General features: G+C 43.2%; 2 protein-coding genes across 7 annotated transcripts in view; both read right to left on the bottom strand.

Moving 5' to 3' along the window:
- The window catches only part of POLR1F (RNA polymerase I subunit F), a 4,807-nt gene extending 932 nt beyond the window's left edge, over positions 1–3,875 (bottom strand). The window contains exons 1-4 of one of the 2 annotated variants that reach the window (XM_083578879.1): positions 3,467–3,875; positions 2,276–2,417; positions 1,068–1,276; positions 1–528 (exon numbers count right to left, since the gene is read on the bottom strand). The exon at positions 1–528 is cut by the window's left edge and continues 841 nt beyond it. In XM_083578879.1, the coding sequence (XP_083435005.1) occupies positions 204–528; positions 1,068–1,276; positions 2,276–2,417; positions 3,467–3,705 (915 nt within the window). In that variant the 5' untranslated portion in view covers positions 3,706–3,875 and the 3' untranslated portion in view covers positions 1–203. Of the gene's footprint in view, positions 532–1,067; positions 1,277–2,275; positions 2,418–3,466 lie in introns of both variants that reach the window. The other variant, XM_083578878.1, reaches the window with a different exon arrangement.
- A 17,825-nt stretch (positions 3,876–21,700) lies between these two features.
- TMEM196 (transmembrane protein 196) lies at positions 21,701–46,377 on the bottom strand. 5 transcript variants are annotated; one of them, XM_083578916.1, is made up of 6 exons: positions 44,984–46,374; positions 29,696–29,752; positions 27,622–27,876; positions 26,500–26,573; positions 24,371–24,452; positions 21,701–22,433 (listed from the first exon to the last, which is right to left on the bottom strand). In XM_083578916.1, the coding sequence occupies exons 1-6, from the start codon at positions 45,140–45,142 to the stop codon at positions 22,371–22,373; spliced, it is 690 nt and encodes a 229-aa protein (XP_083435042.1). In that variant the 5' UTR covers positions 45,143–46,374; the 3' UTR covers positions 21,701–22,370. The 5 variants fall into 5 exon arrangements, with proteins under 5 accessions (XP_083435042.1, XP_083435043.1, XP_083435040.1 ...); XM_083578917.1 differs by having other exon boundaries at positions 44,996–46,373; XM_083578914.1 differs by having other exon boundaries at positions 44,978–46,372.
- Positions 46,378–72,089: the final 25,712 nt, after the last annotated feature.

The following is a 72,089-nucleotide window of genomic DNA, read 5'->3' as shown; positions in this document are numbered from 1 at the left end:
TAGTTTGTTTGTTGGTAATGGATTTCATAAAATACAGTCTTTGGCAGCTAAAAATCTAAGTTCTTTTCTTATATTGTTTCATATTATTTTATTCATCTTTCCTGTGTGTGTAGATAATCTACAACAGCATTCCTTCTCCAACTACACCTGATGGAAGAGTTCTAGGTTCAGGTTAAGGCACTTGGTATTATCCATACTATTTCTCATTGCTTTTTCTTCTTTTTAGCTTTGGGATTTAATAATCCAGGAAGTACACCTTCTTCCTCGCCAAGTTTTCTCTTCTTTTTCTTAGATTTGCTGTGATCACTATGGTAGCCACTTGAGTCACTTGCATGCAGTCCCAGGTCTGCTCTGTGTTGCCCATTCCCTCGATCTGACATATCAAATATTCCATTATCCCCGTCGTTGTTTCTCATCTCTTCAACACCAGCTGTCGCTATGTCCATCTCCATCTCCTCTGTGCCGTTCTGCACATCATGGGGCTTTTCATGTTTTCCCTTGTGCTTTTCCTTGAACTCTTCTCCAATGCTGCTTTGGAAAAAAAGTGAAAGGGGGGCAGTAGATGAGCTTTCAAAGGATATCATATGAGAATAAGAGAAGCTACCATTATTAGCCCTCAGAATTAAAGCTGTTTATTCTATTTCTTATTCTATTCCATTTTCAATTTGACTGGGTTTCCTTCCCATACTGTCTGTCATTTTCTTACTTTTCATGCAAAGGTCAATCCCCGCCACCACCAGCTCACTAAATTTAAAGTGCAGTCAAATACAGCGGAGCTCATCAAAACCTGAGTATACTTTACAACCTTCACTTTCAGTATTATCCTTGCTAACAAGACAGGCATTACTCTTCAGTCTAAATATAGGTGAAGCTCCAACAACACACAGAATTGTGGAAGAGAAACTATTTCCCACCGTCATCTTCACATCTTTCAACTTCTGATATTTCATCCAAATCTGTTCTCCAACTAAATTCAACATGTGATCACTCTGAGAAGACTTTGCTCCCTTATATGCTGGAAGTAAACATTCTTCTGAAGTACTTTGCAAAAAGACACATTACTGTACCTCTTTCTACAGAGTTTTCCTTTGATGCAGAACACTCCAGCAGCATCTGAATCAAAACACAATACTTTAAATATCAGTCTGTTGCCTATTTGGAAGCCAAGGTCTTTCCATTCATCGGTTGACATGTGATCAGGTTTGGGGATGGAAGCATTGAAACAGCCATGTACCAGACAGCCTATGTGACTAGGTGCCATTTTATTGATTGTACCCTGGAAATAGACAGACAAATTAAAAAAGGTATGCTATGTAGCCTCTAATTTCTCACAAATGCAAGCAGTTGTTTCTCTTACTAGCCTCTTCTATGTTCAATATGGACAATACAATAAGACATTAAGAGACATCATCACTATCTTAAAGCAGAGATCAGTGTCACAGGTGTGCACAGAAGATTTACTCTGCCAATGAACATGATAATGATTGACTTGAACACTTAAGGTGGGGTATATGTGTTAGGTTTAATGCTCACCACAGGATATGGCCCAATCTTTAGTAGTACTGCATAAATTTGAAGAAAAGCTCCTTGTATTACAGCTACAAAAAGCAGGTATGGAACTTTGGTGTATGCTATAACACTAAGAAAATTAAATACAAACAGAAACATATATTCTTTCTATTTTTAGGAACTTTGTTATCCTTTCGGATTTTCAAAACCTTATCCTATATCTGCTCAGTTGACATACATTGCAGATACCTTAAATACTGTTGCTGTAACGGCTGAACTGGCAAGGTCTTAGGAACCTAACTTTTAATTAAAGCATCCAAGAGCTTGATGTGTGACATTTCTGAAGCCCTATGTCCATCTGATGCTTGTGAAAGGCTTCAAGAGCAATTGTTTTATCTTGTTTACAAATAATTGACACACACACCATGCACCTGTAGTTGTTGGCACTGCTGCAATACTAGTTATTACTAGAAAGCAATTAAAGAGCACCACACTCTCACACACATATACAACAACAAAAAAAGAAGACCACAGGTTTTGCATTTAGGCACATCTAAAACCATTAATTTCAGGGGACCAACATGCAGAATACTGCATACAATCAGGCTGTAAAAGGTAATTACACCCTGGAGCACTGTAACAAGTCAACTCAAGTACTTTGTGTTTAGATTTCCCACAGAATACTTGTACCATGCACCGGAAAGATACAAAGGTCCTGTTTTAAACATTAAAAGCAATTGTAAATAAGAAGCATTTATTTACATACCACAAGTTTTTTCCCTTCTTTAGGCTGGAACACGACAAAATCTGCCTCAATGTCCAGATGGACAGCTCCAATGTCATCAATTATATCTCCCACTTCCTTTGTTATTTTAATATCATCATAAGCCACAGGAACACCTTGAAAGCTGCAAGATAAAAGAAGCCACTGGGTAATGACACATATCAAGGAGAGCAACTAAGAACTATGAATGGTTTTAAGGCTAGAATATACCCAATGTCAGCTGCAACCAAGATTGTTCAAGTACATCTTCCTAGTATTACCCTGAACAAGCAAGTGGAAGTAGTAAAATCTTCTAGAGATACAGCTTATGTGGAAGCTGCCACATATACTTCCATTTCAAAAGTGGAAAGGTAGGATACCGAAGCCTATACAGTGGTACCTCGGGTTAAGAACTTAATTCGTTCTGGACGTCTGTTCTTAACCTGAAACTGTTCTTAATATGAGGTACCACTTTAGCTAAAGGGGCCTCCCACTGCCACTGCGCGATTTCTGTTCTGGACCTGAAGCAAAGTACTATTTCTGGGTTAGCGGAGTCTGTAACCTGAAGCATCTGTAACCCGAGGTACCACTGTACCAATTATAAGGAAGAATGCAATCGAAGGGGCCCTCATAATAGTTCAAGTTTGGGGGAGCCCAAAATGCAGGTCCTACATTTTGCCCACCCCAAAAAACCTGAACTGTTTTGAGGGCCCCTTCGATTGTATTCTTCCTTATAACTGGTATACAACAAAAATTTAATCAGTTTGAGCCGCCAAACTCAAGTTGCGTCTACTAGACCCTTAAAAAAAAACACCAACCCAATGTGGACTGAATCACTTTTGGAGCCCCCCTGGGATCAATGGCCCTGAAGCTTAAGCTTTATTAGTTTCGTAGTAGATCTGCCCCTGGGGAAAAATATGCCCTTGTGCAGGTTTCCCACGTGCAACTGGTAGAATGCCGGACTAGAGGGGCCACTGGCCTGATGCAGCGCAGGCTTCGCTTAATGTTCTTGGCTGCCACGGGGCTCTCCCCCCTTTCGATCCGCAGAACACAGCCTTTATCCTCCGGGAGTTTGCGTCACCCATCCTCTTTCAAGCCCCGACCACGCGCCGTGTGAAGAAGCGGCGGAGGCTGGGCAGGGCGTCCCTCCGGCCTCCCCCCCCCCCCCCACGGAGCTCCGCAGCCTCTCGCTACCTCTCCGAGAAGCGGCGCAGCTCGGCGTCCAGCTGCGCGCGGATGCCCGTCCTCTTGCGGTGCAGGAAGCGCGGCGGCAGGGCGACGTGCCTCCGCTGCGGAGTCACCACCAGGCACGAGTAGCGGTTCTCCGTCAGCGCCCGGGCCGCCTCGAAGGAAGGCAGCTCCACGCAGGGCGGCAGGGCGGGCGCCGGGGGAGCCGCTACGGCGGCCGGAGGCTTCTCCTCAGCCTCCTCCATGGCGCTACACGAGGCAACGTCTTCTCCTCGCTGTCGCCCAGCGATTACGTCTTCGCGACTCGCCTCGAATGGCGCGCCGAGAGGAAGAGACGGCGGGGAGGAAATGACTCCTCTTCTGTTTCCGGTGCTAGTTTGGCAGCCATCTCAGGTGTGGCCTCTCTCATCCGGGTCTTTTGGAATGCGCTTTCTTTTTTTTAAGGCAAGAGCTTGGAGAACGGTTGGCTCGCCGGCTAAGTCCGTCAGCCTATAACGTCATCAGCCCAGCTGGAAGCTCCTCCCACGTGCTAATGATTAGCCAATACTTGCTCCCCAGTTGTTTATGTTTCACCGTGAGCCGCTAAAGTCGTTTTGCTTTGCTTTTTGGCATCACGTGCGCCTGTTATTTGAGTTTACGTAATTCACTTTCTGGATTTTCTGAATGCGCGATCGTGATTTCTCTGATACTATTTTTTTCTTATGATATTTGTTAGTAGCTGCATTGGCTGCCCTGAAATTGTGCTTTGTTTTTATGTCTATATATAATTTTGCGTAGCAAATTGTAGTTACAACCACACAGTTCTTTAACTTGAGCAAAAAGAAGAAGAAGAAGAAAAGAGGGGGCGGAATCTAAGTGTCTCCTACGACTGGGAGCACCGATTAGTTTTCTTACTGCTTTTTCTGTCGTATTAACACGTAGGGAATTTCTTCCTCAAATAATACACTGCCAACGAAAAGCACCCTATTTTCACAGTGGCATGGACTGCATGTGTGTAGTACGAATATAGGTCGAAGTGTGGGGCTTGGTGGCAGAACGGAATCCTGGTTAGGATTCCTAGAGATCTGGTTTGCCCTCACAAAATGTAATACAGCAGTGTTTTCAGAAATGTGAAAACCCTGGAACAGCCAAACACAGTACCTACCTACTAGCCACACTGCCTACTTGTAAGAAAAATGGTGGGATTAAATCAAAGTTAAATTAGAGACTAGAAGAATTAGGCGGCCTTGCAAGTGAAATTAAAGTCCTTTGTCTTCAGCAGTGTCATATGGAAAGTCATACCAATATCTTTGTTTTCCATTCAGATGAAAGCATTATACACTCAATGAATCCTTGCAGGGAAGAATCAAAAACATCTCTTGTTACTGATGTAAAAGAAGATTAGATAAGAACCAAAATTTTAGAGTTGGAAGGGATCCCAAGGGTCATCTAGTCCAATCCCCTGCAATGCAGGAATCTCAGCTAAAGCATCCATGACAGATGGCCATCCAACCTCTGCTTAAAAACTTCCCAAGGAAGGAGAGTCCGCAACCTCTCAAGGGAGACCATTCCATGTTGAACGGCTCTCACTATCTGAAAATGTTTCTGTATGTTTAGTCGGAATCCTCTTTCTTGTAACTTGAAGTCATTGTTGTGAGTCCTACCCTCCAGAGCAGGAGAAAACAAGCTTGAGATACTTAAAGAGGGTTATCATATCTCCTCTCACTCTCCTCTTTTCCAGGCTAAACATACACTATTTCAGTGGGTCCATTATGAGTAAAACTTAGTAGAATACCACCTATTGCTTGCATGAAAGAATAATAAAAGATGCTCCTCTTCAGTTCTGAAGTTTCCATCTCTTTTGGCTAAATCTGAACTTGCACATTATTTGAAGTATGTACTGCAAGACGTTTAAGTGGGTGCACACATGTATTGCTTTTTGTGTAAGTCACTTGAGCCTCATTTCTTGGGGGGGGCAGCTAATAGTAATAATTAGATCTAGCCCTTTTTGTAAACGTTAGCACGATTTGTACATCTGAATTTTTAATCTCCCCCCCCCAAAAAACACACACCATATTGTCAACTTCTCTATGTCTTTGTGGAGAGGGTGAGTACATACAAAAGAAAAATCAACAATGATAAAAGGAATGTAGTTTAGGAAGGAGTCGCCAGATGGCACAATTGAGCCTCGAATTGCTTTTTGCAAATTCTGTTTTTAACCCCTCTGAAATCAATAGAAGCTTTCCCCATCATTTAGTATCAAAAGGTTGAAGAATAATATTCTGCAAAATATTACTGAAATCTGAACCTGAACTTGTTCCTATAGCTTTTGCAGTGCTCAGTGCTGCAGTCTTAACTGTGATGGAAACTCTTTCATAGGAAATGGTAAAGGTAACAAAACAGTGGTTATCTCACATTTCCTTCTTGTTCTTCACGGTAGCATTTGAACGGTGATGGCAGTTATATGGCAGATATTCAAGGATGGCAGATATTCAAGGAATATCTCTGCTTCTGACCATCATTTTTTAATCTTTTTTGGTAGAGGGTCTTTAAATACTATGAAATCGGAGATACAATCCACCCCTACATTTAAGTCACTTTCTGAAATCAAAGGTAGAAAAAATATTGCGTACATAAACATCCCCAAAGATGTACAGTGGTACCTCGGGTTAAGAATTTAATTCGTTCTGGAGGTCCGTTCTTAACCTGAAACTGTTCTTAACCTGAGGTACCACTTTAGCTAATGGGGCCTCCCGCTGTCACCGTGCCGTCATCGTGCGATTTCTGTTCTCATCCTGAAGCAAAGTTCTTAACCCAAGGTATTACTTCCGGGTTAGCGGAGTCTGTAACCTGAAGCGTCTGTAACCCAAGGTACCACTGTATTTTGTAACCTGAAGATTGGTTTTCTCAATATGTTTGTAATTGATTCAGGACTTTCAACAACTGTCCTAGGGTAATTGTACTAATCAGACTTGAGTCAGATTGTAACACATACATAAAAATAAATCCAATTGATTACTGCTGGTCTCCCAGGTTTCCACCTTGCTTGGGCAGCATGCCCAAGTAAAGAAGGTTCTTCTACTGCTGAAGGCGATGCCTTAGGGGGATGCCTTAACACACACACCCCGCACATATTTCAGGTACACAATTATGCACGTGTCACGTTACTCAGGCAGGAGCATAGCTATGGAAGATGTGTGTCCCAATTTTCCCCCTTGATATGTTGGATGGTAGGAAAATGCCACATTAAAACTTGAGTTACAGCAATTATTGTGATATGATCATTATTCAGGAATCCTCGAGATGGTTGCATGCTGTGTAAGAGAACGTATAGAGGCAGGGAGTTGGCCAATATCAATATAAATATTGTGCACATTTGTTTAAAAGTAATTATTGATTTAGGATTTGTCTGCACTATACTGAGCTGAGCTGAACTTGATTTAGCCAGCATCTGGCTCAAATATATTTGGGAATGGATACAGATGCTGTCAGCAGCTACCTATGCGAAGTTTGCATTGTACTGCTAAGAAGATGAATATATTTGCCTCTAGGAACAGGGATGAGGAACCTGTGGCCTCCAAATTTTGATTGACTCCAACTCCCATCAGCCCCAGTTCAGCCAGCATGACCAATGAGAGCTGCAGTCTAACAACATCTGGAAGGCCAGCAGTTTCCTACTGCTCTCCTAAACTGTCAAACAACTGTACCCTGAGGGGACGGACACACACACACACGTATAGTCACTGTTCAGATGTCACAGGGCCAAGGACTGAAACTAATCCCTGGAGTGAACTTGTAGATCATTTAACATTCTCACTTATGATTTTAGAATATTTGAATTAGCTGTTTAAATTTCCTTTGGCAGTGTCAATTATCCATGACTTTGCTTTGAGCCCAAAACATAGTTACTGGGATACAGAGCAAGTGAGATTATTCCATTGCTCCATTAAACCAGCTAGAGACCTCTTGAGATTTCTCACACTTCCTGATCCGCCTTACAAATGCAAAGACAAAGAGAAGTTTATTCCAAATCAGATATGGAAACATATTTCTGTTAATTGCAGTTTTCCTAATACCTTCAAGGGAGGAGATTATAAGAGAGCAAGGAATACATTTTGCTCAAGCAGTGGAGAAGAGGCAAAGGCAGCACCAGAAAACTAGGATAGACCCATTCAGTATATCTTTTCAACCACTTAATTTCACAGAGAAAAGGCCTCTGGTTTTCACACTACTTACTCTGGGTAGTTCAGGGTATTAGACTCAACATCAGTTGCATAACTCTTACATAAGTGAAACTGAAGTGTAACATAAAGATATATACAGTGATGAAATATCCATTCAGTTGAGCAACTCACGGGCATCAATGTTGGGGGACAACTTTAAGGATGAAAATCAGGCAGACAAATGAATAACGTCTTAAGGGTTGCAATCTTATACCTGGCGGATATGTTGATGGACTCCATCTCCCATCAGCTCCAGCCAGTAGGGTCCATGGCCAGGGATGATGGGAGCTGATGTGCAGCAACATCCGGTAGGCCATAACTCCCCCATCCCTGCTGCACGTGATTACTTGGGAGTAAGTGCCATTAAATTCAATGGTGCTTAGTTCTGCACAGACATGCGCAGCAGCATGCACAGTTATCTCTTTGAAGGTGACCCAGAAACTACAATTAATCCAGAATGCGGCAGCTAGACTGGTGACTGGGAGCAGCCGCCGAGACCATATAACACTGGTCCTGAAAGACCTACATTGGCTTTCAGTACATTTCCGAGCACAATTCCAAGTGTTGGTGCTGACCTTTAAAGCCCTAAATGGCCTCAGCCCAGTATACCTGAAGGAGCGTCTCCACCCCAATTGTTCAGCTTGGACATTGAGGTCCAGCACCGAGGGCCTTCTGGCAGTTCTCTCACTGGAAAAAGTAAGGTTACAGGGAACCAGGCAGATGGCCTTCTCAGTAGTGGCGCTTGCCCTGTGGAACGCCCTCCCATCAGATGTCAAGGAAATAAACAACTACCTGACTTTTAGAAGACATCTGAAGGCAATCCTGTTTAGGGACATTTGATGTTTTATTATGTCTTTAATATTCTGTTGGGAGCCGTCCAGAGTGGCTGGGGAAACCCAGTCAATTGGGTGGGGTATAAATAATAAATTGTTGTTGTTGTTGTTGTTGTTGTTGTTGTTGTTACTGTGAATGTGCCCAGTAACATTTAACTTGGCTTTCTTCAGTCAGAGGCAACTAAATCAGCTTAAGTGCAAGTAAGCTTCTTTCAGCGCCTTGTAAATCACACCAGTCAACTCCTTATAATCATATCAGTGGAAACCCTTTTGGAATCAGCTTGTGATGACTACGAATAATGCACCGCAATGAAAGTGGCATGATCTGGGCCAAGCAGGATTTATTGCATCTCTTTTTTCTCCCCTTGCACCGAGTAAAACCGCTGACTGCTGGTAACTCTCCTTTTCTTCTTGGTGCTGCTTAAAGATTTAGCTCTGAAGAAGGCTCTGTATATGCTTATGCTGCAAAGTTTCTCTGGGTTGAACTTCTGAGTCAAACATTTGCAATGCCAGAGCCAATATTTTGTGAACTCAGCCAGGCTCCATTTATCCTCCACTAGTTCTTCTCCATTTTTTTTTATTTCAGACTTGTAGGGAAAACTGAAGCCTCTTTAGCCCTGAAGGAATGGAAAAGCCCCGCTGAGAATCCGCTGGTGTGTGCTTCAGTGTTGCGTTAACCTCAGTGTTGTTTTGAAGGCTTCTTCTCTTCCACTCCTTCCCACTCAGCTTAAGATTTAACTTGGCAGCTCTTTAGGTTCTCAGTGTAACGGGTTTGACTATTTACCATCCTATTCATCCACCCACATGTGAAAAATACAGTGAAATCCCAAGATGTCAAAAGTCAATGATGTATTTTTTATGGGTTTAAAAAAAGGAAAGAAAAGCAAAGCACAAGAAACATGGAATATCTGAGAACTGTAGCAGGAATCTAGCTTTAGTTGTTAGCCCACGTATTTGTAAGAATGTTGAAGCAAATGCTCTGAAGACTAGATATTTCTCTTTCTTCTTTCTTTTTTACCAAGCTATAACATTCAAGCCATTTGAGAGGATGGTTGCTTCACCGTTGCTGTGACTACAATCTGTTTTCAATGTGGAATCAATCACACACGTCTTTCATGTGTATCCAAATGAAAAATGAATTAAATTAGTTAGCATGTGCAAAATAACGGGCTGCTCCGGGCAAAATTAAGCACTTTAAAGTTCTGTTGATTTCAGCTGGTTGGAGGTTTGAAGCTCTCCCAATGGCTTCTTCCATGTTTCTCAGTGGCCTTTCAGGGTTCCATCTTGTCTGCTGTGTTCTTGAACATGAAAACCACTGGGAGAGGTCATCCGGGGATTTGGGCTCAGGCGTGCTCAGTGTGTGAATCATGGTCCGTGAAGGGCCCTAGCTCAGTGGTAGAACATCTCTGCTTACTGAAGGTCCCTGTTTCAAGCCCTGGCATCTTCAGACAGAACTGGGAAAGACCCGTGTCTCAAATCACTGCCCATCCATGTAAATAATCCTGGGCTAGATGAATCAAATAACAGACTCCATATATACCCTGCGTCCTTTCTCTGGTTTCCACAAACTTGTTCTGATGCAGATGAGAGCTGAGGTGTGTCTTGGGGGAAACCTGGAAAATTGAGGGAGGCATTCCCTCCCATTCCCACCCATAGGCATAGCCAGGGAGTCAGAGGGGGCAGTTGCCTCCCTAAATCAAGTCAATAAATAGAAATACTTTACTAACTGACCAATCGTGTTGCAGATGGCTCGGTTCTGCTCCCCAAACATAAATCCTGGCTATGCCCATGTTCCTACCCCCATCTTTCTGGAAACAAATTGGGGGGAAATCAGAAAGATTGAGGGGAAATTGGCCATCCTCCATTCCCCCCCCCCATTCCACCCCAGGCCTTCACATCTTGAGGTGAGTGTGAACAAACCAGAACTTGGTCTAGATAAAATGGAGGTGCTGGTCCATGAACAGATTTCATAGGTGCCAGTTCCTAGGGGCTGAAGCACTTTCACACACTCTCCCACCAATGTTTTTTGAGGGGGGCAGGACCCCCCAGTGTTCAGAGGGCATTTGCCCCTGCCCCAGGCTTCTGGCAACGTGTGTGTGATGTCAGGACGTCACGTCAGACCCCCTCAATCATCTTGAGAAACTGGCACCTCTGATGGAGTTTAAGTCAACATGTGAGGAGGGGAGAGGGCACATGAGCGCACCAGCTCCACCCAGCCTCCTCCCTGCCCAAATATATTCCCAGGTAATACTTTCCAGACGGGAAGCTTCCTCCAAAGTTAGCTGCCTGTTTAGGGTCACTGTTGAATGGAACCTTTGCTAATCTGGTCAGGGGTATGCATCCTGTTTTCATGGCGTTACAATCTGCTTGTAAAATCCAGTTTGCTGCTTAGGGGTCCCTGTAGCCTCAATATTTATGCGCATTCACATGTAGCAACACGCGCAAGGCTGTACAAGGGGGTCCTACCTGCTTTTCCTGCATTTATTCACATGTAGGTGTCCCAGGCTAGCTGCCTAGTGAAATCAGAGACATAGAGAGCTTCCGCTAGTTATTTTATTTAAATCAACAGAATACACAGAGAGACCATGGATTATGTTCCCCTTGGTCTTGAGACGTTGCTCGGAGTGTCCTCTCCACCCTCCTTGCATACTTCCTAGCTTCCAAACCTCTGTTTACTGCCTACGGGGCCCAGCAACAAATCTTTCTGTCTCTGTTTGGCCATCTGCTGTAAGATAGGAAGGGATCGCCTGGTTCTTGGAGAAGGAGGAGGTTCTACCAGGCTTTCAAGTGATATAGTGTCCACTGGCATGCTGTGCTGTATCTCCCACTTCTGAGTCCTGTCTCTGTTCAAGACTAAAACATCTGTTAGCTTGCCCATGTTTCTCATCCTCCATTATTTCCCAGCTCTTTGCTTCTTCTTCTTCTGGAGTGTGCCCTATTTGCCGCCACCACAAATCTGGGTCCATACTATCAGCGGCGGAGGAAGCTGCTTGGGTGCCCAGGGGCAGGGTGGGCCATCCATAGGGGTGGGGCACACCGCAGGGCCTCCAGAGTCTGCCTACCTCCCACTCAGCTGCCCTACAGCTGCGGGGGGAGGCAGCAGGTGAACTATTTGGGCAGCACGGAGCCTGCACGTGCCCAAGCCATTGCGTCTCTCCCAGGAGAGATGTGTGGCTCTGGCGCACTGCAGGCCCCGCGGTGAGTGTCACCCGGCATTTTGTCACCCCCCTCAGTGTTGACACCCAGGGTAGCCTGCACCCACCACACACCCCTTCCTCCACTCCTGCATACTATCACCATCTTTCTCCTGCCTGGACAGCTTTTGAGGTGGAGGTCTCTCCCAGTCCTCCCCATCTGCCTAGTCCCTGACATCAGGGTACCGACATTGCATCCCTATTGCTGGGGTTTGCTGCTCAGACCTCCAGGCTCAACTTGCAAAGATCAGGGGTGTGCTGCAAAGTCGTTACATTACACATGAGTAAAGGCATGAATAGGGCTCACAGGAAAGCATACGGCAATTTCAAGAGTTTCAATGTCCTTCATGTCCATTTTTTAGTTTCAATCAGCCTTTCTCAGCCTGTGGGTCCCCAGATGTTGTTGGACTACAATGCCCATCACCCCTAGCTAGCAAGGCCAGAGCTCAGGAATGATGGGAGTTGTAGTCCAACAACATCTGGGGACCCACAGGTTGAGAACCGCTGGTTTAAATCCTTACAATGACCCTAGAAGTTAATGCACACACAATAAAAATGATTGCAGATGCAGGGTCTGAACTGACATCCACACCATACCTTTAAAGCACATGCCTCCCTGCAAAGAATCCTGGGAGCTATAGTTTACCCCTCACTTGGCTACAGTTCTAAGCACCTTTAGCAGACTACAGTTCCCAGGATTCCTTGAGGGAAGCCATGTGCTTTAAAGGTACAGTGTGGATGTGAGCTGAGTCTCAGAGAGAGCGACTGGCCTACGGCTACCTAGTGAGATCATGGCAAAGGGGAAATTCAAACTGGGGGCTTCTAGATTCAAAACCACTATGTTACACTAGCTTCTGACAATCATTTTGTTAGATTAAGTCTCAACATTTCGTCATAATCACAGATGGATACATAAAATGTGCACGTTTTGTTTTTGGTGTGCACGTTTTTGTGTGGGTGGAAAGATTAAAATGTATTGAAATAATATATTATTTCCTGCAATACGTTGCCAAAATACGCAGTTGAACCATTTGCACATTTTGCATGAGAAACAGACAAAAAACGGCTTTCCCTGAGGGCTGCAGTTACTCAGAGTATGCTGTTACTAATAATGGAATAATGGCGTGTGGGTTTCTGAGGTCATTATTAACCAATAAATATGGGATTAATGGTTGGTTAGAGGATTTAACAACTTCTTTAAACAAATAGAAGCAAAGCCTTGCTAAGGGCACTCTCTTCTTCTCAGTTCTTCTCTGTCTTCAGGGAAATTTACAGTAGAATTCTTTACATGTCAACTCAGAAGTAAGTCCCATTAAGTTCAATGATGCTTAATCCTTAAGTATGTGAATATAGGATTTCTTCTTTAGCTTCCAAAGTACCGAGTAATATAATAATGATTTCTATTTTAAAAAAAGAAACTCAGACAAATATAATATTTCAATATTATTTTGCCAAGATAACTTGGATTTCGTTCAAACTCTCTGTCTCTCTTTGTAGTTGTTCACAATCTATGCAAAATTATAACTTCCAGGTTCCTTTGACTTCAGAGTGAGAGCTAAACATGTGCCAAAGGTTGTATGTATCCTGTGCTCACTTACCCGGGAGTTAGTGACATATGAATGCAACGGATCTCCTGAGTGTTGCACAGTAAATGCGGCCCTCCATGCCTTTCTTTCTGGCCCTCTGCATTCTCCTCAACCCACACCTCTGCTCTGTGTTCTCTCTGGATGCTTTTGCCTGGCTGTAATGTGTCCCTGAACTGTGATAATGCCACCCATTTGACTGGGTTGCCCTAGCCACTCTGGGCGGCTCCCAACAAAATATTAAAAATGCAATAAACCATCAAACATTAAAAACTTCCCTAAGCAGGGCTGCCTCCAGGTGTCTTCTAAAAGTCAGATAGTTGTTTATTTCCTTGACATCTGATGGGAGGGTGTTCCACAGGACGGGTGCCACTACCGAGAAGGCCCTCTGTAACCTCACTTCTCGCAGGAAGGGAACCACCAGAAGGCCCTCAGTGCTGGACCTCAGTGTCCTGGCAGAATGATAGGGGTGGAGACACTCCTTCAGGTATACTGGGCCGAGGCTGTTTAGGGCTTTAAAGGTCAGTACCAACACTTTGAATTGTGCTTGGAAACGTACTGGGAGCCAGTGAAGATCCTTTAGGACTGGTGTTAACATGTTTAACATGTTAGTTCATCTGCAAGCCAATCTCTCCATGGCTACTAGCCACAATGGCTATGTTTTACCTCTACTTTTGGACACAGGATATCTCTGAATACCAGTTGATGGGAATTGTGGGTTGGGAGAGCGCTGTTGTGGTCAGGCTTCGTTTGCAGGCTTCCCACAGGCATCTGGTTCGCCGCTCTGAAAAGAGGAATCTGGTCTATATGGGTCTTTGGCCTGATCCAACAGGGAACTATTTATTTTCTGTTTATTTTATTGTGTTTTCCCTCTCCACACTCCAACTCCCTGCCTTACGTAAAGCGAGGTAGGATTCCCGTTGCTAATTCATGCTAAGAAACAAAGTATTTCTAAAACTAGGAAAATGTACACAGAGTAATATAGTAGTGGAGTGTTTTCTGTATTTTTTTTCTGTGGAAAAATATCCACCTCCACATTCCTAGTTACCTGTGTCCTGTATTTCCATAGGCAACTCTGCACATACAAAAATGTCTAGCCAGCATGCCAGGTTTTAATGTCAATTATTTAATGTAATTGTTTTCGTTTTGTGTATTAGCGCTAGGATCTGACAATGTTAAATTTATAGATATAGAATGACTGAGATTCTTGGCTGTTATAAGCTCTTAGTAAGAAATATTAGATACGTTTCCATGGGAAAGGCTCAAGAGTTCATATATTTACAAAATCAGTGTGCATCTGCCAAGTTATGAAACAGCATTTGGATGTAAAGTTTATATTAATCTCTACTTACAATTTTTTTAAATAAACATTAGAAATCAAATGTCTAAGCTCAGTATGGAAAAAGATTTGAAAACTCTTACTTTTAGATAAATGTAGCATTTTGGCATATTTTGCCATGAAGCAAGATATCACTTCAATGTATCGCTTACAATATATGAAGAATAAAACCAGCCACAGATTATATTAAAGCGTACACTAACTTCAGTTAAAAGTGCTATGAAGTACGGATGGCCAAGAAATTCAATTCAGGTCTCATTTGAAGCTGAATGGATCACATTTGCACTTTCTGAAGCAATATGCAAACCGAAACACAACTTTCATTCAAAATTCACACGGATCCAAAATTTGCAGTTTGCCAACCAAACAATGCTTACAAAGAAGCCTATATTAGGGTGCAGAAAAATGCCTATATTGATGAAAATAAGAGACACAAATCTACTATATATGTTTGGGACATGGTTGTCTTTCTGTTTTTCTGTTCTCTGTACGTTTGGATGGTTCACAATACCTTGGCAGCAGACTTGGCATGAGAGTTCCTTTGGTAGGGGCAGTGCTCGTCATCATTTGGATGTCAGCCGCCATTTTGAATCCAGATGGCAGACTGAAACATGACTTCAGTGAGACTTTGCCCATTTTGGGGCATAGGTTCGACTGCCTCTCAAAATACTGTCACCAAACTTGGCACCAGATTTCCTGAGGTGGGGCTGGTGGACTTTGTCACCATTGGGATTCTGGGTACCATTTTGAAACAAGATGGCAGACCAGCACGTGACTTGGGCATGACTTTACCCATTGTTTGGCATAGGTTAAACCACTACTCAAAGTATTGTTGCCCAATGTGGTACAAGGGTTCTGGAGGTGTGTGTGTGTGTGTGTGTGTGTGTATCTTCATTGCTCCTTGGAGTGCCATTTTGAACCAAAGCAGCAGACCAAAATATGAGTTTGGCAGTATTTTACTCTATTTTTGGTGTGGTGAGTCCAAACTCACAGAATACACTATAATTTTATTTATATATTTTTTTAAAAAGACAAACACAATTTTTTTTGCTTATTAAAAACCCAGGCCAACATCAGGCATTCCTCACTAGTGCATTATATTAGGGGAAATTGCTTGCACAAATATGTACCTTAGCCAACATTTAAGTCAAAAATGTGTTTATTCAGAGAAATTCAAACTAGAATGTTGATGAATTTTCATGAGGATTTTTTAAAAATTGCAAATTGCTGTAAAATGTGGAGAACTGAATTGAAGAGTGGTAAAATAAGAACTAAACTAAAGAGAGAACTAAAGCTGGAAGATCCATCTTCCTAGTCCAACTATCTGACTTTTAGAAGACATCTGAAGGCAATTCTGTATTGGGAAATTTTTAGTGTTTGATGTGCTACAATTTTTCATATATGCTATAAGCCACCTAGAGAGGCTGGGGGAACCCAGCCAGATGGGTGGGGTATAAATAATAAAATTATTATTATTATTAAATTATCCCCACTGTGAAGTAAAATTGTCTTACCCTGCTTTCTAAGAACTGGGAGGATGGCAAGTTAAGAGTAAATCATATCAACGTGACATAAACATATCCTCTCTTCCAATCTGATTATGCTTTTGATGGTGGGTTGTTCTACAAGCTCACTATGTACTGCACACAGTTCTTCCCAACAACATAGGACTCCATGACATTCATAGATCACATTACAGTGGTACCTTGATTTACGAACTTTATCCGTTCTTGAAGCCCGTTCTTAAACCAAAGCATTCTTAAACCAAGGCGTGCTTTCCCATAGCAGCGGGGGACTCAATTTACAAATGGAACACACTCAACAGGAAGCAAAACATTTTCTACTTCCAAGGCAAAGTTCACAAACCAAAACACCTACTTCCAGGTTTGCAGTGTTCTTAATCCAAGTTGTTCACAAACTAAGCTGTTCTTAAACCAAGGTACCACTGTATTTCAATTCATATTCATCAATCTTGTACATTTAATCTATTAAACCTGCTGAATTTGACCCTAACCTCTAGGGACAGAGAGGGACAACAAAAAGGGCAATTGTTAAGAAAGCTGTTCTGCTTCATTTTGCATCTCTTTTGTTCAACCCTGTGGGTGCTGATCTTTAAAGCCCTAAACAGCCTCAGTCCTGTATACCTGAAGGAGAGTCTCCACCCCCATCGTTCAGCCCAGACACTGAGGTCCAGCTCCGAGGGCCTTCTGGCAGTTCCCTCATTGCGAGAAGTGAGGTTACAAGGAACCAGACACAGGGCCTTCTCGGTAGTGCCGCCCGCCCAGTGGAACACCCTCCCATCAGATGTCAAGGAAATAAGCAGCTATCTTATTTTTAAAAGACATCTGAAGGCAGCCCAGTTTAAGGAAGTTTTTAATAATTAATGCTGTATTGTTTTTGGCACTCGATTGGGAGCCTCCCAGAGTGGCTGGAGAAACTCAGCCAGATGGGTGGGGTATAAAAAATAAATTATTATTATTATTATTATTATTATTATTATTATTATTATTCAACACTACCTTTCCTTTCCTTTCTCTTTCCTCTAGGAAGAGCATGTAAGCCCAACCCAAGCAAATTTCTTCCCATACCTATAACCTAACACGATATCTTTAATGAGCCGTGTTCACACTCTAACAATCGTGGCTACCCTCAAAGCATCACAGGAACTGTATTTGCTGAGGGTTTTTAGGAGACCCCTCACAGAGCTGCAATTCCCAGCACTTTTAACAAACTACATAACTCAGGATCTTACTGCCATGGGTTCTCCAGAGTTTCAGACAACAGCCTTTCCCCAGCCCTAATCTAGAGATGCTGGAGATTGAATCTGGAAGGTTCTGCATATAAAGCCACTGAGCCACAGCCCCTCTTGTCCTTCCAGTCTGAAACATTCATTCTTGGTGTATTTTTAAAATTTTGTGATACAGGTGTAACGTCCCCATGGCCCGCGTGTGTCATGCGTTAATCTATTAGGGCTATTGTTAACCTCCTGTCTCATACTCTAAAAATGGAACACTTGCCCGTCTGAGATTTAAGAAGCTATATTACTCAGAATCCAATTATATATCAAGTCTTGATGGCCTGACAGCTCAGCGATAACTTTACAAGGGAAAATCTTGGCCTCCAGGAGAGCTCTTGATATGAATATTGGTCTGCCTGAGATAATGAATGGCTTTATGTAAGCCTAGCACTGAACTTGACTTTGCCACTGTTCAAGCAGTTGTTAATTCATTTTATATGTGATAAATATGTATTCAAGAGAGAGCAGTGCAAAGTCTTCAGCCATATATCACATGCAACAATTTCTCCCTCATAATCTGCACTGAGGTCCCCCCCCCCCTTTTGATTGTCAAAATTCAAACTATCTTTGTTCATGGGAGCACATAGTTCATTTCCCATAAATCACAGGCATAAATATTCTACAGCCTGTCTAAATGTTAATGTACACCAGAAGGAGATTCCTCCTCACACCTCCAAGTCATTCTGACACAGTTTAGCTTTCAGAGAATAGCTTAAGATTGGGCAATAATATACTCAGAGCCATCCAATCAGCTGTACTGGGTGCTGAGCCTAGGTGATGTCATAGGGAGTCACAATGATGATGTAGTAAATTGAGCAGAACGGAAAGCAAGAGGCAGGGGGCACCAAATTTTGGTCTTGCTCAGGGCGCCGCTGAAATTTACAAGACCAAAGTCCACCCACTGCAATTTTTTATAAATTAACTAGCAGGCATGGGGATGACCAGTGTTCTCAGGTGTGCCATGCTTGGGAAGGCAAAGGTGAAACCTTCCCTCCGCATCTATAATACTGGTGGGGGTGGGAAATCACCTCTCCCTTCCTGAGACAGCAGTTAGCATTAGGAAAAAATCTGCCATTGATGGCAAGGGAACTTGCACATCAAAGCAAAGTGGAAATAGTTAATTATTGGCCTGGATTCACAGTATACTTAAAAGTGACTGATCAAATATGTTTCGGTCACAGAGCATGAGCGGCTTTCTACATCAGCTCATGCAGCTTTACTGAGTGATATTATAGGCCTTCTCTTTATGCTTGGCTACCTGATTAGCTCTATGATGGTTCCCTGATTACTTTATTTGTCTGTGTGATATGTGTAGGAGACGTTATGTTGTTTATTCGTTCTGCTTTGCTATTCTGTTCACTGCGACCAAATATATAGGTGTACATCCTCTGGGTTTTGTTGCCTCTTTCATATGGAAAGTCTTAATAAAGTGTTCTTAAAAACAAAGCAAGAAAGCGCAACTGAGCGAAAATCTTCGTTGCAGAGAAAATGGGTGGCTTGCCCGTGATCTTCAGTACTGCTCCCAATGTGAAATGTGGGCAATCTGAGTATCAGTATTAGTCACAAGAAATTGTGAAAGGGGATCAAGACGGGATTGGGTCCTCTTCTTGTCAATTGCCTGCGCTTCCCACACAATCACCCTCTTTCCCCCGCCCCTTTGTGAGGGACAAAGGGCATTTCTAGGAGCGGTGAAAGTGTTACTATTATTAAACAAGCCATCAAAATCTAGAGCATGGGTAGGCAAACTAAAGCCCGGGGGCCGGATCTGGCCCAATCACCTTCTAAATCCAGCCTGCGGACGGTCCGGGAATCAGCATGTTTTTACATGAGTAGAATGTGTCCTTTTATTTAAAATGCATTTCTGGGTTATTTGTAGGGCATAGGAATTTGTTCATTCCCCCCCCCCTCCAGAATATAGTCTGACCCCTCACAAGGTCTGAGGGACAGTGGACTGGCCCCCTGCTGAAAAAGTTTGCTGACCCCTGATCTAGAGCGTATTTATTTTAAACATTGATAACCTGCCCTTAAGCCAAATAGCAGTAGTAAGACAGTCCCTGCCCTCAAGCTGACAGTCTGAAAAGATTTGACACACAAGGAAAAGCAGATAGGGAGAGAGGAGAAGTTATATATATAAAAAGCAATCTCAGGCTCCAGTTCTTAACATTATAGCTTTTCTAGCATAATGACATTGCTCTGTCTATGCCAGTTCTAGTTGGCCGCCCTAAATCCAGAAACAGACGAAGGTATAATTAAATAAGGAAAATGTATCCTGCTTGTTAGCCCTGCAGTCAGTGGCATAGTGGGGGTGCAGTTGCCCCGAGTGAAAAATTGTTAAGGGCACAAAAATTCAACACCTGGTGCTGCCTCAATACAGCTGTGTGCTTCCGTCAGCCATTGAAATTGGCTTCTCCATGCAAGCCAGGAAGTGACTTCTCTAGACAACGGAATGACTCTTCTTATCTCTGTGGCAGCTGTGATCTCATGGGTGACGTGGATGCCATCAGGCAGTTGAATGCACTTGTGCACTCCATCTGTTCCCCTCCCTCATACATACACCCCCGTGCGGCCCCGGGGGCTGGCAACCCACACTATGCCACTGCCTGTAGTGGTCTCAAGTCGCTTAGATACCTGCAGCATTGCAGCAGGCAGTAAGTTTGTTGGAGAGCTGCAGTGGAAAGAGGAAGTAGCAAAGGGTGAAAGGAGTCTAAGGCTGGACCCTAAGGTCTTATTCACAGGACCAGAAAAATGAAAATTGTATCTCTGAAGGCAAGATACACGAGCCGTCCCTGTAACAGAGGGATGAATGCATGAGGTCTCTCTTTGACCACAAATGATGAATGCTAGCAATGTGACTCAGTTGTGCTTCCTGTGACTGTGCATATAACTAATGGCCAAAGTTACTGCGTTACAGTGGTAATGCAAGCTGCTGGTTGGGGTGAATGGCGGCAAGAATGGTCCCCTTCAAGGATGCATCAAACGTTTACAGCAAGACCCACTTATATAATCTCTCTCTAGTTCTAGCAAAGGGGAAGATAAGCTATTCTATGTGAATAAATACATTGTAATAATCAAACCGAACAGATCTAGCTTATACTGATGCCTCTCTGTTTGATTTAATGAAAGGGGTGACCTGAACATAAATTTCTTGGCAGCTTCATGTTTTGCATTTGTGAGAGCTTTCATGCTGTGTACAGATGTATGACAAAGTCCTTTGCCTACTTGTCTATACTCTATGAACTTGGCAGCAACGTCTGACAAAGCAATTCAATTACACTTTGGGTTTATTGTCCTTGGCCCAGATCCTGCTTCCGCAGATATACACATTGCAGATCTGTGTGCCCTGAAAAGTAGTATTGTCTATGTTATTGCAATCTATGACCTGGGTGTAAGCCAGATCATCGTTCCCCAGAAGCAAGGCTTACACATGATCCCGATTGTCAATTATGCAGAGGACAAGCGCTCTGCATTGTAGCGGCACCTTTGGCAGAGGAAGCCTCTTTACTGTGAATTTCGACTGAACTACTTGAGTTTGTTATACACTTGCTTGTGATAAGGATGAGTCTGTGAACTTGGCAGCAATGTTTGACCAAGCAATTTAATTATACTTTGGTTGTAATCCCTGTGATTGTAGGTAGGGGTCGGTATGGAGGTAGTCAAAGGAGGGTTATTGCATCAAAGCCTTGCTCCTTCTGCTTCCCCTGCTACATTTTAGAACTTGTGTGTGCTAGTCAGTTGACCCCCTGGTCTGGTGGTGGTGTTAAACATCAGGGCAGGATCTGCATTGACCTTCTAAGCGTTATAAAGTATAACAATCTATAATGCTTAATGGCAGTTTCCCTTTGCCAGTGGGTCGCTGCTCTGCAGTGCCCGCTAGTGTCACATTTTAATAACACATTTTTAACGTTATAAACGACAAGTGTAGATCCGTCCCAGGTCTGCCCAGAATAAAGCATCTATCATCCACAATTTGTTTGTGGATACAGAAGACAACCTGGTGGGTTTAACTAAGCCCTGGGCAAATAATCTGGATAGCCCTGTGCTAAACTAGCTGTGTCTGCTTGGGTACTCAGTGCAACACTATTCCAGGTCAGGCGACAGAGATAGGAAGTGAAGTCGCCATCTTCCATTTAAAATAATCCAACATCCATGCCAGGAGACTGTTCCACTCTGTCAGGATGTGAGAGATTGTTTGTAATGGTTAGGAGGTACAGGTCAGTCAAAATCAGGGTTTTTTGTTCCCATGTATCCTTTTCAGGATGATTGTGGAATATTTTCACAAATACTCTGAACTGTCACACTTTTAGGTTTCTTTTTATTTGACATCTTGTATGAACAAATTATGAAATATACCTCACAAATTGGAAATATTTACAGTTTCTTTACAGCAAGGCATTGTTCAGGTTTTGACTTATGGCATCCTTAAAGCATTCTGTCTTTCAAAACAAAGACATCCGTGTTGTTGCAGCATGCTCATAATTCATTCATTAGGCTCTGCATAGGAAAGGCGAGCCTTTCAAGTCTCATTTCCATTCCTGCCATTGTGCAATCCATTGTTTAAATGCTCTCCATTTTTACGTCTGTGGGTTGTTGTGTTTTAGTTTTAATTTCAGAAAATCGTCATAAGGCGAGCCCGAGTAAGAGTCTGAAAAATTCATTTTAAAATATGATCACAGCCATCCAAAAATCATTCAGACAAAGGAAGAAGAAAACATTAAGGACGTTATCACTACTGTATATCGTCAAAATATGCAGTAAAATATCTTCAAATAACGGGAGAGAAAATCAAGACGAATCTCTGCAAGGAGATGCCACTGTGCTGTTGTTGTTTTCAGCTGTGAACTTATTGCAAATAAAAAGCCGCCATGTTTCCAGTGCCCTCTCTCAAAAGTCGCTGCCATCTACATCTTTGCCTCTTAAAGAAAATCCTGAAAGTAGTTGTTCTTCTTGAAAACTGTAAACTGTTCAGTAGGCTCTTCCATTATAAATTAGGTGTGGGCCTCCATTACACATGTTGTCTGTCATTTCCTGTAAGCATAAAATGGGGAGTTATGATTAAAGGCATTTTTTTTGTCAGCTTTGCATGTTGCTAATTAGCCAGTACAGATTTAAGCAACGTAAGGACTGAAGTTCACATCTGGCCTGTGCCAGATTTTCTTTCCTAGAATTTTTCCACCCAGAATGATCGGCCCCTGGGTGCATTGCCACACAATGACAGTATGGAGCTGCCAGACAATCTGTTCAGTGAGAGATTGGATGACACTGACTATTAGGAGTCAGCATGGTGTAGCGGTTAGAGTGTTGGACCATGACCTGGGAGACCAGGGTTCAAATCCCCTCTTGGCCATGAAGCTCTAAAGATGTCCTTAGGCTAGTTGCTCGCTCTCAGCCTAACCTACTCCCCACAGGGTTGTTGTGAAAATAAAATGAGGAGAAGGAGAACTAAGTACACCACCTCAAGCTCCTTGGAGGGAAAAGTGGCATAGAAAAGTATAAATAAATGAACATTTAATGAGCTGTCATTCTGATCTGTTTGTGAGATTAGAAGACATTGTGCTGAGCAAGTGTCATCCCAAGCAAGTGTCATTCCTCATCCCTTTGCTTATTAGGGAAAAGTTCTGATCTTTTGGAAATCAGGCTTGTTGTGTGAGGGCTCCAAATCAGCTTCAATTGCACAGCCTGAATTTCCTGGGGTAAGATTGAATCCCACCCAAAAGAGTGACAGTCTGGAAGCGCCCTTAGTCATGGATGTGGAAAAGCCTTGGTAGTTTGCGGCCCACAGTCCTGAGGCTGCTTCCCCGGCTCATCAGTTAGGGGAGCTTAATGCTGTATAACATGATGTAATGAAAAGTGATTGTATGAGAGAGCTAGAAAAAAAAACCCCAGACATTCTTCAGCCACCCAAATGGAAGGATGCTACGCACAGAAGCATAGCAAAAGCTTCTTCACCAACCTTACCCATTCCAGCACAAAGGCAACAAGTTAAAATGAAGACATCCCCTGTACACCTGCAACTGATCTTGAAGCTTAGCTACTACCCCAAATGGCTATGAATTCAGAAGACAGTACACTTCTGAATACCAGTTGCAAGAAACCATGGGGAGAAGAGTGCTGTTGCCCTCAGGTTCTGCTTGCGGTCTTCCTATAAACATCTAGTTGGCCACTGGATTCTGGACTAGACGGACCACTGGCTGGATCCAGCAGGCTCTTATGTTCTTAAGCTTGATGGCCTGGTTGTCACCCATCCCTCTAAGTTTTATGACTTGTCTGGTATTTTCCTGTGTTAAGCATCTGCCTCACTGCCGCTTTAACTTAGCTTTCACTTTCTTTTCATGGTGGCCCTCGAGCTCCAGTTCTCCTTAGGTCCTGATAGGTTTCTGTTTCTCAGCAACTTATATTTCACACTGAGATGTGGACCTACTTAAGGGATGTGGCTCATCTAGTTGTTTTACTCCAACTCCCATCATCCCTCACTATTGGCCATGGTGACTGGGGCTGATGGGAATTGGAGTCCAATGTCATCTGGAAGGCCCTAGACTCTTTATCTCCTCACCCCTGGTCTACTGACTTCTTTCTTCTTCATTCCCAGTGCTGTTGGGATCTGCCTCCTCGTTATTTCAACTCTCTTTACAGCAACAGGACATCTGCCCTTCCTTCACCCTAGACAGCAGATAGCATGTGACTGAAAAAGTGTCTTTGACAAGCGGTAGCAGCAGAAACAACAACAACAACAACAACTTATTATTTATACCCCACCCATCTGGCTGGGTTTCCCCAGTCACTCTGGGCAGCTTCCAGCCAAATATGAAAAACACAATACCGCATCAAACATTAAAAAACTTCCCTAATGGTCGCCCTAAGCAGTTTCTTACAATAAATCTGTCTTGTTCTGTAATGCCCCATGGAAGAAATGGAACCTATGTTTGTATTATGGAAGAGATGAGAATTGGGTCACAATTTGATACCTTGGTCTCTGCTGGGATTTCCAGGAAGGGCGCCAGATAATGTCGGTTGAGGTGAGGATGTGGTGATGTAGATACCTGTCTGCTGGGAAACAGAGTGAGATGAGTAAACTTAACATCCCTTCAGCCATTAAGCAGCCAATGGATGTCACCAGTGAAAGCCAGTATCATCCAGTAAAACAAATATTGGAGGAGGGCTCAGGAGCTCTTCAGTCAACCAAGTCACTGTGTTTGCTTAGGTTTCCCCATTTGTAAAAAGGAAATTACGGAGCTTGCTTACATGATCAGAGATAACGGAGGGTGTATCAGTACTATGAGTACTATCACATTAAAATACAGGAGGAGGAGGAAAGTCCCTGATTATACCCATTATAACTGGATTCTGCCTCAGATATAACTTTACATAGTATAAACAAATCCAGACTTGTTGAAATAGTTGAAAGAGGAGAACAACTCAGGAGAGTTGTGAGGATGGATGGATAAAGGGCCATTTTAGGAAGTGCAACATCATGGTTTTATATCCTTTGTGAGCTACTGGGGGGGAGTCTAAATTCTCAGTTCATTTGGGCTTCCGGTTCCGGTCTGCCTTAATGGAGGCAACACCAACTACAGCAGGAGATCGTTGCCAAAGAAAAAACAAGGATGATTGAGGGTAATTATCCTTGCAAGTTCGCCCCAGGGACAGGGGGGAATGGGCTTCACTCGCAGTTCATCTCAGTACTTGGCTCTTGCCAGGATATTAGCTCCACCCAAGGCATGATGAAGAAGAGCAACAACCAGGAAAAGATAGACATAATATTTTACAAGGACAGGAAGAAACATCACAGACAGAATAATTGCCACACACAGGAAGAGCAAAGAAATAGTTTGAATGTTTAACTGTAAATTTATAAATCATTTAATATGTCAATACAAATGGAAGTTGTTAATATAAGTTGTTGCATAAGGGATTGTTATTTTGACTGGAGTGTAACTGAAATTAATAAGACTTTGGAATGCAGAAATAAAGTAAATCATCAAGCCATCAATTCTAGCACGTGGGGGGGTCACCTAAATTATATAATTTGGCATCTGAATAATTGGTATTAGTAATTGTATTATAATTTGGCATTGTTATAATGAGGCTATTATTGGATTATTGTAAATGAAAACTAATAAAAATTATTATAAGAAATAAATTCTCAGTACATTCATTCAAAAATGCTTACATAAAGTTAGCTATTTGAATTTTGCTTCTGAAAGTCATTATGATTATTGATGGTCAGATTTTTTAACGAAATTGTTTAACTCATGACACTAAGCTTACAACTGTGCAGTGCTTTGTGGGGTTTGTTTTCAAGGGGTACTCAATCGTACACAGTACCAGCGCCTCTTTTTGTTGTTAAAAAGTGTGGCACCTACTGTAACAATTTCATGGTGAGTACCGACACCTATTTTTCTAGAAAAAAAGCACTGCAACCGTGTCAGTCTAAATCAGGAAAGTGCAATGCAAAAAAGTGTAAGTTTTTTTTGTTTTTAAAGATGATTTGGCTGTATGTGACAAGGGTCTGTATTTTAAGTGCATACTGATTTGAAAAGGTGTAAGTCAGTCCACTGGTACATTCAACAAAATGCTTATTTGGATGCCTATAGGCAGGAAGACAGGAGTGCCTGGCGTGCTCTCGTCCATGGGGTCACGAAAAGTCGGACATGACTAAACAACTAAACAACAACAACAATAAGGATCAATAAGTTAAATGAAGAACATACTTCCAACTCTAACATCTTACTGTGCAGTTTTCTGTGTCATGTTTCCTAGAAGTATTGTAAGTGAATAAAGACTTCTGGGGGTGATTTCAAAGCACCAACCAAGGACTCAGCTACATTAGTCAAAAAATAGTGCTTTGAATGTGTTATAAACATACAACACAAGATAGCGCTGGAGACCAAAAAAACCAAAAAAAAGCTTTGCGATTTTCATAATGTTTTGTTTCTTTTGTTTTAAAGATTTAATTTCTGACTTATTCATAGCATTTCCCCCCTGTGTGTAGATCCACCCCAAGTCTGATTATGCATTCCTGTAAGAAACTAAACTTGCTACAGAGTTATTAAAAACCAAACCAAGCATTGTAGCATTCTAGAATTTAGCATACCTTGAAGGTAACTCTGGTGTCGGGGGTACCACTGGGCAGCTGGGCAGGTCGGTTATTTCAATACCCCTCAATCTCTAATATAGATATAACAGTCACAAATGAGGCAGAGAAACAGGCAGCATGTCAGTATCAATATATAGAAAGTTGTACTTCATGTACAGATGTACACAATCAGCAACTTCTGGCAATAGACTCTAGCCCTGGACTGTACCTCTTTAGAGTATAGGAGCAGATGTCCAAGGGCATTCTCTTGCTAAGAATACCTTGTACATCCCCAGAAAGCCTGGCTCAAACCTCCCTAGTATGCAGGTTTTGTATGCTCTGGGAATATGTGGGAGAAATTCAGCTGTCTGATTGTTCCACCTGCAGTTTGAAGCAGTACAAACCAACAGCACATCCATTGCATGGGGTTGCTGATTGCTCAGCTTGACCTCCAACATTGAGGTGGAGTTCACTTGTGGCCTCCAGTGTTGTTGGGATCCGAGCTACCATCATTCCCAGCTCCCAATGGTCAGAGACAATGTGAGTTGTCATTCAAAAGGACATCTGGAGGGCCATGGGTTTTCCATCCCTGTCCCACATAGATTTAATCTTTGGACTCTCTCCATTTTACAAAGTACTAAGCAGGGGGAAACACTCAGGGCTTTCCCCCCCAGGCAAAAGTCGCCAAAACTCAGTTCCTGCACCTCTCAGGTGGGCACCATTGCCATTATAAGAGAATGACTGAGGTGTTCATGGTGATTTCCAGCACCTCTTTTTCTAGGAAAATATCACTGGAAACAATATTTCCATGCAGTGAGGTGTGTCTGTATATTCACATTAATTAAGCAGGTTATTTAGGGAGTGCTAGACTTAGCGGCTAAGCATTTGTCTATCTTTTACAATGGAACAATGTAGATAATTGACGCATTTTGTTGAAATGGGTGTACTGCGGAGATACGGTATCCAAAAATAGCTTTCTATAACAGAACGAAGCGAGCACCAAACGACAGTGTTTCATTTCCCAGTCCTTTGTAAAGCCGAAAATTGAATTCTTCCCCTTACTGCTGAATGAATATATTAGAACACAAGAAGAGCCTTTCAGGAAGAAACACAACAGTTTGGGAAGACTGCCCAACTTACCTTCTCGCCCATTTCGTGGGAGTGATGCAGTGAGTGCTCTCTTTCTGAAAACATTCTTCTTTGCTCGTAGCTGGCTAGCCGACAAGTCAGCCACGAGGACAGAGTGCAGCCACCGATGCCGATGCAAGCCAGGGACATGGAGGTGACATGCAGAGGATAGAGAGCTGAAGATTTCTTTGTCAGAGCCCGAAGGAACTGAAAATTTAATATTCCTCCAATTAGTCCACAGATACAGCAGGCTGAGAAAAGTATCATCTAGGAGGAGACAAGAAAGATCACGTTACCATGGACTTCTCGGCCAGAGAAGGCAATTGCGGTACAGGGGGGCTAAAAAGCAGAGTGACGGACTGACGAATATATAGCCGCACAGCCCAAAACATTTAAATAAATAAATAAAACTCCCCTGGGCAGGTGATGACAAAGTATTTTGCAAACAATACTGTATTGGCCCGAACATAAGCCGCACACGAATATAAGCTGCAGCTTTAAAACTGGAGGGAGGAGAAAGAAAAGAAGAAAAAAATACCTGAATATAACTCGCTCCCTTCCTTGCTGCTCCTGGCTGCATACTGGGGGACTGCATACTGGGGGGGGGAGCTGTGCTGCATTCCCGGTGGACTTTCCCCTTCCTCAGTCTTGGGGGGTGGGAGCTCCTGGTGCTGTTTGACCCACACTCCTAGCTGCATACCGTAAGGTTGCAAATATAAGCTGCACGGTCAGAATTTGGGAGGAAAGTGTGGCTTATATTCGGGCCAATACGTTACAGTGGTACCTCGGGTTACAGACACTTCAGGTTACAGATGCTTCAGGTTACAGACTCTGCTAACCCAGAAATACAGTTTTCGACTCCAATTACACCCAGCATGTCGATGAACACATATATGAAAGGTGTAAGAAGTAGCTATGAGTTCTACAGAACTTCTGACACCTGTGTGTACATTTTCTCAGTATGTGTAACAGGGGTTGCCATTCTTTTGGGGCCTGTGGGCACATCTGCAAACCATAGAAACCATTGTGGGCACCACGTACGCCACAACCAGGCAGATTGGACAGCTTCTCATATTGGCCACCACAGAATGCTTCTTTCAAGCTTATTTTCAACAGGGGTCCTAAAACTGTACACCTCAGATATCAAAAGCCAAGCTAATGAGGTGCCTAGGTAAGATTGTCCTTTGTTTTGCATCAATGGGCTCTTTGCCATTATAAATCATAATATTAGATGACATTTTTTTCAGCTGGAACTTGCTGGAACTCAATTCCAGCACCTCTCAGGTGGGTGCCATTGCCATTATAAGAGATTACATTGCCATTGTAACTCACTCTACGAGGGGCTGCCCTTGAGACTGACCCAGAAACTCCAGCGGGTGCAGAATGCCGTGGCGAGACTCCTTACGGGGTCCTTGCCGTGGGATCACATTCACCCGGTGCTACACCAGCTGCACTGGCTCTCGGTGGAGTACAGGATCAGGTTTAAGGTGCTGGTTTTAACCTTTAAAGCCCTATATGGCCTAGGACCCTCGTACCTATGAGACCGCCTCTCCTGGTATGTCCCACAGAGGACCTTAAGGTCTTCAAATAAAAACATCTTCGAGATCCCAGACCACAGGGAGGTTAGGCTGGCCTCAACCAGAGCTAGGGCTTTTTCGGCTGTAGCTCCGATCTGGTGGAACGCTCTGTCACAAGAGACTAGGGCCCTCCAGGACTTGACATCTTTCCGAGATGGAGCTGTTCCACTAGGCCTTTGGCCAAGGCACAGTCTGATCTCCTCTCTCCTTCTGTAATCCTCATAGAACTCTAGCCCAATGGTTGCCATTATTTTGATTCTGAATTGATTTTAGAATGTATACAACCCACTTTCCTATGGGATTAGGCCAAGGGCAGCACAAAATTAAACTGAATCTTGCCGGTCGCTCGCCTCTGGCCCAGAGTAGGAAAGTACCTACCTTTCCCAAGGGCACTTTCCACTGTCCTTTTCGAGATGGAGCATGGCATCTTGCAGCAGTAAATAATTCAAGGCACACGACAGTTTGCATTTCATCTATTGATACATAATACAAGTCATGCAAAAACTTACGACAAGTCCTGATTTTTTTTTGGCACACAGTATTCCACACGCTCCACAAAGCAGAAACTGTAACAACAAGAAGAACATATGTCATAACTGAAAGTGTAGAACAGCAGCGTCAACTCTGCCGCGCTGTAAAACAATGAAAACTGTAGCAGAATATTCATTTCTTTAAAGCTGTGGCTATATCTAGATGACAGGATTACTCTTTCAAAAAACAGTTTTCAGCCAAACCTCTTTGTATTTAGGAACAGCACAAACCAAATCCAAAATCCACTGGGTTGAGAGTTTGGATTCGGCAATCTTGGAGCCAGATCAACATCTCATTGCAGCCATCTTAAAAGGGGAACTTCTGAGGAGTTGTGGGAAAGGGAAAGGGGAGTCTTACACTTATTCAAAACCCTGTTTGGCTCCATCCTGTCATCTAGGGCCCAATCCTCAACACTTAGGCCCACACTCACCTGCAGACTCAGCCAGCAACAGCCCCTTCCAGAGGCTCCCAGATGGAGCTTGGAATGAGTCAAACTATGCCAACCTGTTACACTGATATTCTATAGTTAGGATTGCTCTGAAAGTCTTGTTTCTAGGCCTGTTTGCAAGGTCAGCTACAGCCTGCCCTTTTGGCAGGTCATATCTATCCTTGAGTGCATGCAAAGTTATTCATATTTCCTATTAACCAGCTATTGAATCTTTCTCCTTTTGCAAAAATGTTTTACAGCCATCCTCTTACTTCTGGTCAAAATGGTAGGGTTATGGATTCTACTTTTCCTTCTCAGCTCAGCCTTAAGAAATGACAACCAATGGCAATAATGGTCATGAACACAATTATACTTAATGTGGAAAAGTCAGCCAAATGCTACAAGCCAAGCATCTTCATGCATAGAAAATTTCAAATAGTGAATTTCAATAAATGAATCTGATGTATTTAGTGCAGAAACTGAAGCACAAAGTCTAAAACTGGGAATTTAGATTTCAGCACATTTTCCTGGGAATAAGCATCATTGAACATACTTCAATAGACTTCCAAGAATAGCTACATGAATCGCACTGCATGTCCAACTTTTTTCTTATTCTCAACAGAGAAATCGTAGAAACCCAAATTTAACCCCTCCTCCAATTTACCACCATAAAGTGCTTACACATGAAAACACTGTTTCACATTAACATTCAATTATTATTATTTTAAAATCTAGGAAAATTCAACACATTCCACCTCATCCTCCTGAAAAAGTTCAATTCTGTTTCAAATATCACCAGACCTAAATGCTGTCAGAGTGGTCTGTAGACTGTAAATGTTAATGGTTGGAAAACCAAGATGGACCCAGTGTGTTTGGTTATACCTAAGCCCAACACTGTGTAAGATGTCACACGTGCATGGATACCAGTTGGTGTCACCATGTCTTAGTAGTTCTCTGGGCCCAGCAACCCACAATGCAGCAGTGGTACATGCAACATGGCAAATTACTCTGTAGTGAAGTGAGGTTCACCACACTGGCTCTCTTGGAAGCACTTCTGCTCTCTGGTGGTAGATCACTTGATGGAATGCAATCATTGATACATAGACACATCACAATTAGCTTTTCCGGCAGACATAGTCTAACCTCGGTGTAAGCTTTGTGTAGCTTAATTGAACTGAATTCTCAATAAATAGGATGCCTGGAGGATTCCTTAGGTGATCAGTATTTTGGAACCATCTGTACCCCAGACTAACTACCTTGTGACATAGGAAGAATCTCCACCTATAGCAGTGAGGTTACAGGCGCGATAATACAGGAGAGCAACAGCAAGACTCAGCCTGCCAATATCCTATAAAAAGGTCAGGGGTGTGCAGTGACTTAAAGTGCAGCATAGGCAGGAAAGACAAAAGTAGGTGAACCAAGGATGAAGAATCTGGGGCCCTCCAGATATTGTTGGATTACACCATCCCTGATTATTGACCATACAGGCTGCAACTGATGCATGGAAAGTGGAGTCCAACATCTGGAGGACCACAGACTCCCCTAGTCACCCTTTTCTTCTCCAAACTTGGTTCTCACCTGTCAGCTTTCTTCCATGTTACTTTCAATTACAGAGCCCTACAAGGTGCAAAGGGTTCAGCTTTCTCCTGGTGCATTTTAAAGCTCTTTCTCCATCCATCCATCCATTCATTCATTCTCTCTCTCTCCCTCTCCCTCTACTCTCTCTCTCTCTCTCTCACACACACACACACACTCTTAAGGCTAATCCGTGCTTCCTCTTGTCCTGCCACTTTCCCCCTGGGGAAAACCACTCTTTAGTGCTCAATTGGAACAAACAGCAATTCAGCTTTATCCAGATTGACATTTGCTCCTATTTAGAGCGAAAATGGGTTTTCCCTAGGGGGAAAGGAGCAGGGCAAGGGAGAAACCACTTGGACCCATGTGTAGAAAGTGTGGGTCAAGTGGAAAATTGCTCACTCGTTTTTTTTCTAGGCACATTTTCTGACACACATCATGTTTGGCCTGAAGCAACTACTTTTATCAAGTATGATTCTCATCCTCTGCCCAGATTGTTTTAACTTGTGTATTACTCCAGTCCACATCCTCAATCTGCATAGAAAGCAGGTAAGCAAGACATGTCACAATCTGCATAAACTCTAATTACGAATAAACTGTCATTGGATATTACTGGAGGCAAAAAAATAAATAAACGGTTGCATAAAGTTACTTGGGGAGGCCATTCAGGCCGAAATGTGCATTAATCCAATAAGTTCCTGATGTAGTTTGGAAATGAATTGCCTTTGTTCTGATCCACTTGAGCTTCTTAAACCAAAATGAAAAGACTGCCATAAATCCCCTTACAGGCAATTTCTTTCCTAGCGACTAAAATAAATTCAGCCTGCAACCCGGGAAGTGCTTGGAAGATCTATTGAATGCTATGATTTGGCTGTCTGCAGATTCTTTGCTGGCAGAAAAAATGGGTCTGGAGCAGAGAGGGGAGGAACTGAGGCAAGGAGCTGAGACCCGGGTCTCTCCTTTCATAAACTGTGGAGGACACTCTCCGTAACTTAGGAAGCAGACCCTGAGACAGTAATAGGCTGGTTGAAAGCTTTAAAAAAATTGAAGATCATTGTACATAAGGCAGAGGCACTGTCAGCCAATGATTTGGGGAATGCTGTTGAGTCAATTTTAGTTACGGGGCTGCACTGCCCCTTAAGAAAGAGGTGTAAAGCTTGGGGGAAGCATTTATATCAGGTTTGTGGAAGCCCAGATGTTGTTCAACTGTGTATCATCCCTGGCTATGAACCATGCTTGCTGGGGCTGATGGGAGTTGCAGTTCAGCAACATCTGGAGGGCCAAAGCTTTCCTACACCTGGTTTAGATCCTGTGCTACTGCTGCTTGTAGTGCCTTCCATAAGCTTTGCCCAGCATGTCAGCCATATCCCTTCTTGGGGAGATGATCTCTGGCCACAGTTAAAACATACTCTGGTTACATCCAGGTTAGGTTGCTGCAAAGCACTGGTGTGGACCTTCTAGGCCACAGGCCTGATTATGCCTATCAGGTCTTGGAGACTGGCCACCAGGCTATTTGGGGGGAATCCTAGAATCCTAGAATTGTAGAGTTGGAAGGGACCTGAGGATCATCTAGTCCAACCCCCTGCAAAGCAGGAATATGCAGCCTTCCCACATGGAGATCGAACCTGCAACCTTGATGTTATCAGCACCACGCTCCAACCAACTGAGTTAAGCTATTTTGTGAACCAGCATGTAAAAACCAAATACAGTGGTACCTCGGGTTACATACGCTTCAGGTTACATACGCTTCAGGTTACACACTCCCATAACCCAGAAATAGTGCTTCAGGTTAAGAACTTTGCTTTAGGATAAGAACAGAAATTGGGCTCCGGTGGCGCGGCAGCAGCAGGAGGCCCCAATAGCTAAAAGTGGTGCTTCAGGTTAAGAACAGTTTCAGGTTAAGTATGGACCTCCGGAACAAATTAAGTACTTAACCCAAGGTACCACTGTATATAAATGAATCAGGGAGGTGAATCAGGGCACCCATGAATGAAGATCATGGAAGTCGGGGGGGGATGTTCAGCCCTGCATCCCCACACCACCCATGATTCGCAAGATTCTGGCTGTGGGATTCAGGTATGTGAGGACAGGCAGAGGAAAAAGAAAATGTGTTATGAGGGTCAAAGGAAGATGGTCTCCTTCAAGCTTTCTGTAGTACTAGGAAGTTTGCTTGCCCAATGCCAAAGCTGTTGCAGCAGCTCTTTTCTGAGATGTCCCATTGCCTCTGCTCTTGGCTTCTGGCCACTCTGGAGCAGCAGCATTGGAAAGACAGAAAGCTTTAGAAACTCATCCCTCTTCCCGTGCTCCCAAAAGTGACTGAAGTCCCTGGGTAGAAAAATGCACAGCATCAGCCTGTGAGTAACTGGCATAAAAGGCACGTCTAGTGTAGATATTGATTTCCCCATGTAAAAACTATGGTTTCTATCCAGAGGAAGGTAACATACCCTCCAACATTTCTCCAATGAAAATAGGGAGTTAATAATACTAATACTAATTTAATTATTTCTATCCCACCCATCTAACTGGGTTGCCCCAGCCACTCTGGGATGCTTCCAACATATATAAAAACATAATAAAACATTAAACTTAAAAAAAAAAAAGCTTCCCTATGCAGGGCTGCCTTCAGGTGTCTTCTAAAGGTTGCATAGTCACTTATCTCCTTGCTCAGGGGTCTCATAACGCCACCCCCTTCAATATTTCTCCAGTGAAAAACAGCGATGTCCTAAGGAAAAGGGGGACATTCTGGAATCAAATCAGAAACTGGGATGGCTTCTGTAAATCCAGGACTGTCCCTGGAAAAGAGGGGTGCTTGGAGGTTTCTGAGCTAATGGCTTCTAAGTTCTATTGAAATCAGTGACTTAGATCAGTTGTGACTAAGGTGCCATTATTCACAGCTGCCGCTGCCTTTGGACTGCTTTTCTCTGAAGCTATTCCATGCAGCTGGGGCTGTGACTATACAGAATCCCAATCACCAGATGGGATTGTGTCACACAAAAAAGGGGCTACCACACATCTGTGTCTCTTGTCTAAAGAGCACCTAAAATACCACTGATTTCATTCAATGAAATTAGGTGCAGCTAGTTTCTCTGTAAAGGAGCCTAACTGGGTTTACTGTAGGCAGACCAAGAGGTGACTAAACCAGAGAGAAGATTCAGAGAATGAATAATCATTGGATCAGTTTTGGCATTTGAATGCCACTCATTTGTCACTCATTTCAGAAGTGAGTCATCAGGGTTTTCTGTATGAGTGATAGAAATGCTTAACTGTCAATAAGTTAGCAGGTTTGCTTTGTGTGTGTGCTTGCTATTACATACAGCTTCTTCCTTAATATTCACACACACAAGTTAGACTTTGGAGGGAGACGGGGGGGGGGGAATGGTGCAGCCTGAATGATCAGAATCTCCACACTGATCCATGTGGCGGTTCCCGAACCATCCACGGGCTGGATCCAGAAGGCAATTGGGCTGGATCCAGCCCACAGGCCTTAGTTTGCCAACCCATGATCTAAGAGAACAGATCCAAGGTTAGCAGAGAAAGTTTGCAAAGAGGAAGACTATGTCCAGCTTTTACCTTCAGGTACTCTCTCAGGCGTGGGACACGGGTGGCGCTGTGGGTTAAACCACAGAGCCTAGGACTTGCCAATCAGAAGGTTGGCGGTTCGAATCCCTGTGACTGGGTGAGCTCCCATTGCTCAGTCCCAGCTCCTGCCAATCTAGCAGTTCGAAAGCACGTCAAAGTGCAAGTAGATAAATAGGTACCGCTCCAGCGGGAAGGTAAACGGCGTTTCTGTGCGCTGTTCTGGTTCGCCAGAAGCGACTTAGTCATGCTGGCCACATGATCCGGAAGCTGTACGGTGGCTCCCTCGGCCAATAAAGCGAGATGAGCGCCGCAACCCCAGAGTCGGCCACGACTGGACCTAATGGTCAGGGTTCCCTTTACCTTTACCTTACTCTCTCAGGCACTGTTTGGTAGCTTGGATGATTTTGCAAGAGAACTAGACGAAGAGTGATCAGTCTAGCAGTGGTTATTAATTTAGCAGAACCTAATAACTCATGAAAGCTATTGTACTTTAACGTTATTATAGTAAGCTGCTCAGAGAATGCTGTTATCAGATGACATAATAATGCCATTAACATTGTTCTCTTTCCCTCCCCGCCTCTCCCTCTAGCTACCTTTCTCCCCATGTGCGTGCGTGGCCGAGCATCAGTTCACACAACCACTAATACAGCAGTCCAAAACCCTTGTTGCCCCACTTGTGGGGAGGGAGGTTGGATTCACCCACCCAACAGCCTCCCGCCAGCTCCTGCCTGGGGCATGAGACACCTTCCCCTTCTGCCAGCACAGGCAGGGGGGAGTGCCACTGGTGAGACCCACCCCACTGGAAATAGCCAGCCACAACATGGACCATTCCAAGGACAGGGAAGGACAGAGCTACCCCAGGACCCATTGGATCCTGAGCCAACCCACTGCTGTTGGGTGATGGCTTCAGGCCCAGTCTAAGCCCAGTCACCATATCTTCTCCTGCCCCCCTTCTGTTCTGACCACCAGTTAGGATTTCCCCTCTAGCGCAAGACCAGATGTTTCCATCTCTTCCCTGCAATGGGCTCATATGAGGCCTTTGCTCATGGGTCTAGCTCAGTTTCTCAGTTTTCTCTTCTTAAATTGGCTTCTCCACATTTCTGCAGCAATTTGAGATTTTCAAAAAATCCTCCCGAAAATTCACCAGCATTTTAGTACTGATTTCTCTGAATAAACACCTCTGGGTGCCGTTTTGACCCATGCACGCACTTTTGCAAACAGTTTATCCTAAGACAATGCACAGTATGTGCCATTTTCGCAAATGTATCTGTTTTTATGCACCATCTCCCCTAGCATATGCAATGCTGTAAACATCGTTTGGCTGGGGAACTGCCCTGCAAAATCAGAGAAGAGAACATTGCAAAAGAGCACTGGGTTTCAGTTCTCAGGCAGTTTCAGAACATGCACATTTGATAGCTTCATCTTCAGATGCAAACCAGATTAATTTTCTCCCGCATCTCTGATTCGGGTTGTAGTTGGTGCACTGAAGCGAAAGCTGATAAGAGTAGTGGTGAGCCCAGCTGCAATATGAAAGGGTAGATGGCTGCAGGTGGGGCTTTGACATCCATACCATGAATGTGCTGTACAGCAAGCTGTCCATGTGCTGAGCAGCAATGTGAAAGAGGCGAGGCTATTTTGTTTCTTACTTGTTGGATATTATTGTGTACATTTTTTTTGAATATGTTAAATTTAAATCAATTTTCTTTACTTTGAACCAGGGTTGTGGGGACTCAGTTCCAGTGCCTTTTTTTAAGATGCCAAGAAGTGCAGTAGTGGTAAATTGTGAGGCCATGTCAGTGTGGTACAGTGGTTATTGTGCTAGACTAGGACCAGTGGGACCAGGGTTCAAATCCCTACTCAGCCATGAAGCTCACCAGACCAGTTAACCACTCTCAGCCTAGCCTACCTCACAGAGCTGTTGTGCAGATAAAATGGGGAGGAAGAGAACCATTTATGGCACCTTGAGCTCCTTGGAGAAAAGGTGGACATATATATAATAAATACAGGGAATAAGTTCAGGTGCTTTTCATGACAACCCCAATAGCTATGTTTCTTCTGAGATTAATTCTCAGAAAATGATTAATACTGAAAATGATTTTTTTGACCAGTGCAGACACTACAGCTTCAATATCAAACTAAATTCTCTCTCTCTCTCTCTCTCTCTCTCTCTCTCTCTCTCACACACACACACACACACACACACACACAAGCACACTTTTGCTTATTATCCAGCCTGATGGACAGTTCTGACTCAAATGCTTGCGAGCTATTTTGCAGCATTTTGGTTACCGTAACAAAGTGACTTGGGAGTTTTTCAAAAAAATAAAGTGGCATATTCATGCTAATATGACCCATCTCTATGTCTGCTTTGCCTACTTAGTGAGTTTCACTCTTTGAGAACAGCTTCTTTAACAACTGGTACAACAGTTGCGACCTTCCCTGGACTGGGAGAGCTTGATCACACTAATTCAAGACTGTGTTAGTGCAATGCAGTCCAGTATGTATGTGTGTATATATATATATATATATATATATATATATATATATATATTCCTTTGAGTTTGGCCCAGAAACTGCAATCAGTGCAGAATACTGCAGCATGATTTCTGACAGGAACGAGACCCTGTCAGCATATTGCACCCCTGCCCAGAGATCTGCACAGCTGCTGATTTCTTACCGAGCCAATTTCAAGGTGCTATTGGTATTATGGCATATAAGCTATTATACAGTATGGTCATATCTAAAGCTCTCAACAGCTTGGGACCAGTTTACTTGAAGGATAGCCTTACCCCATATGCACCCACTTGATTACTTTGATCTGTGGAAGCGGCACTTTTACAAGTATCACATGATGTATGTTTCACAGATACAAGGAATTGATCCCTCACTGTGGCAGCACCTACTCTCTGGAAGTCCCTGCCCATTAATGTTAGGTAGGAGCCTTCACTGTATTGTTTTCAGCACCTGCTACAAAATAAAAAATAAATAAAAAAACAAACCTACCCATACATGTATTTTTAATATTTGCTTATGTATTAAAGTTACATTCTGTCTTTCCTCCCAAAGGAGCCCAGGGCAGCACATCATTTTGTTATGTGGTTTTACAGTAAGCCCACAACTTATGTGCACTTAGTTTGTGCACACTGAGCTTTACACACATGGGGAATTATTTTTTTTAAGGGGGTGGACAGCTTTGGGGGGAAATAACTTTGGCAATCCTGCCCACCACTGAACTCAATGCATTCTGATTTTACACGATTTTGGTTTTAGTCATGAGTTTGACTATACATATACAGTATAGTCAATGCATTTTGATTATACATGATTTTGGTTTTAGTCATGATTTAGTATGAACATAATCCCACGTAGGCTGTGAGCTTCCTGCATTATGTATATTTCTTTTAAAACTTCTGATTTTATTTTTGTTTGGATACCTGCTTTTAACATTTGATCTGATCAGAATTGTTCAATGAACCTTTTATATTGTTTTATGTAAACCGCTTAGAGGTTTTTTTTTGTTGATGAAGCAGGATATTAAATCTCATTAATTGATTGATTAATGAAATGGTTGGCATGAAGAGGATTGGCCAATCATAGCCCCCTCCAGGAAATGACATCATCATCCTTGCTGTGTGATAAATGGTGGTGCTTCCTCCCTGGCCTGCTACGCCATGGTGTCAGGGCTCAGCCCAGAATCAGAGGAAGTGAAGAAGAGAGCAAGTGAGCGAGTGGGTGGGTGTCTCTCTTGTTAATGAACAGAGTGACTTCCAAGCACCACAGGGAACCACTGCCAGCAGCCCTCTCAAACATCTGAAATGAGAAGAAAGGCCTGTCTAGATCCTAGACAGTTTCTAGCCTGGGCACTTCATGTTTGAGAAATCAAAACACTGAATCGATATGGCACTTTTGAAGTTAGTAGCTAGCACATGCACTACCACTGATGTGACTTACATAATTCAGGATTATTTTTTTTTTAAAAAAAGCAGATTTATTCTTCCTTTTTGGTGGATGCATGCTTGCATGCCTTCCTCTGTGTGTAGAGGCGATTTGTATGCATGCTGTCACTCTCTTCGCAGTGTATGCCTGTGTGCTCAACACGCTCGTGCAATTGGTTCTGCCGTTTCTATGGAGAAGCAGCTCATTCCGTGTGAGTAGTAGATTTTTTACAAAGTCAAATCTAGCAGCAATTCTATTCACCTCAAAGGACTAATTACACCTCACGTTGTATGACTATGACAAGTAATACAAGTGGAAAAACATCCAGCATACAATGGCTGGATTCAAAGAATTTTTGTATTTCAGTCTTTTATCCACTTGTATAACTGAGAAGTCAGACATATCACAAGCAAGATAAGGGTCTCCACACAGATGAGATTAACTGAGTGATTGATTTTAGGTTGTTGCCATATAACTAGACTCTTCTTCCAATATCTGTTGCCTTAACTGAAACTGATTTCTTACAGAGTGAGAACCATGCCAAATTTCAACTCCAGAAAAATTAGGTGGACAGAAGCAGAAGATCCTTAATATATTTTACTACATATTTTAATATATTTCTTTTCCTTTAATTTATCTCTTCTCGGATATATTAACCTTTCTGCACTTGAGCTTGGAAAACTCATTAGCTCTCACATTTGTAATTAGTGTAACCATTCTGTTCTGAGGTCCCTTATTGGAGTAGAGCTCTATATTTTGACAGTCCATACAAATTCCTTTTAATCAGACATGTACAGAGCAATCCCACACATGTTTGTTTAGAAGCAAGTCCCACTGTGGTCAATGGAGCTTGCTCCCATATGTTTTCATAGAATGACTCTTTCCTATTGTTTCCAAAATACTTTGGGTTCAGAAGTCCTAGGTTCACTTAAAAGACAGCTGGTGGAAGAGCTGGCAAGATATTCACCCAAGCCCTTAGCATCAAGACCATACTGAACTAGATTTAGTATGAGACAGCTTCATATTGTTCTAAGTGTGGGCTACACTAATCCAAGCAAAGCCATGAATTTTTAGCATCTTTGGACCATCCTTGGTACCAAGGATCTTCCAGGTCTAATATCCCTGTCATGAATACAGAGATGAGCACTAGACAGCCTCTAAGTGGACCTTTGGCCCTTCAGATGTTGTTGGTCTGCAGTTCCCATCACCACTGAACATTCTGGTTGAAGCTGATGGGGGTTGGGAGTCTAACTATATCTGGAGAATCACAGGTCCCCCCAGTCCTATATGGTGTGTCTGAAGTGGCTCCTTTTAAATATAAATAATATCTGGTTTTCTTTCTTTTAAAATAATGTTTTTCATGGTTGCAGCCGGACAGTCTTTGGATTATGTACCAAAGTAAGCAAGACCCTACAATTCTTATATGGCTTTTCTGCCCCAAGATTTCTAAATCAATTTAATGATGCTAACATTTTTTAGTGTTCTTGCTCCACCCAGATGCCTTGGGTATTCAGGAAGTGTAATAGGCTTTGTCTACCACATCTTTTGATATTACTTGTAAGTAAGATATAGCCAATTTCTGCAAGAATATGCCCAATACCTCAATGTCTGCATCTCACAGTATGTTTCCAACTGGCCTTCAGTTATGAACAAGTTTCCACTCATACATGACCCTTTTCATTATGCAGGCAATTAGAAGAAGAAGAGTTTGGATTTGATATCCCGCCTTTCACTCCCTTTAAGGAGTCTCAAAGCGGCTAACATTCTCCTTTCGCTTCCTCCCCCACAACAAACACTCTGTGAGGTGAGTGGGGCTGAGAGACTTCAAAGAAGTGTGACTAGCCCAAGGTCACCCAGCAGCTGCATGTGGAGGAGCGGAGACGCGAACCCAGTTCCCCAGATTACGAGACTACCCCTCTTAATCACTACACCACACTGACTATATGAGCAGTTCCATTGATCTTGGTGGGTCTGCTACTGACCATGAACCAATTTTTTTTAATCCATGAAGGCAGTTAGCAATAAAACTATCTTGTGCATCAGAACTCTGCACAAATGTGACCTCAATTTCAATAATGGGCTTGCTTATGCAAAAAAAATACTGCTGTGGACTGGAGTCACACATTGCAACTATGGCTATACTGCATGCCATTGTTGTCAATATAAATTGGTTTACAGCAATGAGAAGGTATAAACACCAAAGTTATGGAATCCCAAAGTTATGAAACACCCTCCATAAGGAAGTCTGCCTGGTTCCATTTCTGCTCACCTTGTGAAAACATATTTATTACAGTTGGCTTTTGAGATACTTTTTAACTGTATCTGAATTACAGGGTAACAATTTTGGGGTAATTTTTTAAAACCTTTACTGGCGGTGATGGTGCATTCAACTGCTATTCTCTGCTTTATAAATGTTTAGCCACTTTGAGTGTTCTTTTAAAATAGAAAAGGTGGCTAAAGGTGCCTGGCAGTAAACAAATAAAAGCAAATATATCATTTGGCAGCTTAATAGGATATTGTGGTTGGTGAGACAATATGTGTAATAGAGATGTGCATGATTTCAATCTACACAAAGCAGGATATTCTGAGCTAAGGTTTCCATAGTAACCTTCCCTTTAGCCACTTATGTGTGAAACTGGGCTCCCATCTAGTTGCAGCTATTTGGAGGCAGAAGTGGGTCAAAGGCCTTTAATTAAATTTCCATGTTATGTTATTTTTAGGAAGAGTGCATAAAAATCAGCTTTCCTCTAATGGGTGTGCTCTTCAGAAGTTTGAAGCAATTCATCCCACCCTACCTGACTTATTCTCCCTCTGATACCTGAAATTATTGCAATTAAAACAAAACCATTCAGTTTCAAGCCTAATTCTGCAGTTACAAGCATGCTTACTTGGACATGAATCTCAATGAATTCAATATGGCTTTCTTCGGAGCAAATATGTCTAAGATGAGATTGTTAGACCAACCACAGAGCACATTTACAGAACAGACACAGTGGTCTCCGAAAGCTTGTTGCGCCATTGATAGGGTTACAACCTGGCCAGTATCATGTGGGGAAGCTGACTGTATGAATTAGCTCTCTCAGAAGCCATTGAGTAGGGTACATCTAACTGCATCAACCAGCTCATACCCCTTGCAGTTCTTGAAAAAGGCAGAGATCTCACCCTTGTGGGAAAACAATGACAGTTTAGCAAAGGTAAGCTTGAATCCAAATACTTGAGGATGCAGTCACAAAACCATACAGCATGGCACATTTTTAAGTTAGGCATCCACCCAGAACCCAGGCTTGTGGAAATGTCCCATACGTCCTGTATGTTGTGTACCCTGCTATGTATGTACTATCCACATGGAACAAGGTAGCTGCAAATTAATATGGTTGGATGACTCCATCATGAGTTTTAACCATGTTCTAGATCTGGCTGTTCATATATGATTTTTTTAAGGTGTACTCATATGGGTATGCACAGAGGCAACTAGCAAGGAAGTCCAGAAATAGATTAAAAATATGCAAGATCCTTACCCAATAAAACTTCATAATAGTAGAACATTTCCAGGCTCACACTGAGGCAGGAAACCCACTAGGCTAATATGAACCTGCACCTAATTATCTAATTGTCTATACCTATAAAATTATCAGTGTCAGTATTTTTGTCCACAGCTGCTTCTTCAGCTGAGCACTGCCATTCAAAGGTTTAATGAGTACTCCTAGTCTGACAAAAGCCATAGGGTTGAATCCAACCCAAGTTTGTTGGAACTTAAGTCCCATTGATTTCATTGGGATCTAAGTGCAAGTAATTTGGGTTGGATCCAACCTGCTCTTCAGAAAGCTATACCTCCCCACACACATGCCCACTATTATACTCGGGCCACCTGAAAGTGTGAAATTGTGATTCCCAGCTCTTACCACAATCTATAAGTGCTTCTTCTGTGGCTCAGCAGTTTAATTAATATGCTGCTGTTACTTTCCAAGATACATGTACTAACATGTAGGTAAATGTACTAACTAGACATTTCAACACAGGAATATGCAGCTATTTAGTCTAAAATCAGAGGAAATGGTGCACTTTCAAAACACCTTGTGCATCATTTCTTTTATTTGACCAATATAAGTCCATATGATTCTAATATTTTTCTACTTCGTTTCTCTATAAGTTTTAAAGTTCTTATTCAGTTAAAATTATGAATCCTAATACAGGTCACATTTGCTTTGCTTTCTAATGATTTAAACAGAACCAGTGAGGAAATGTACCTTGTATGCTATGCTTTTTATACGAATCCAAGTGAAATCATTGGTCAGCATACCCCATTGTAACCTAACTAATTTCAGCTGAAAACTCCACTGCTACTCCATGATGGCTGCATTGATGATTATTACCATGCACCACAATGTTAGCCATGCTGGGCATAACATTGAAAGTTACACATACTTAAGTCCTATCCCACTCAGTTGGATTTAATAATGTAACTGAGATTTAAAATTCAATTCATCTGAATGGAAATTAAACCTACTTAGTTTTGTTTGGGTTGCACCAAATTCCATTTAAATTATTAGGACTGGTATCGAAAGATTATGTTTAGGAGAAGGGTGCCTAAAGCTGAGCTCTGAAGCACATTGGATGCCAGTCTCATGAATCGCAATAGAAAACAGTACAATGTACTTTCATTCAACAAATAGTTACAATGGATGGAAGAAGAAGAAGAAGAAGAAGAAGAAGAAGAAGAAGAAGAAGAAGAAGAAGAAGGGGACACCCTCTATTGAAGCTGAGGTGTCAATCTTTGATTTACTGATATTTAAAGGGGTGGTGGTGGTAAGTGATTTCAACCAAACAACATATGATGTCAAAATGAATTGTGAATATGCTTGAATGTTGACTGACTTTGTCCACATTTTCAGTTCCTGGTAAAATCCTGACTAAAAGATGCAGTTGCTCTATCCTGATCACAATAAAATGATGTAATGCTGCAAGAATATGCTTCCTTTTCATTCTTTCAGAAATATGCAGTCTAAGGCATGTCCTTGGCATCATTTGGAAATACCTTTTTGGTCTTTGGACTACCACCTGGTCCTTTGCACAATGGTGCAACTAGATAGTTTTAGACGTAAACATCTGCTGGGGGGATACTGGCTTAAGATGGCAATGTGCATTACTTTGCTTACTTCCCAAGTGTTAAGCCACCCCTGTTCCATTTGGGAGTCTTCTGCTTATTCTGCTGCATGGGGTCCTGGACTTCTGCCTGCCTACCCGCCCCCCTTATACCAAGTCAGACCATTGGTCCATCTAGCTCAATATTATCTGCTCTGACCTGGGGCTTCAGGTAGGAGTTTTCCCAGCCCTACCTAGAGACACTTGGGAGCTGCATGCATGATGAACACTCTGCCACTGAGCTATGATCCTTCCTCCATGGCTTTGCATGGAGCAGGGCAGCTGGAAGAGTTTTACACCCCACTGTAGATTTTTCCATGGCCAAAGGCATGGCCCAGTGTTCTGCAGGTATAAATCTGATGAAGGCTGCGGTGGGGTGTGAGATTTTATGCTAGAGGGTTCAAATAAAGTTCAGGTTATGTTGTCCTAAAAATAGGTTGGGGAGGGAAGAAAGGAAGCAGTCTATACACACGGATCATGCAGATATCAAGAGTGCACTGAGCATGCAAGCTAGAGAAAGGGCCGTATGGAAAATTAGCACCCGCTGAGCACAACATCATCACCATCAAGAGTTAAAGAGAGAGTGAAATGGCTAACGTACACACACCCCGCTCCATACCGGAGAAGAGTCTCCCAGCTGAGGCGCACGCTCGGAAAGAGCCAGGCTGAAGCTGACCGCCCCCACGGCAACGCTGGAGACCCCCAGCCCTATCTCCAGCACGGAGAGCACCAGGAGGCCTCCGATGATCTGACTGCTGGTGCACATCCTCGCTCGGTCATCGTTCCTACCAAATCAGCTCCGAAAGCGACGCATTCGCCTTCTCCAAGGGGAAGGGAAGAGGGAGGAGAAGGGCTCTCCCCTCCGCGGCAAACTTTTGTCCTCTTCTTCAGCAGCAGCGGGCAAGCATATAGCCACAGCGGTGAAGGCCCGCTGGCCTCGAGTCTGGGCGTGCTTCTCTCTCCAAACCGGGCCGGAGATCCTAAATCTGGGTGCGCCTCCAGTTGATGGATCGGGGAGGTGGATTTCTCGCGCTGCTCGGTGCTGGGCGTCGAGGAAGCCCGGAGCGGATAAAGCGCCGCTGCCGCCACGCAGAGCCTGAAGGAAGCTTCAGCGGGGAGCTGTCCGAGGTGCTGATTCCTCCTTCCCCGAACCTCCCCGACGCGCGCTCTCCAGACGCTTCCTGATCACACGACTCTCCTCAGCGGTGGCATCGATCTTGTTCTCCTTTGGGGTGTCTGTCTCTGCCTTGCTCTCTCTTTCTGCGGACGCTGTATAATAAGAGTCTGGATATCCTTGAGGCTGGCGAAGGCAGATTAAATTCAGCACCACGCTCCTCTCCTCTCGCGCTCAGCTGGTGTCTTCTCCAGAAAAGAGGGAGGGAAAGCGACCTTGTCTGAGCGCCTCCTTCGCTCTCATTGGAATGACCTCGCCAAGAGTTGGCTGGAGGGAGGAGACGCCGAAGGGGGAAGCCCAGCCCTAGCAAGAATTATGCATGAGCCTGGACGCGGCAAGTTCACAGCAGCCCCGACACAAGCGCTCACGCCCAGCGCTTTGAACCAACCCCAGCGACAACGACGCTGGTGCAATTCTTTATAATCTATGGGGTGCAAAACTGCAGGTCTCTTTGGTGTGAGGGAAGAGCAGTGGTGGAGTCAGGTAATTTTTGACACAGCCCCCCAACCCACCCCAGACCTATCTTACTGGGGTTCCTCCTCTATAGATGGTAATGTGGTGGGTTCCCCCCCCCCGCCCCCGCTTATGTTAAAATGTGGTAAGCAAGCCCTGCTGGTTTCACCCACCCACACTGAGTGGGACCCCAGGTTTCTGCCCCAAAGTCCTGCCCTGACAGTACCACTGTACAAGAATGAGTCAGATAATGCAATAACTTCCCCATACCTCCATCCCAGGAAGGACTGGTCTTTTTAAATATATGAAATATTGGGAAAGTGTTGGAGTTATGTAACATCTCTTCTTCTGGTTTCAACATTCACAGTTATCAATAAATACACATCAATGATGACATATATAGCCTGCTTCCCCCATTCTGATTCTAAGGCTATTAGAAATAAAACAATTGAAATATTTAAGTGGGGTCACTTCCAGGTGGAATGATTTACATAGCATATAGCAGGGTGAGGGTAACCCTTGGCTCAGTGGTGGGGCATTGGTCTCATGTGTGATGGTCTCAGGTTCAATCCTTGGCCTCTCTAGGTAGTGTTGGACGGCGTGCCCCCCCTTCATCTGGCGGGAGGATCGAGGCTGCGAGTATGGCGAGGCCTTCTGCAAGGCAGTGTGGCAGCCTTCCAGGCCTCCCATAGCGGAGCAGCCCCCCTTCATTCAGTGGAAGGATCAGGGGCACGAGGACGGCACGGCTTTCTGCTAGGCCATGCAGTGGCCTTCAAGGTCTCCTGTGGCCGGTGCTGCCCCCATCATCTGACAGAAGGATTGGGGCCATGAGTATGGCGAGGCCTTCGTGCGGTGGCTTTCCAGGCCTCCCATAGCCAGCGCTGCCCCCCTTCATCCGGTGGGAGGATCAGGGCCACAAGAACGGCGTGGCCTTCTTCTCAGATTGGCAAATCGCATGCCTATGGGAAACCTGCAGGTAGGAATGGAGCACAGGTACACTCTCCCCCCCCCCCTTGGTTTCCAGCAACTGGTATTCAGAAGCATTGCTACCTCAAACTGGAGGCAGAGCATAGTCATCATAGCTAGTAGCCTTTGATATCTGTGATCATAGCTGCAAGTTGTGTCATTGGCTAAGACTCCATGACCAAGTTCTCCCCAGGAAGTCAGCACCTTATGAAAGAGGAATCAACTTTTCTGCAATGTGCCTCACAGATTGTGAGGAATATTGCTGCCTCCTATATTTGAAGGCGTGCCAGTAAGTAAAATGACTTGTAAGTATTCCAGCTTGCTGATTGAACGGGTACATTTGTCCTTCATCGTTCCACTGTTGTTCTATATAGGTTATGTACTGAAAAAACATGACGAACACTGGAGGAACAAAGAAGGGCTGGCAGGAGCCAGTGAGAGTCAAATCAAAGCAAGATGTGCATAGGTGTATATATGGTTCTGATGCAGATATGCATATCATAATATTTCAGATAACCACCTCTTCTCTGCAAATCATATTATGTCTGGACTGCAACATCAGGCTGCAGGCAAGGGCTCACATGAATTCATGCTCCTCCATTCAAAAGAATTCCATCTACATGGAAAACTAAGAGCAGAGTTATTGTCACAAAGCTATCTCCCCGACATGATAGTTTTCTATGTACAAAGAGGCTTGCTTGATTTCTTTCTTTTGAGAGAAGTTTGTTTTGATTATTGCTTATTGTTTAATGCAGGGATAGAAAGCCCTTTCTCAGCCTGAGGGCCACATTTCCTTCTTGGGAACTTTCCAAGAGCTGCATGTAAGTGGTAGGGCTGGGCGAGATATCCTCCAAAACTGATTTGAAGTTCTAATAATAATAATAATAATAATAATAATAATAATAATAATAATTTATTATTTATACCCCGCCCATCTGGCTGGGCCTCCCCAGCCACTCTGGGCGGCTTCCATAGAAACAAAAAATACAGTAAAATATCACACGTTAAAAACTTCCCTGAACAGGGCTGCCTTAAGATGTCTTCTGAATGTCAGGTAGTTGTTTATCACTTTGACATCTGCTGGAAGGGCGTTCCACAGGGCGGGCGCCACTACCGAGAAGGCCCTCTGCCTGGTTCCCTGTAGCTTTGCTTCTCGCAATGAGGGAACCGCCAGAAGGCCCTCAGCACTGGACCTCAGCGTCCGGGCTGAATGATGGGGGTGGAGACGCTCCTTCAGGTATACTGGACCGAGGCCGTTTAGGGCTTTAAAGGTCAGCACCAACACTTTGAATTGTGCTCGGAAACGTACTGGGAGCCAGTGTAGGTCTTTCAAGACCGGTGTTATATGGTCTCGGCGGCCGCTCCCAGTCACCAGTCTAGCTGCCGCATTCTGGATTAGTTGTAGTTTCCGAGTCACCTTCAAAGGTAGCACCACGTAGAGTGCATTGCAGTAGTCCAAGCGGGAGATAACCAGAGCATGCACCACTCTGGCGAGACAGTCCGCAGGCAGATAGGGTCTCAGCCTATGTACCAGATGGAGCTGGTAAACAGCTGCCCTGGACACAGATTTGACCTGTGCCTCATGGACAGCTGTGAGTCCAAAATGACTCCTAGGCTGCGCACCTGGTCCTTCAGGGGCACAGTTACCCCCTTCAGGACCAGGGAATCCTCCACACCTGCCCGCCTCCTGTCCCCCAAAAACAGTACTTCTGTCTTGTCAGGATTCAACCTCAATCTGTTAGCCACCATCCATCCTCCAACCGCCTCCAGACACTCACACAGGACCTTCACCGCCTTCACTGGTTCTGATTTAAAAGAGAGGTAGAGCTGGGTATCATCCGCATATTGATGAACACCCAGCCCAAACCTCCTGATGATCTCTCCCAGCGGCTGCATATAGATGTTGAAAAGCATGGGGGAGAGGACAGAACCCTGAGGCACCCCACAAGTGAGAGCCCAGGGGTCTGAACACTCATCCCCCACCAACACTTTCTGAACTTTCTGTGATATCAGTTTCATAATTTTTGACCTGGCAATATATCACAAATCATTATGTGTGTGTGTGTGCTATGGAAAAATCACAATACGGGGAAAAGCCATGAAGCCAGCCAATACCTCTACATAGCTCCATCCTTATTTCAGACATCGTGGCATATCTGTATATCGCAATGTTCAGTTGGTGATATATCATGATGTTAAAAACCAGATATTGCCCAGCTCTAGTCAGTAGTGGGTGGGGACAGAGGCTATAGTGGGTGGAGCAATGTGATTTTATTTTATTTTTTACCTTTGTACAGTAGGCTAGTTTCTATCAACACTCACACATCCCTCTCTAGCCTCTATTCAGGCAAGCCAGAAGTTTTATTGTGAAGATTGTTAATTTAGCCTGTGGAAGTTCTCTCAATGATCTGACTCTTCGTGTAGAAATAAATCCTCAGCACACACACACACAAAAGTTTTAAAGCTTTACTTGCAGAAACCTAGTTTCAAATGCTACAAAAACAATGAAAGATACATTGCCTCCGTAATACATTTCTATTCTTATACTTTCTGGTCCTAGTGTAAGGCTCAAGATGAACATATTTGCCCCAAACCAGCTTTTTCAGCTAAAAAACGAAAGAACTTTATCTCCCTCTTTCCAGCTTGCTCCATTTTGATCCACACCCAGGGAGATTCGGTGTGTGCTTGCAAAAACAACTCATGACTCGGAGTGGTGGGGGCTACTTCATTAACATAAGTAAATACTTTGAAACTCTATCCAAAAACCTGTGACTCAGTCATAAAACTTAGCTCATCCCACCTTTGCGATGGAAAAACACAAGGCTTCAGCCGTGTGTCCAAACATTATTTGCAGTAACCTGAATACAGTTCTGTTACAATTATACACCATTTAAATGTAACATTTAAATAAGTGCAACATATCAGAAGTCAATAACACATTCCAGGCAGGCAAAAACAATCAGGAAGCAAAGCAGCACCAATGAGGGGGTTGTCCTGGGTTCAAGGACCAGAGAGAGAACCACATTCAGCCTCCAGGCATGAGCTCCCCCCCCCCTTGGCATAGTGGCGATACTTGTTAATTGCTTATCCGAAAGTGACAACAGCAAGGCAGGCCAGAAGCTGCAGGATCACAAATAGCTCCAAGTGAGCAATTTGCTCAGACAGAGGCTGAGAGCAAACCAGGGCCTTTTGAGCTTCTGCCCCTTCTTCTTAGCCCCACCCACTCACAGAGATTTCAGATTCTTAAAGGTCCAGCCCTCTGGCCTGAAGGCAGGCCTTATTTTCCATTCCATAGCCTCTTGCTTAGTGCATGCCCTGCTTTGCTGGAGTGGTGAGTTACTGGGGAGGCATGTGGTTCCTCACACTCAGGAGGAAGTGCCTGTGAGGGCCCTGACTCTGGCCCTGGCACTTGGGGAGGTTCTTCTGGGGGTTCCTGTCTTCCAGCCTCAGACATGATGGTCTTCCAAGCTTCAGAAGAAGAAGAGTTTGGATTTGATACCCTGCTTTATCACTACCCTAAGGAGTCTCAAAGCGGCTAACATTCTCCTTTCCCTTCCTCCCCCACAACAAACACTCTGTGAGGTAAGTGGGGCTGAGAGATTTCACAGAAGTGTGACTAGCCCAAGGTCACCCAGCAGCCGCATGTGGAGGAGTGGAGATGTGAACCCGGTTCACCAGATTACGAGACTACCGCTCTTAACCACTACACCATACTGGCTCATATTCAGCACATCCCTGACCTTCTGCTCTAAGAGCTCCGAACTTGCTGTGTCATCTGTGTCTGGATTGATGATACTGGATTCAGGGGTCATAACACTTTGGTCCGTTAGTGCTATTTATACATACTTTAGATGTGAATGTTTAAACCAAAGGCACAGCAATGCTTAGTTTGACCAGACCACTCAGTCCTGCTAGCTAGGGATGATGGGAGTTGTAGTCCAAAAACAACTGGAGACCCAAGCTTGGGAAACCCTGGTTTAGAGCATACCATACTTTGGGTTCATGCAGGAAACCACTGCCCGGAATGAAAAACAAGTTTTCAAAGTGTATATGGGTGAATGAAGAAAACAGTACTTTAGAACAGTAGGAGGCATTGAGAACCTTATTGTCCTTTGCTGCAATTTGGGATGCAACCCAGAACACACTAACTACTAGGAAGTAAGCAGAATTGAAGACAGCAGGACCTACAGTAAGCATGTAAAGGATGACACTGTTGTGTGTTATAGCCATCATCATAATTCTGCAAGGAGAAAATGGGCTATCATCCAGTTGATGTTAAAACCTTTTAAATCCTATTGATTTTAGTGGGAGAGAAAACATGGGTGTGTGTTTTTACATGTTCCCCATAGAAATAAATTGAACTTAAACACACACACACACACACACACACACACACACACACACACTTGCCTATATTGTGTCAATTGCTCCATTACTGACTAGGAACTGAGAGCAGTTTGATGTACGCAGGAGTACGTGCATTTTGTATTGCAGCTGCTGTCCACAGTTTGTCTGAGTTTCCTAAAGGAAAACTATATTGCGCATGAAAAACAAAGAGCCCCCTTGCTGCTTTTCATCCCGCTGGTTTCACCTTCCATCTGACATCCATTACCACTTTTTAAAGAAGCAATAGTGTAAGGGCTGCTAAACTGATACAAAAGCAGAGAATTTTAAATTACCCGTGTAGATGGCAGGTGGCATTTCTGTTGTGACTATACTTTCCCATCATAAACTGTGGGGAAACTGCCAAGCTTTGCTAAGTTTTTTCTTCATGTGATAATTTCTCCCTGAAGTGTAAATACAGTGCATGTAAGGAATGTAAGTAGAATATGCATCCAGAAATAACTGGTGAGATCTAATCATCCATCAATTACAGGAGAAGCAGGCAAATTTTATAACTCTGACTGCATTCATCTTCATTACAAATGTTCAATGCAGATCACACATTCGTCCACTTTCCAGAGGTACCGTTAGGCAACTTTACACTCAGGACATAGTGGCCCTATAGAAACCCCCTCTTTATGTGTTACTTAGCTCAGTTGGTAGAGCATGAGGCTCTTAATCTCAGGGTTGTGGGTTCAAGCCCCACGTAGGGCAAAATATTCCTGCATTGAACTAGATGACCCTTGTGGTCCCTTCCAGCTCTATTATTCTATTGATCCTGTTCTATAACTTCAAAGTGTAGTTAGGTGGATCCCTTAGGTGGATCTACACACAGCAGGGGGAGGGACGATGCTATAAATAAGTGAGAAATTAAATCATTACAACAAAAGAAAAAACACTATGGAAAATTGCATAGAATTATTATTTTTGCTCTCCAGTGCCATCTTATGTTGCATGTTTATAATGCATTCAAAACACTGTTTTTTGACTAATGTAGTGGAGTCCTTCTGCATTTGGGAGATCTGTTCATTCTGATGAGATGGGCCCTGGATATCTTGCCCTGAATGCACCATTGCCCATTTTACAAACCGGGGAGTGAGACTGATTGCTAATGATAATACAGGCTCTATTGCCAACCACAACCCTTCTGGCTTTAAATATCACTTTCTTCCCACTAGAACACACTGGTGGTGGCCCTTAGGTTTACATACCCATTCGACTGCCATTGACATCTCAACACAGAGAGCTATACTTGCCTATCAGGTTCTTTGGGCCTGGCAGGCAGCTTGTGTTAGTTTCTGTTTTGCCACTGAGCAGCTGCTTGGAGTCACAGGACTCTGTTTACATTCCTGGGATTCCATACTATTGGAAGTCTCATGGGAGAGGAGACGGGATGTGATATTAGTGGTTTCCTATTTCCTTTGTTCAGTTGCTCTCTGCTTTCATAGAGAGAGGATGTCTTTTCTGTCTGCGTAGCTTAGAAATAAACTCTTTACAATGTAGCTCAAACCTCTCATCTCTTTCCTGTGCTGGAAACTCTGCTGAAGAATGTGCCTTGGAGCCTTATCAAAGGCTCAGGTCATTAAACACGTCGGGAGGCGATTCTGAAGACTCGGCTAGGAGGAAGATGAGGCTTTATCAGCTTGGCCGAGCAGAGATCCCGACAGCTTGTATGCATGAGGTTGTCTTGATGGAGAGTAGCAATTGGCTCTAGTTACCAAAGTTATTCTACAGAAGCTAACTGGGCTCTTCCAGGATCTTACAGCAAATTAATAACACAGTGAATTTCAATGCTATTTACACCATCCTTGACTGTGTCTGCTAGCATTGGCTCCTGCTCCTGCAAAGGCTTTTCCTACTGCCTGACTAGAGTGGGCAGGTGAAAAAGAAAGCAGAGCTCCTGCATCTTTTGTAGCTGCGTCAATGAACTTCAATGGGTTTATTCTGCATAGAACTTTGTTGACTACAGCCCAGAGTACAGGATTGCTAGCAATCCTAGCTGCAACGGATTTCCCATGCATTTCAACAGAAGCATCCAGAATATTTTTTATTTATATTTATTTAATTTTTTACTAAATTTGTATACCTGCCTTCATCCGATGGTCACAGGGAGGATTACAATATTAAAATACAAAATATGGCCACAAAATACATAATGAAAGTAAAAGCAAACCAATAACACCGACCCTCCCTCCACACATGTAAAAGGACATAGAATGTGAATAGTCGCTTTTCCTCCCTTCCTCATCACAAGTTTTTCTCCCCTGCCCCCAACTGAGAACAATAGGTCATCAGCAAACCCTTTTTCTCACAGCCCAACATAGCAAAGAAGAAAATGCAGAATTATACTTGGCTTAGCTTAGAATAAAAATCTCACAGTTAATCAAAATGTTTCTCCAAAATGTAATCATTACAAATAACCTGTGATATGAGAATTAACCACATGCAATTAGCTGGAAGTCATCTTTTTTCTTATTCTTTTTTCTTTTTCCCTTTTTCTTCTAGGTTTGTTTCTTTTTATCTTCTTTTCTTGAAGTGGAGTTTTTCTTTTTCATAGGAGAATATAGCACCTATATTCTTGTCTGTAGTTTTTGTTATCATGATTGTATTTATGTGTTTGTTTTTTGCTTTGTATTTTTTCTGGTTTGGTATTATATGTTCGTTTTATTCACTGTCTATTTGTATGATGCATAAGTGTAAATAAAGCATTTTAAAACAGAAAAAATGGAGAAGATGCTGCTGAGTCATGCTGCTCGAAGGAAACCTGTGCCCCCTGTCCTCTGCCTTGTGGTTTTTAAAAAATGAAATAAGAACAAATCCCTCACACGCACACTGCTACAAAATAGTTGGTGAAGTATGCAGGTATGCATGAGTTCCTCAGACCCGAAAATGCAAACAGTCACATTAAGAATGTTTAGTTCTACCTGGTTAGGTAGGACATCTGCAGGCTTGCTTGGCCTCTGGGAGAAAAAAAATGACAAAGGAATCTTATTGATTTCATTATTTGTTTGTAAAAATGGGGGGTGTAATTCATTCATTCATTCATTCCCTGCCCATCTGGCTGGGGAAATCAAGCCAGATGGGTAGCTTCCAACAAAGATTAAAAATACATTAAAACATCAGTCATTAAAAACTTCCCTAAAGAGGGCTGCCTCTTTAGATAGTTGTTTATTTCTTTGAAAGCTGATGGAAGGGCGTTCCACAGGGTGGGTGCCACCACCAAGAAGGCCCTCTGCCTGATTCCCTGTAACTTGGCTTCTCGCAGCGAGGAAACCGACAGAAAGCCCTCGGCGCTGGACGTCAGTGTCTGGTCAGAACGATGGGGGTGGAGATGCTCCTTCAGGTATACTGGACCGAGGCCGTTTAGGGCTTTAAACTTCAGCACCAACACTTTGAAACGTACTAGGAAATGTACTAGGTATAAAAAATAAAGGGCAGTCCCTCCAGTTACAGGCTTAATTTTGAGTCCATGGCTCCTAGACATGCTAGCTGTGTTCTACTTCCACTGTTCAAGGCAGCATGGCTCTGAACACAAGCTGCTGGGAAAGTGCTATTATGCTCAGATCCTACTCGCAGGCTTCCCACAGCTGTCTGGCTGGCTTCTCTAAGAACAAGATGCTGAACTAGATGGACCTTTGACCTGATTCATCTTATATTCTTAGCAATGTGTTCTGCACTGCTTTTGTAGGCATTTGACTCCAGCATTTGAATTGCCTGGAAGTAACATGTGTAAGGTAACGATCAGATGGCACAAGTATTATGTTCAGGTACGGGAAAGGAAGAAAAGGGTCTTTCTGTGCAATGGCACCAACCTTGCGGAACACGCTGCCCATTAAATGTTCTAACTTTGTACATACGCATTTGGTCAGATGCTATTTTTGCAGGGTTTGCAGGCTATCGAAGGATAAGATGACCAGCAGGCAGCATCCGATTTCTTCTTTGACAACTGTTTAATCTGCCCATACTGATTGCATTTTTTATTGCTCTGTGCCTATGTACCATATTTTGTAATGTTCAGCTGTTTATAAATGTTCCAAATAAGGTAAGGTCCACGCTATCTGTGAAACCATAATCACGGCTGGAAAATTGTTCCGAATCCTGATGGGCTCTGGGAGCAACTCTTGCTAGAATAGATGCCAATAAGCTCAGCTGTTGCAGCCCAACTGCATGAAACGGAAGCCGCATCAAGACACAGTGAGATATAAATGGTGCATGAAGATGCTTTCTTTCCAGTAGACCTGAAATGTGACAACTGATTTTACAAACAAACAAACATAAAATTAAATGTTTGTTTGTTTGTAAAATCAGTTGTCACATTGGGGAGATGCATGAGAAGATGGCAGAAGAGGAAGTCCTACTGAGTAATCAGAAGTCCTTATACTTCCAGGATGACTTCATTGGATACAATCCTATGCCAGGCTAAGTCATTTATCCTGGGTACATTTTGTAGCCTTGCAGTCTTCGAGTGCATAATACATATTTCCACTGGCCTGGGAGGAGAACCATGGTATCTTCCCACTCATTGACAGAAATACACAATATAATGTTCTGCCATAGGAGCAATAGCGACCATGGCCTCTCCACATGCTTTACTAAGGCTAAATTCCTGCTATTTCCTCTTATTAAATCTCCACAGGGGCTACATTTCTCCAAGTTCCAAATAGCTACAGAGGAGGAGATTGATTTTAGTTGAACAGTCAAGTGACCTTTACATTAATCACTATAGTTGCTCCTTCCATCTCCCCCCTCCCTCCTTTTCTTTTAAGACACCTTTAACCTGCACCTTGCAAGGCTTGTTTGAATTTAAAAGCAAAACCTTGTTACACACTGCAGTTGGCATAATATTGTCAAGATTTGGAGCAGTTATTTCCAGCTTGTAAAAATGTGCTTTTGAAACTTGCATTTCTTTCAGACTCATGACAGTTCTTTACAGACTAGAGAATCAAATGGAGACACCATCTGAGCAGCTGCCTCATCAGTTGATTTTGTAAGATGCTACCAATTGGCTGCATGTAATTCACTTCTCCTAGATATCCCTCACTGCCAATTTAGCTGTGGTGTTTTTAACAATAGCCTTACATCCGAGCATAGATCAAACATCCATTGACAAAAAAGCATGGTCCAATTTTGATGGCAAAGTCCATCCCAGGCAGCTCCAATAATATAGGATGGCCCCGTGGGGAAGGGGCCAAGAACACTTAGGAAGAAGAACCATGTACACAGGATCATGAAAGATCAGATTGGAGAAGAGACATTTGTGCGGTCCTTCTCATGACCTCCTACTCCTTTCTTGTGGTTCCTACATTCATACATTTCCAAAGCAGCATAGGTGTCAAGACTCCAGTTCCCAGTTTGATAACACAGTGAGCGTAGTTCATTAAAGGATGATTTATTGTCAAAACAAAGAGATAACTCCGGATGGCTCTAACACAGCCGTCACCATCATTTATCATGATGACCCTTCTGAAGTCTGCTTCCGGTGAGACCAGAAGCAACTGAACTTTTCCCTCTGACATCTTTTGCACTGCCTCCTATCCTGTAGCCCTCCCATTCACCAAGACCTGGGACTAAGAGGGTCAGTTCCCACCTCTTCCTCATTCTCTAAGGGACTGTCTCTTCACTCTTTCCTGCCTGATGAACTGCTTCCTTCTCTATTCCCAGTATTTTGCACTTCTCGAGAGCGTTGGCAGGGCTAAGGATCACCCTCCGCCATTCTCTTATCAACTGACATTCCTAAGGGCAGAAGAATTGGCACTGGGCTGTGCTCATCTTGCCTGACAGTTAACCGTCTCTCTTCCTGGCTACTTCCGTCACTGGGAGCTGGCTGCAAACCTTCCCTGGGGGCTGGCCCATTCATGACAATAGGAACACAGGTATCGTATAACACAAAATTGGAATAGCCATTGGAACACAGGTATCTTATAACACAAAATTGGGACTACATTTAGTGCAAATTTATAGTAACGTAAAGGTCTGCATTAGGAAAAACAGGAGAAAATGCTTTCAGAACACTAGATAATGTTCCAAGTGCATATAATGGCCTGGTTCACACATAACACCAAGTCATGATTTCTTTAAGCTATGGCTTGTTTAACAAACCATAAGCTAACCACGAGGTGTGCTACAGACAGTCAAAGAAGCAATTGCTTGATTTTCCAAAGTTTGTTTTGTTTCAAGCTGCTCTCACTTCATGACAATGTAGTTTCTAGGCTGGGATGGTTGAAATAACCACGGCTAAGGAAGACATATAATACAACAACCTAACTGAAGCTAAGGAGCTGCGAGTCTGGTGAGTGCCTGGATGGAAGGCAACTTTTAGTCCCAGTGTGGAAGAAAAGTGGGATATAAATGTTTGGGAAAATCTTATTCCAATGATAACACATCAAAAGCTTTTCAAGGCCCTGGTTGAAGTTTTCACAGCTGGGTGGACTTCAGCAATGTATCTCTCTCAATGATGGTTGATATTGCTGGCAGTGTGTATATGAATTTCATAAAACTGTTCATGAGTAGGAGATGGAATTGGGAAGTACATCTAAGTTCCTGTAGGAATGAGTGAATCGGTCAATTTCGGTTTCTCTCAGCTTCTCATTTTTCCAGTGCCGAGTTCAGTTCTCCATATTTCCGCATCAGTTTGCAAAACCTCATGAAAAGTCATCACCATTTTAGTGCCAATGTCTCCTAATATACACATGTCTGCATGCAATTCATTCTAATACAGACACACCCTTTTCTTGGCAAAGGAAATTCCCCCAGTGCATTTATTGTCAAACACATATACAATTTTTTTTCTCTAGTACATGCATTTTTGTACGTGTTACTTGGCTGGAGAACTGCATTTCAAAATGTGGTGAAGTGCCAATTGTGTTGGATGAATTTCGGTTCATGTATTGTTTCTGAAAGTGCAAAATTAAAAGCTCGCATTTAAACGCAAATTGAAATGACTTTCTCCCCACATCCCTATGTTTCCCCTTCCCCCTTCCCATTTCATGGCTACTCCAGTCATTCCACATGGTTTTTTGCAAGCTCCCTGGTGCTATTGTGCTCTGGGTTATTCAGTTGCAGATCCTGAAACTGGTAGTGATGGAATGGCAAAGTAATGTGATTCATTGTTTACAGCACTTTCCCCCACTTACAGGGTGTACAAGAAAAAGCACCACTCAGCAAAACTAATTGTTGAGCAAGGATTTTCAAGTTCAAGCTATCTGAAGACTCATCTACTGAATGCACACGAAGGGCAGCGAATTATGGGCTTTGAATAGGCCTCATCTGGCAGCAGTTATCCCAGACCACAAATATGGAAACCTGCAATTATTTTCCCCCTCCTGGCTAATAAAGGACTCTGCACTAATTAACAGACTGTAACAGATGTTAGTCAAGCTTCAAATCTAATGTCATGTGCTCTGTTTGCAAGTAATGCTCCATTCCCCCAAACTTCCCTTTGGACTTTCAGTCTTAATCCTCTTGTTCTGCAGTGCAAGCTGCGCTCAGTGCTAGATTCATGTTTAACAAACACTTGCAAACTGTTTATTCTTAATTCTGATAAGACAGCCAGCCTCTTGGAAAGCTTGTATTCAGTGGAGTAGCCCAATTCTGTGCATGTTTCATAAAATAAAATCAGCAGAGTAATATGTCACATGCTGAAGATACGTCTCTTTAGCCTGTGCTTTGAGAGTTATTTTTTGCGTGGACAGGCGGAGTCCCCAGATCCCAAGCGGTTCCAACGCTTCCTCCAGGTGGGATTGGACAACTGACTGAGGTAGGCGGAGACCTCCAGGTATCCCACCTGAGGGAAGGCAAAGCCAAGCCTATGCTGATGGGGCCGCTCCAGATCTAGGGCTGCGCGCGTCCACGCAAAGGGCGCCCCCCCGTTTTAAGCGGGGAGCGGTCATTGTGGCGCCCACTTCTTATGTTTTGTTTAATATTTGCATTTGTTTGGAATTGTTTCACTCATTTTTATAATTGTAGTAACTGTTTTACCTGGTTTTAGCTGTATGATTATATTGTCGTAACCCACCTGGTGGGGGCTTTCATCAGTTTGGTTACCTCTTTTCATCATTGAACTCTGCTTATTTGATATTATTGAGGGTTCATCCAGACTTTCTTTTGTGCATCACAAAATCCTGAAAAGTGTGGACTTTGAAAAGGTTGTGTGTGCTTTGGTTGGGACCGGAAAGTGGGGCCTTTTTGCTACTCACATTAAAGCTTCAGAATTCTCTTTCAAAGGAAGTGTGCCTTGTTCCTTTCTAATGGATTTCCACCATACAGGAAAGACTTCTATTTCTAGAAAGGAAACAATTAAGAAACCATTATTAGAAACCATAGCTGTTATTAACACTATTTTTAGCCTTTTACTCTGCTGTTGTGTTTTGAATTCTGCTGTGTCTCACGCAGCTACCGTTTTAAGGATTCTCTTATTATCATCATCTATGTTCTACTCTTGTTGTTTTAAGATTTTAATTTTTTTAATATATTCTGACTTTTCAATATGGTTGTTTTTGTTGTAAGTTGTCAGTGGCCTTTGACTTTTAATTCAAGGTGAGACTTAAATACAGTGACTAAGAAGCCCATCTTTGCCATGGAAAAATATGACAGAACCTTGAGAACTGGGTTTAAAGACATCGATTAAAAGGCATAGAGTTTTGTCTTCAGGTTGAATGACAATTCTGTCAAATGCAAACAGCCACAGAGTCATGAATATCTAACAGCAGGGGGAGAGAGAGGCTCACTGTGGTAGCTTTCCATCAAGCACACACCATGAGGACATGTTCCTGGCACCACTGAGGAGCATGTATTCATAACAAATCCACTGGCTCAGATCCATACCGTCATGATGGTGCACTCCAGGAGGGAAGTCTGCAAAATTTCTTGCTGCCAGAGATGTCATTATTATGCTTCCTTCCTCTGAAGAGCACACAGGCCTATTCTGTGGAATAAAATGCACAATTTGTTCTGTGGGCTGGGCGATAAATGACAACAGTTTGTCCTCCTCCACCAGCCACTGCTGAATCCACAGAGTGTGGCGGCAAATAACCTGAGAAAGGTGGATTGGAGTCCCTCGATTTCTGCTCCACAGAAATGCCCCAGAAGTAAAGAGCTTGAGGAGTGAACTCTTTCTTCCTGGTCATAAACCCAATGCCACAATTCAGCAATGAGAGAGGCATGATTATATCCAGGACTTTTGTTAAGCGGAAACTTTCCAGAACTCAGTTCTGGCACTTCTGAGGTGGGTTCCAGAACATCTCAGGTGGGTGGCATTGCCATTCTAAGAGAAAGAGGGAGGCGTTCATGGTGAGTTCTGGCACCTCTTTTTCTAGGAAAATAGCGCTGGCATATCCATTGCTTTCATCCAACATGCATAACTCTTGAGTTATAAGAATTACCGTATTTTTCGCTCTATAAGACGCACCATACCACAAGACGCACCTAGTTTTTGGAGGAGGAAAACAAGAAAAAAACTATTCTGACTCTCAGAAGCCAGAACAGCAAGAGGGATTGCTGCGCAGTGAAAGCAGCAATCCCTCTTGCTGTTCTGGCTTCTGGGATAGCTGCGCAGCCTGCATTCGCTCCATAAGACGCACACACATTTCCCTTTACTTTTTAGGAGGGAAAAAGTGAGTCTTATAGAGCAAAAAATACGGTATGTGAAAGATACTCTAGTTTTCAGTAGAACTTCAGTTGCACGCGGTATTCTTAGGGTCATTGGCTTAGACAAATTCCTCTCTTTTCTTTACATGGTTCCGACTCAGGTCTGCTATGGTTATTTATGTCTTTGCCCTTCTTCCAAAACTGTGTAGCTGTCATAACAAAAGTTATATAGTGACAGAAAGAGTGTGTGTGAGTGTGAGTGTGAGTCTACTGACAATCTGGAATGACTGTTTCCCATAAATCTCTCGTCGCCTTTTAGTTTATAATAATTTATCACCCTGTTTCATCAATCTTCCATCTCCTGTCAAATCAAAATCAGTTGGTGACCAAACTATATATCACTTTGTTTTGTAAGCTTAACCACCCCCACCCCCCATTTTACGGCCTACCACTTTGTCCTTAAGTTGTTAATCTCTAGAATCCTGATCCTAGCCTTTTGATTAAGATCAGGGAACAAATACCAAGCTGCGCTTAATCGTGAAAATGAAGAGAGGCCGAAAAAGGGAATTTGTAGCAGAGACCCATTTGAACATTTGGTGTCTTGGAACTGCAAATCAGGAAATGAGTAAAAGGGAAATCAGAAATCTGTGCTATGTACTTTAAGTATGCATTGCACCACACACTGGGTGGGAAAATAGTCCCCATTTTATCAGTAACTCGTATTCCTGTATCTGCTTACCTGAGAGTAAGTGTAGGAATTTTTATTCATTCATTCATTTACTTATTAACAGATCAATCCTAACTACAGAAAGCCTGCATAAGTTACAATGACACAAGTTACACCAATGTAAGTTATTCCTTTTCCAACATTGTTTTTTGACTGCAAGTTTGATGTAGATTAGCCATAACTCAGCATCTGCTTTGCATGCCAGCTTCAATGCCCAACAGTTCCAGGTATGGCTGGGAGAGACTTCAGTCTGAAACCCTGGATAGCTGCTGCCAGCCAGTGTAGACAATACTGAACTGAATGGACCATAGGTCTGACTCAGTATAAAGCAGCTTCCTATATTCCTATACTTGACCAAAATAATTGTGTGTACTAGGGGCTCCCATTGCTCCTCACTTCACTTGCCTACCAATGTGCCTCACCCAAAGCTCTAGCACCTTAGAGTTTGCCAAAAGCCTTTTATGATCCTCACATTGCTTACACACACACACACACACACACACACACACACACACACACACACACAACGTTGGTGGTGCAAAGGAAAAGGCCCATGGAAGAATTCAAAAGGCTTAGACCTTCTTGTGCCAATGCCACCACCTGGCCAATCAGAATGGAGTCGGTCTGGCAGGAGGAGGAGCTCAGGAAGGAGGAAGGCAGCCAGAAGCAATGGCAAGGCATTCTGGCAATCAGTGGTGGTTGCAGCCGCAGATTACCGGACAACTTTCATCCAGTGTAAAGTATAAAATATGGTCAAAATAGATAAAATTACAAAGATAATACAGTAACAGATTAACTTATCTAGTCAGAGCAAAGCCTGAGGTAATAGAGAACAAAACTGATCACAGACCAGTAGTCAAACACAGATAAAATTGCAGGCTATTTTGACCACATTTTAATACTTTGGATTAAAGTTGTACTACATTTTCCTATAAGATTCAGAAGCATTTTGCATTATTTTATTCCAGCTCAACTTAGTATTTGATTCTAACATTGGCTGTCACCCATTGTCTGGAATGTGAGCCATAACCAACACATCTGATAAAAACAGCCCAGCACTGTGGAATTAAATGATTACTCATTCCAGGTTTTGTACTGTGACAACAAATGGGAAGAAGGGGGGAGAGGAAGAGCAGACTTCCTGGATCAGGAGAGGTGACCATGCAGAAAAGCTCATTTTCTTTCTTTCTTTCTTTTGAGAACAAGCGAAAGGGGCAGGGATCCTGCTTCTACTACCACAAAAACATACAATTTCACTTAGATCACTAGTTAAACTGCTCAGTTCGGTTAGCAGGCAGCATTAAAGGGAACAAAGCTTCAGTCTCCAGTCGATATGATAGATGCAGAAGCAAAGCTGCTCCAAGTGCCAAAGGGCCTTCTCTATTGTGCATTTTGCAAATCTAAGCTCACAGAGCTTTCAATGGGACTTGAGTGAAGAGCAGAGCAAACTACACTGTAATGAAATAATATTAAAGGCCATCAACCCTGAAAAGTAATAGAGTACACTTCGTACCAGTCTTACCACTGGTCTTAGCAGGGCCGTCTTACCCATTAGGATTAGTGGCACCCTGCACCACGGCGCCCGCCCATCAGGGGCGCCCAGCAGTGGGAGTCTGGGACCGACCAGGAACAGCTGTGAGGGCATGTTGGGCGGCCGCAGTGGCTCTTCCTATGGCCAGCTGCACTCTCTCGCTTCCTGCCTGGGAGAGGAGGCAGTGGCGGCGGCGTGCAAAGCTACACGGCGCCCTTCTCCCTCCTGCCCGCCCCGTGGCAGTAATGGGACTGCTGAGGAAGCCCATGTGGCAAATGAGCCTCAAGCTGCCCAGCGCAGGGGGTGGGGGGAAGGGAAGGGGCGCTGAGAATGTTGCTCCCCCGCCTTCCATCGAGGAAAAAGGTAGAGGAGGGATTCATTCAGATTTGGGGCTGTGGAAGGGAAAAGCTGAGGGGATCTTTTTATGGATCTGTGGTCTCGTTAGACAGTAAAATACGTGTTAAATTGCTGTTTTAGGGGGTGTTTTTCACCATCTAAAACAGATCGATTCACTTTTCCATTACTTTCTATGGGAAAGTGTGCCTCTACTTATGTATGTTTCTAGTTATGACCGGACCTCCAGAATGTAGTATGGTTGTAAGTAGAGGTTCCACTGTAATCCATAAGCACCCTAGGCATGCTTTTTGGTGGAAATGTTGCACAGTGAAAGGAGTCGGTGCCCTACCCAAGTGTTACAATGTTGGTCCACAGACTGTCTGTGGGTGTTGTCTTTGTGTGACTGCATCAATCATGCGTAAATAGTGTGTGCAATGTTTGTGACAGATCCATTCTTCGGCCCATATCGGAATGTCAGACTGCCCTGGGTTCATCACGGTTGAGTCCATCACAAGACTAGGAAAAGCCTTCTGTAAGCCTTCAGCTTACCTGAATGGTGCTGGACAAAGGCGAAGCAGTGAAGTCAGGGCTGGGCAGGTGTACCAGCAAATCCAGTCTGATATCCCTGCAGGTGTACCCATGCAGGCATGCTCTCCAGAATCCCACTGGATCAGAACAAAGGCCCATCTAGTGTCAGGGACTGGGCAAAGGAGGAATGGTGGAGACCGCCTCCCCATCCTGACCCTTCCAGGGAAGAGGAAGAGAAAGACAGTATAGATTTACAACAGGGGTTTCAAGGAGGTAGCAGCTCAGACGCAGATGAGGGGGAAAGCTGGGAAATCATGGGACAGCCGGAACAACATCCAACTGACATGTTGTCATTAGAAAGCATTCTAGACCCTCCATCTCCCAGTACCGGGCGAGCCTTAAAAGTAGGAGAGCAAGGAGCTCAAAGACAGAGGGTGCATAGCAGCACTCATAGAAGAGAGAATGAGAATGACAAATGAGGAAGTGGGGGAGACGGGGTGTGGAAATTCACTTGGGACAACACCATTATCCGAGAGGCTGGATTCTAAAGTCTTTCTCCGTAAATACTGAAATAAAAAAGGATGGTAAGAAACTTTTCATTGTCTTTATACTTTCCTGGGCGATAGCCGGGAGCTGCTGGGAGCATCCTGACATCTAGTCAGCCATGCTGTTCTGGCAGTGGCCAACCAGAGACTTATGGGGAGCCTACAGACACACACTTGTGAAGACACACACCTCCTGACTGGATTGCTGTTTTAACTCTTCTAATTGTTGTGCTGTGTTAATGGGCTTGTTTTATTGAACATTTTAATTGTGAATATTTGTTCTAATGCTTTGACGACAATCCGTTGGTGCGCATTTTAAATAAGCGCCATTGGTTTTATACTGAAAAATGGCTTAGAAGCCCATTTAGCAATTACATGTTATGTAGATTGATAAATGTTAATCATATTAAAAGCAAGTCATAAACACAACTGCACTCTCCCCAACTGGGATTTGCAGCAGCTGGTACTCTGAGACTTATAACCTCTGATGGAGGTCCACAGCCATAATGCTTAGTAACATCAATAACCTTATCCTTCATGAATTTGTTCAGCTCCCCTTGAAAGCTATCCAAGTTGGTAGCTGTTCAGGACAGTTGCCCTCTGTTGCGGAGGGTGATGTGGGAACAGAGAGGAGAAAGCGCACTCATTCCTGTGCTTCCTTTGTATGTTGCTTTACCAAGTTTTCTGAACACTCAGAAAGAACTAAAGCCATGCTAAAACATTTCTGCCATTACCTTCCCCCGTTCTAATTATGAGAAAACTTTTTATACCTGCGGGATGTGCAGTTTGGTAATTGTGTAATGATTGTTTCCACTTAAACGTCTAGATGTCGGTGCCAGAGGAAAATGAATGAAAGCATTTCTCATTTACAAGGGACCTAATGTAAGTACAGCTCAAAGGAATCAGAAAGGAATGCCCTGAAGAATTTAACTGAGATTAGAGGGAAGAAGCCACTGCGTGAATATTTCACTTCCAAGGCTACGTTCATAAAAGATTTGCACACCATTTATGTGGCATGAACAACCACGAGGCTCTAGTTAGCCCAAACAAAACTAAAAGAATGCAGAAGACATTGTTTTCCCATGTGCGGTTGTGCACAGCTATACAGCTCCCAGCTCTTTTGTTTCTACACCAGTAGCCTGTTCTCCATTACACACAAGTCACAAGGGATGCCCAATCTGAAAAGGCAGGAAAACATCAAAATGCAGCCTCCTTGCATCAAAAAGCAAAATGCCAGTGCTACATCCTCGATGCATGTGTCACCTCAGCTAATATGCAGGCAATTATTCATCTAGGTTTAAGTTGTGCATGGCCTGAGAATGTGGTGTGGTGTTTGGAAGAAGGGAACACACGTTTTAATCTTGGTCACCATGCTTAATATAACCTTCGTCAATATATGAAATGTCCCTTCATACGGATCTAAAAAGTTGGGAGCTCAATGGATAACAGTGTAGAAGGTTCACTGACAAGCTGTGCTCTGGGATCTAAAATTACCAGTATCAGTATCAAAGTTTATTTCAGTCACAGACCAGCATTAGATAAAACATACAGATAAACTGAACACATAAGACTTAAAACAGGTAAGGGATAAAAACTAGTAATTAAAAGCTGATTATACCACACATAACATAAAAACAAGAACAAACTGTTAAGGGAGCACAGGTCCTGCATTTTGGTTTAGGAGCACAGGTCCTTCAATTTAAGCCTAGTTTGTGGTGCAAGCCATCCTTTGATGAGTATCCATCACAGCAGCGCAAAATCTAGCAACGAAAGTATGTACTACTACTTCAAAATGGGTTTTCATCTTGAAGTAGTAGAGAGGTATAAAGCTGTTCTGTGCAACCTGGGAATTTATGTAGTATAGGCAAGATGAACCTAGCTCACATATCTGTATAGTATTGGCAGTGAAAAAAAGGCATGTTCTGTTGTTTCCAGTTGCCCAGAGCCACAAGGGCATTTCATGTCCTCATACGGTATCTTCCTAAAGCGGTCTTCCAAGATGGCTGAAGGGAGGAGTTAGCAATGGCACAGAATGAAAGCCCTTTGTTGTTTTGGAATTTCAAGGTTGGTTATCTATGGCATTTGGGAGGTGCGGTGTCTTCTGGTTTCATTGATTATCAGGATTTAATGAGTAGCTTTATGCATTATAGTCTAAGCGACAGGCAGGGGTTCAACAATCTCCACAGCAAAGTGCACATGGTTCAGGCCCACCTGAGAGATGGCAGAACTGAGTTCCAGCGAGTTCCAGCACACGTGTGTGTGTGTGTGTGTGTGTGTGTGTGTGTGTGTGTAAGAACAAAGTATGAGATGCTTTATATTGGCTTAGTATATTACAGCTGCTGACACAGAGGAAACTATAAACAGTAGACCTGCACAGCTTGCCATAAATACAGGTCAGATCAAAGGAAGGTGCCAATGGCACTTCTAATAAAGTTTCTAATTCCATGCTTTCCACCTAGTGAGCTGTATGGGTCAGCTTGTGCAAGCAGGAAATAATTACTTGCAGTCTGGTGATGGATAATTATCCCCCCCAGTCCTGAAATTGACCTCTTCCGCAGCCTTCCTCCTCCCCAGCCCTGTTCAGAAACTTAATAACCACTGAACTGAGATGTTCCGACCCCCTTGCTTTGCATAAAATCAATTTATATACACCACAAGGTTTCAGAAGCAGTGGTGTCGATTATAAGATTCCAGAACCAGTGAGGGCAGCTAATGCCTTTCATATTGATTGTCATGAACTTGACGGCTTTGCATACAAATATGGATTCTATCAGAAAACCTCTTACAATTCTTACAGTTCAGTGGGCTAGTGGGAAATCTGTTGATTCCAATCCTTATCTTGCACTTTTAAATTACAGGGTAACTCCCACAAAACACTGACTAGTTCCTGAAGAAATCGTTTCGAATAGCAAAACTCAACCAAGATGACCTGCCCTCCTGGATAATAATGCAATAGAAACTAGGGTGGCAGTGGAATATACTTAACAACTTGCATAATACTAGACAAAACTAAACTAAAGGTGAAATGCTGAATTTAGGGCTCCCATACGTTAGGAATTTCCCAGCCATATTCAGGATTCATTCGCTGAAAATAGCGTTTGGGCAGAATTTTCAGAAATCAGTTAAAATGCCCAGGAAAATCCAGGTGTATGGCAGCCCATATTGGAAGTATTGATTTTTTTGGTGAATTCCCTAAAAAAATAGCTCAAAAACTTTTTTACTTTTTTTATTTTGCAAAAAAAAAAAAAAAAAGCTCAGTGAAAACAAAACATTTTCCAGATCTTCACTTTTCGAAATATGGCAACCCTACTGAACTGCTATATGTGACTCTTTTGCAATTACTTACATATATATCCATGTTGTATCTTTTTATTTTGCATATGGCATTCCTGTATCTTATTTGACCGTGCTTTTTCTGCATGGCCTTGCTTTGCCGCACTTGACCTTGCAGCTTCTTTGCAAGAAATGTTTGTTTTTTGCAACCCTTTTGTTAATGTGTAAGAACATAAGCTCCCATTGCTCAGTCCCTGCTCCTTCCCACCTAGCAGTTTGAAAGTATGAAGTACAAGTAGATAAATAGGTACCACTCCAGCGGGAAGGTAAACGGCGTTTCCGTGTGCTGCTCTGGTTCGCCAGAAGCAGCTTAGTCATGCTGGGCACATGACCCGGAAGCTGTACGCCGGCTCCCTCGGCCAATAAAGCGAGATGAGCGCCACAACCTCAGAGTCGTCCACGACTGGACCTAATGGTCAGGGTTCCCTTTACCTTTAAGAACATAAGAAGATCCCCCTCCTCGATCAGACCAGATGTTGATCTCGTCCACAATCATGTTTCTCGTAATGCCAAACAGAGATGGGGTAATAGCTTGTGTTGGCTATCATTTATCAATTCAGAGGATGCTCCTGTCCTTTTCCATGCTTGCTTGTGATTGCTCCTTCCCCCTCTTCTTGTCTGCTTCCCTATTGTTTTCCATCCAAAAACATTTGAGAAGAAGCAGTTGATACAAAGCTAAGCCAGGCATCAAATGCTACTGGGCTTGATCCCTAGTCTATGGCTTTACTCAACAGCTTTGATCCCCCACCCCTCCTTTTCTGAACTCTCAGGCCAAGTGCTGGATCTACATCTGAAGCCTTTTGCCCATAGCACTCATTGGAGAATTATACCAATTTTCTATTTTAAGTACACGGCTAAAACCTTGTCAGGGACAGACATATTTGGGTGGAACAAGCCCAACAGTTATAGCCAGAAGAATGCATAGAAGCCCAGACCTGCCAGTACTTTAGAGCTGTTGGCAGAACATTTTCTTGGTAGCATTAATCAGTTAATTAAAGCAAGCCTGTTAAGGTAGGCACTCCTTAATTATTGCCCGGGACCTTGAATATTGTGACATCTGATAACCATCTATCAAAGGATCTAAATAAGAGGAGTTTTAAAAATGTAAAGGGTATATAGTGTTGTAGGATAGGGTCTCCCAGGGTGTCATCTAAAGGCACATGGTAGACCATTGGTTAGTTCCTGGATACAATACCAGCACGGGACTCCATGTACCACAATAGCTATATTCTACTTTCACTGTTGGAGGCAGTAAGCCTTTGAATTCCCACTTGCTGGAAATTGCAAGTGTGGAGAGTGCTTTTGTCCTTGGTTCTTGCTTGTGATCTTCCCATAGGCATCTGGTTGACCACCATGAGAACAGGACACTGGACTAGATGGGCCTTTGAGCTAGAATCATGGAATCATGAAAGTGTAGAGTCGGAAAGGACTACAAGGATCATCTAGTCCAACCCCCTGAAATGGAGGAATCTTTCGTCCAACATGGGACTCAAAGCAACAACCCCGTGAACAAGTCTCATTCTCTATCCAGCAGGGCTCTTTTTACATTTTTACACCAGAGTGCTACAGAAGGAAGGTGGGAAAATAATAATATATTACATATCCACCAACTGCCCCTGAAAAACCAGGGCATACTGTTTTTCCCATGAGAGTATGGCTACCATTTTGAGGTCCATGATCTTGTGCAGCACCCAAAAATGTGCATTTTTGAATGAAAGTGCCTGAAAAAGCACTTTTCCTAGGTCCATGATCTTGCATAGGTCTCATGACTCACATGGGATTTTGGACCCCCAAAATGGTGTCCTGTATTTGGGCTGTGTTGTGTTGGAGGATATGACATTAATGTTCACAGAAGCTGAATTAGGAAAGCCCGCAAGTGGCATTTTGTTATGATCATGAACCTTTCTCTTTTAGCTCTACGAAGCTAAATGGCAAATGGTAAAAGCAGCCTCATTTTGAAGACCCCAGAGAGTTGACAAACTGGCCTAACTGGGCAAACAGGGCTCCTCCGCATCACCTGTTTATTTAGCACCCATCCTGACTTGCTTACACAAAGCTGACAAAGGGTTTAGACAATGCTCAGTCTTTATTGAGCCTCTGTTCTGATTTGTTTGCAGGGCTGTTATAAAGCGATGAGTATTCACTCAGCTTTGCTTTCATGGCATTTCTACATCTTCCAGCTAAACACCTTTCCATGCATTTCCTAAGTTGGGTTTGTAGCTCTAAGGCAAAAGAACACTTTAATCGGCTTTAATTGTGCCACCCTGAATTTCTCAGGATGGCCTTCAATCCCTCCCACAAAATATTGGCAGTCTGGGGGTGACCATAGCCTGGCCAGGTATAAGGCAGCTCCAAAGTTTTAATTTAATTGCTCCTTCAAGAGCTCAAAGAGTTGGAGGCGAGGGTTGTCCTTGACTTAAGGACGATCAGGATGCCAAGGGTTGTGAACCTCTGCATTACAAGCTTGTTGCTGTTGTATTCCTGTGGAGCCCTTACAAAAACAACAATGATTCTTCTGAACAGCTCAGTCAAGTGAAGCAGCTATGTACAAAATCGCCATTGGCTCCAGATATATTGCATTATGATCCAGGAGGACTTTTTTTTTTCTTTTTTGGATTAGAAGGAAGCTTCAATTGTGCCATCACCTTGGAAAGTTTGTTTTCTTTGTAAAGCTTCCTTCCAGATCCTTCTCTCTCTCTCTTTGTAACACTGCAGAAAATATCCTTGAATTAAGCGGGTGTTATTCTGTATTTCTATCATGGCAAAAATGAGCAGACTCCAGTCTCTTGTGGTTGGAAGTGGTCTGTGACTGAACGCCTCTAATAAGTGAGATGCTGTATTTAATATCTTCTTGTTTATTCTGCTTTCGAGTTAGGCTTATGTTTCTGGGAGATAATTGCCAGTGACTGTTGGTTAACAATGTCCTGTAGACTTGCACATTTTTCTTCTATTCAGCAAATACCTTGTACCTATATTTATCTGCTTGTTTCAGCTCATTTCAGACCGAATGTGTGGGCTCTCTTCATATGGTTTCGGAGGAAACGAGTGGGCTTGGGGAGAGAGTCGGCATAGTGCCTGCAGCTAAGAGATACAGGCCTCTAGAGAACAGTCTTCGAGCCTTTGTGTGGACACTGCCATGGGTAATCATTGTCTTCAGCGCATTACGGCAAAAATAGTTTCACCTCATTACTTTCTGCGAATGCTGGAAGTGCTGGAACATTTAGCATCCTTCTGACTTTGGCGGTGCTGACAGCAGCTTTCCTTTTCAACACAGAAAAAGAATTCACTGTCTGCACTTGCTCTTGGTTATCATTAGAGGCAGTGGGAAAATTCACAGTAATTGAACTTTGAAGCAAGCTCTGCGGTGTTCTCTGATTTGCCAATTGTGTGAGCCAATCAGGTTTCATTTGAGTGCTGGAGATATTTAATGGTACTGTTGTTGTTGTTGTTGTTGTTGTTGTTTTTAAAAAAATCATGATTTTAAAAACAATGTTTTTGAACCCAGGCCATTATATTAATGCTACTTTGTTTGTTGTCATTGTTTTGGAGCTGCTGTCTGATCTGATGTGCTGACCTACAGTACGCATTTCCTTGAACTCTATTTTACTGAGGTGAGGATAGTAACCATTAATATTAATTCTTATGTTTTTTATCCTGTTTCCTTAACTATATAGCAATCTGTTACAAGATTGTGTTGCGGGGGACTAGCTTTTCAAATGATACTAGTAGCTTTACAGATAAAGTACACAGGCAAAAAAAAATTATAAGAAATAATTATTCTTTGAGCTTCTCTCAGAGGTACTTGAGGCTATCCTATCAATATAATGGTTCAATACTCTGTACGGTGGATGTTGCTTAAAAGTCTGTATCCTGCAGCAAGAAGTACCAGGTACAGACTGAGACGGAAAGAAAGAAACTGGAAGAGGGAAGGATGGTGGATCAAAGCAAACACACACACACACACACACACACACACACACACACACACACACCTAACAGGTTCACACCCCTAACAGTTCACAACTGTTATGTATTACGATTAGTTGCAGTTCTCACTCAGGGCCACCAGTATGTAAATGAAGGATTGAAAACTGTCGCTCCTGATTGGTTAGCTAGTTGTGAGTTGTTACTGTTTCAAGTTACTTAGTATTA

Source organism: Podarcis filfolensis (assembly GCF_964270895.1).
Source record: "Podarcis filfolensis genome assembly, chromosome: 12".
NCBI classification, from domain to species: domain Eukaryota; kingdom Metazoa; phylum Chordata; class Lepidosauria; order Squamata; family Lacertidae; genus Podarcis; species Podarcis filfolensis.
The sequence above is the reverse complement of the archived record's forward strand: the minus strand, read 5'-3'. Positions and strand labels throughout refer to the sequence as shown.

What these genes read in the sequence shown, in the direction of transcription:
- TMEM196 (XM_083578914.1), bottom strand. Translation starts at nt 45,142, where the DNA reads ATGTGCACCAGCAGTCAGATCATCGGAGGCCTCCTGGTGCTCTCCGTG. An exon ending in CCCACGAAATGGGCGAGAAG is followed by an intron (nt 26,574 to 27,621) that starts GTAAGTTGGGCA and finishes TATCTATATTAG; the next exon opens with AGATTGAGGGGTATTGAAAT. An exon ending in ACACCAGAGTTACCTTCAAG is followed by an intron (nt 24,453 to 26,499) that starts GTATGCTAAATT and finishes TCTGTTTCCCAG; the next exon opens with CAGACAGGTATCTACATCAC.